This window comes from Lissotriton helveticus, chromosome 1_2 (genome assembly GCF_964261635.1).
Source record: "Lissotriton helveticus chromosome 1_2, aLisHel1.1, whole genome shotgun sequence".
In the NCBI taxonomy this organism is placed as follows: domain Eukaryota; kingdom Metazoa; phylum Chordata; class Amphibia; order Caudata; family Salamandridae; genus Lissotriton; species Lissotriton helveticus.
Window position 1 is genome coordinate 23,129,607 of NC_136058.1, and position 72,089 is coordinate 23,201,695.

Sequence of the window (72,089 nt, forward strand, 5' to 3'; positions counted from 1 at the left end):
TAAAAATGTTGTAATAGTATCCTATTTTTCTTTTAACATACAGACTATCTATCAACAAGATCGATTTTAAGTCTTGATAATTATTAAGCATTAATGAGTTTAGAAAGCTAGATACCGGTAGATATTTAAAGTAATCTTGCGGAGGAATTTTAAATTTCTGTTGTAAATCGGAAAAGGATATTAGAGTATTTGCATTAGTCAGATATAAATCACTCAAAAAATATATACCGCTGTTATTCCACCTTTTCATCACTGCGTCTCTAAAAATGGGGGGAAAGCAGTGTGGAGAATTTAGGGGAGTATATCTAGTAACCTTGGAGATCCCCACCAATTTTTTAATGATTCTCCATGCTTTAAAAGCTGCTGATATGATCTTAAATTTTGTTTTTTTGTAGTAGCTTGGTTCTATTATTCTTAGAAAGTGATTATTAGAATCCAAGCCTAGAACTACTTCATAGATCGAAGGAGAGTGTGCATTTGAAATGGGAGTTTTTTTGCCCACAATTAATGGTGCGATACACGGAAGTATTGTAGCAAGATAATAAAATAACAAATGCGGAACAGACCATCCCCCTCTATCCCTTGGCAGTATCATTTTTTATATGCCCTTCTGATGCCCTTGTACCCCCATAAGAATCTTCCTGACATTCTTTCAAGTTGTTTAAAATACTCCAACGGGAATTCCAAAGGAATTGTTCTAAATAAATATATAAATTTTGGCAAAATTAGCATTTTTAGTACATTATTTCTGCCGTATAGGGATAGATGCAAATGGTCTATTCTTTCCAATGTTGAGTTCGCTTTCCTCAAAATCAGGGCAAAATTTAGGTCTGGAATTTTTATTATAGGAGTAGTTAATTTAATCCCCAGATATGTTGCTTCACGGACTATATTGCCAATAGATGGAGGGTCTTGACCGACATAGATTATTTGCGTCTTAGATAAATTTAATTTGTATCCTGAAAAGGAGCCGAAATTATTTGCCAGATCTTCAATTCTAGGAAACGTCCTCTCTATATCCGTAGTAAGTATGACTAAATCATCTGCGTATGCAAGGGCTCTGTAATTTATACCCCCCACTGTCACTGGAGCAATATATTCATCTTGGTTTAGTTGGTTAAGAAAGATATCAATATAGATAGCAAAGAGGAGTGGGGAGGATGGGCAGCCTTGACGTGTTCCACGTTGAATTGGAAATACTTCTGATTTCATAGCCCCAATTTTAACTGATGATATTGGATTTCTATATAAGGTTTTGAAAGCAGTTATGATTCCCTCACCAAAGCCCTTTATTATTAACAAATCCCATAGATAGGGCCATGTCACCCTATCGAATGCTTTTTCGGCATCCAATAGGGTGATCCCTATTGATGTCTCGGTTCCCTCAGCCCAGTCCATAATAGCTACGACCCTCCGTACATGATCTGCTGTATCCCTATTTGGGATAAACCCGTGTTGCCACCGGGATACAATTGTTACAATTATTTTTGACAATCGTGTTGCTAATATTTTTGAGTATAACTTACTGTCTGTATTAATTAGAGATATTGGTCTATATGACGCCGGGTTTAGTGGATCTTTATCTTTTTTAAGGAATGTCATTATCAGCGACTGGGCCCAGGACTCCGGTGGAAAACCTCTCTGTGCTTCTAGGAAGGTGATAAGTATATCTTGTCTTATAGCATTTCTAAAAACCTTATAAAATTCCAATGGGATGCCATCAGGTCCAGTGGCTTTTCCTAATGCTAAAGAATTTAATGCTTTTTCAATTTCTTCCCAAGAGATTTCAGCCTCTAGAGCTAACATTTGATCATAAGATAGAAGTGGTAGAGTATTAGCTCTAGCGAAGTTCATACAATCTTGCGAAGAATAAGAATCATCATTATACGTATATAGTTTTTGGTAAAATTGTCGAAAAGTTTCTAGAATTTCTTCAGGATTATTATGTACATGTCCTGCTTCATCTTTAATTGAATCAATTGTATTGTAAACCTCTTTTTGCCTAGTTCTTTTAGCCAAAATTTTCCCTGCATTCTCAGCCATCTCATACAATTGGGATCTATGAGTCGCTATTATCCCTGCCAATTTTGAAGCAAAAGATTTGTATAAAGCAGCTTTATGGATTGCTAAATTCGTTTCAATATCTGCAATTGGAAGACTTTGAATAATTGCCGTTGATAATTTTTTTCCCATAATAATACATTTTTAAAGCCTTCATCTACCCTTTCTCGTATTATTTTTTGTTTTTTAATAACATATGATAATGATTCGCCTCTGATCCCCGCCTTAAATGCATCCCAAACATTTTGTATTGAGGCCGTCCCTCTGTTTATATCGAAAAATTCTTTTACCCATTTAGTCATAATATCTACGTATTCAGTATCCACTAACAATTTTCTGTCAAAAGTCCATGTCCTAACCTGGGGAGTCATTAAATTGATTTTTCAATTAGAATCGGGTTGTGATCCGAGATTATTCGCGGATAGATCTCAAATTTGGTATCGCACAGTAGTATTTTTTTAATAAGAAAATAGTCAAGACGTACAGATTTTTTGTGGGGAAAAGAGAAATATGTGAATCCAGCTATCAAGAGATTTTTTTCAAAAGCAACATCAAACAACCCATGATCCATTAAAAGAGTATTTAGAGATTTAAAAGATTTTTTTTTAATCCCTTGATAATGTGAGATGTTACGTACATTCTTCTTTATGTCTATATGAAGATTAAGATCCCCACAGAATATTAGTAATGGAGACCAATTAGCTAATTCTAGATTTAAGAAGTTTAGAATCTCTGGGTCGTCTGAATTTGGGGCATATACTGAGCAAATAGTCCAGATTTTGCTATCAATTTTTATCTCTACTATTGCCCATCTACCATATTGATCAGCCTTATTCCTGATTAGGATCCCCAACCCTTTTCTAATTAAAATTGCTACTCCTTTGGTTGTTGTACCTTGTGAAGTACATACTAATAATTTCATCCCCAGCTCATCATACATTTTTCTATCGTTCCATGCAATATGTGACTCTTGTAAGCATAGAATGTCCAATTTCATCGTCTGTATAATCTGAGCAGCAACTCCCCTCTTTTTTCTATTATTAATCCCGCATATATTCCAAGAACAGATTCTCAATTTTTCCATTTATTTGATATATTTTCTCTATTCCTACTATCACATTCAGCATAAATATGATATTAATGAGAGCATAAATTTCAAAGTTCATCTCAGATCTTATTATATGTCTCATACCTTTCACAAAGCTTAGACAACAACTGCATTTGACAAAAAAAATAAGGAAAGTTCCTATAACTACACCATTAGATAATTTCTGTTTTTGTTTGCAACCCTTTTTTTTCCCCATTTTACCCTCCCAGCTGGCCCACCCCAAGCTCAACCTGAGCCCACCCACCCCTTCTCCCTCCCCCAATCTATCAGGGCAAAGGGACTGGTTTGTCCCTCTCATTGATGATGTGATAAGCGCTAAGAGGCTCTCACCCTGTGGTTCCGCATCATATTGTTACTACTACTCCAATATCATACCAAGTAAGAATCTTTTAGGCCCGCTTCTTAAATCTTGAAAGCTTATGCTTCAACATATAATATACATCCTTTGTGCATTTAAACTAATCACTGTAGCGAGCTACTGAATCAGAAAACAGAAAAAAAAATACATTGATACTTATAAGGACATATAGAGAAAAACCTTTTTTTCCCTACTCCTGCTCCCTACTCCCACTCCCACTCCCTTCCCCCGTCACCATGTCACCGTGTCACCATGTCACCATATCATAACTACTGTTCCCCCTTTTTTTTCCTTCTTTTTTTAACTTTATATTCCTCCCCTCCTGATCACAGTGAATTTAATAACTCTTTGGCAGCGTCCTCGGAAGTTAGAAAGTAAGTACGTTCTTTGTGAATTATCTTTAGCTTTGCAGGATTCAGCAGAAAGGCCTGTGCTCCTTTCGCCTGGAATTGGGGTATAAGCTGGCGTAATTGCCAGCGAAGTTGAACCGTTGCGTGACAAAAGTCAGGACGCACAAAAAATTCAATATCTTTGCCCTTACGTTTCCTATTTGGTCTGGCCAAATCATAAAGGGCTTCCCTAGCTAGAAAATTATTCAATGAGATCAGGATAGCTCGAGGTTTTGCAGCCATATCTTGTCGACTCTTTTGAAAAGGGAATCTGTGCGCCCTTTGAATTTCTGTCTCCCATCTCCATTGTTTTAGTTCAGGAAAGGCTTCTGTAAAAAGATCAATCATGTATTGTCTGGGATTAGATCCTTCATTTCCTTCGGGTACACCAAGAACTCGAAGATTGTTCCGGCGTGATCTATTTTCCATATCAACCATTTTCTAATTTATATCTTCTTTTATCCCCTCCATAGCTTTTATTTTTGAATTTTGCTGAACCATAGAATCCTCTATTTGCGATATCCTGGCCTCTGTCTCGGTGACCCTTGCCACTGTGTCATTAGATATCTTCATTACTTTCCTCAGATTATTTTGCAGTTTTTTTACTGCCCCTTGAGTACAGAGATTCTCTGTTCTTGTCTCCTCCCTATGATGTAGCATGACCTGATACAAAATCTCCAATGTTATTTCAGGTGTTTCATGTCCTTCCTTACTTTTGCTAGCTGCGTTTGGTACGTTGTCGTCCTGTCTTAGTCTGTTAGGAGATTCTTCCGGATCTGATTCCGCTGAATCAGATAAATCATTATGTTCCGGATCAGAGAAAGATTTTTCAAAATCTTGCAGAGATTGTCCCCTTCTTTCCAACTCCTGTTCCTCAGTACTTTCTGAGTCTAGGGCTTGAGACAAGTCTGTCATGGAATAAAATTTTCCTGCAGAGTCTATAGATTCCAAATCCTCCCCTAGAATCGATGGTCCAGAGCCCATTTGTTCTGACACCACTTCAAGTTGACTCATTTCTTCATTCGCCAGAGTATTTATATTATTACTGACTAACCCAGTAATGGGTACTTTACCAGGAATTGTATTCAAAGCATCAGGACTTTTTGAAAGATTAGTTGAGCTACCGATTTTTTTCACAAACATTCCTGGTATTTTTTTTGGAATCGCTCCTTGCCTACAACTCCCAGAATCCACCTTGTTCAAGTTTTGTACATCCGTTAATGTTTGTACTTCTGGTATACTTTCACCGCGAGAGGGATCTATTACAGTCATATTTTGAGAGACTCTCTCATATGAGGCTCCAGCAGAAACTGTGCTAGTTGTACTCACTGCGCCAGTTGCTGATAACGCTGTCGATGTTGCCTCTCCATTAATCTCCTGTGTTGCCGCTGTAGCCGCCCTTGTCTTTGGCTTCTGCTGCCTTTGAACCACTGTATTGGGGTTTTTTGGCGCCATTATCTTTGTCCGCCCACCGGGGTAACGCTTTTTCCCCTGTAATTGTGGCCGCTGTAGCTGCTGCTGGCGTTCTCTGCTCTTCGGTGCTGTTTGGTAATCGCTCTGAATTCTCTGACCAGGTGTGGAGACGGGGGAGGGGTAGGATCGCTGCTGCCACGCTGCTTGCAGAAAACGCGAGTAGCTCTTCCACGGGTCTAACCGCATACCAGAGCCGACAGCCAACAGCTATCCGAACAAATCCGTGAGTTTTTAATTTATTTTCTCCAAATATTCAGACGACTGCAGTCCGTCTCTGCTAATACTGCTGCTGCTGCCGCTATGCTCCGTTATCAGTCCGTATCCTTTGCGGTGACTTGTGGAGCCAGTCGAGAACCTCTGCTGCGCTGCTCACACGGACACTATCGCGTCCGCCATCTTGCCCCCCCAGACTACACTGCTTCCTCGGTGATTGCAATATCCACCTCAGAAATTATAAATTCCATGGATTCCACATTAGCCAGTACACTTGGCCAGTTCATTCTACGCATGTTGTTAGTCATATCAGGCAGCGGACCTTCGGTCAATTGAAGATTCCCTATTGTGCCCGGCCACCAGTTATGGGCCACGCAAAGAGGATTGTGATCACTCTCCAATCTACCCTTTATTTCCATGTCACAAACTGACTGCCACAAGTTCAGGCTACAAAGGACATAGTCTATCCGGCTTTGGCTACGACCATTGTCGAATGTACAGATGCCTCCCCTGTCACTCTTCATTCTCCCATTTAGGGCTCTCAGTCGCTGTTCCAGGCAGATGGCATTCAATCGTATTATGTCGTTTGTCCACCGCCTAACTGGGTCCAGATCTAAAGTTGGGACGCCCCATTGCGTATCTTCCTCTCGCCCCAAAGGATCATCAGAGATATCTAGGGGTTCAAAAGTCCTGTTTAGATCGCCAGCAACTATAACTCTGTTGCCCAAGGACTGCTTTTCCAAAAGAGAGGACAGAGCCTCTAGGATAGGTGACTTCCCTCTATTACTGCCCCTAGCATAGACATTATAAATGTCTAGTCCTTCCCAATGATCTGATACCATTCTTATCATTTGGATATCATTGCAACCCGATTCCATCACTTTGATCGTTACAGGTAGGCCTTGACGTATCCAAATTGTTAGACCCCCCATAGGTCGACCCTTGTCGCCTTTACTAGCCGGAGTTGAGAAGTTTAAGTAGCCAGGAAGGAATATAGGATCGCAAGCCCATGTCTCTTGGAATACGCATACATCAAAACCGTTGATGAAGTCTATCCAATTTTGGGATGCCAGCTTGCTTCCTAGTCCCGCAATATTCCATGAGACCATCTTGCCTGCACTAGAACCATCTATGGGAGCTGATCCTACAGTGAGCGCCCCAGAATAACTAGTTAGGATTCCTACATTCCCCTCCTCATCTAGGTTTTTGTCCTCATTATTATACACAACCTTCTGAATGCCAGCAATGCTAGTTTCATTTAAATTCTCATTTTCCAGTACCCCAGGAGTTGTTACAGACTCCCCACACATTGCCTCTATATTCCTACTTTCCCAGTTAGTACTAGTTTCATTTAGATCCTCATTTTCTAGTACCCCAAGAGTTGATACAGACTCCCCACACATTGCCTTAAAATTCATACTTTCCCAATTAGACATAGTATAATCTAGGTTGGGTTCTTCAGAGCCCAATCCCTGGATATTATTGCCATGTTGTCAATTAGCCCACCCCGGATCTGCCATCACTTCAAAACGGTTAAAGGTTGGTACATTATAATAATTTCCCTGCTGGTGTGGTACAGTGAAAGGGTCAAATCCCAGAGAGGGGAAGTTATGATAACAACCCACTTCTGGGGTTATACCGAAATAAATACCTGGTGGTCTCGGGTAGAAAAAGGTTAGATCGACTACACCAATTCCGGCACTGCTTGTGCCCGAGTTCTGCCTCATAATTAAATGTGCTACCCAGGGATCTTTAAAGTTAACAACTATACAATCCCCCTCCAAGCACTTAGGGGTACAACCTACCCAACCTGTCCTTTTTACACCAATAATCAGCCCATCCACTCCCCTGGGCAGTGGTCTGTTGGTCCGTAACCAGTGCATTGCCTTGTTTTTAAGCATCTGGAAGGATTCACTCTGCCCAGCCAACAATGGTGGTACGTTGGTGAGGATGGCGACAAAGGGATAGGAGTCTGGAGGCAGATTCATAGGTGGTATCCTACGGGGCGCTCTAGTAGGGATTATGTCAGCCAGACTAGGGGCGAGAGCAGCAGGGCAGGTCATCAGGATTTGAAGTGAGGCGTGGGGATTTTTGGGTCCAGGGTTTCCGGTTTTAGATCTATCATTAGTGCCCGTGATCACAATATCTGGGTGCTTTTTGAGTTGGGAAGTATTATCCCATGAGTGGTCTGATGGGTGGGAAATAATCTTCGGGATTTGCCCTGAAAGACGGGGCCCCGATTTTGTAGTGATAACAACACGGGTGGAGGCTCAGTAGCAGGTACACTGCTTGCCGGCCTACTAATTTTAGTAGGATTATTATTGTCCCCCGTCCTAGGGTGGTTTTTAATTAGGGATTTAGTTGAGAAGAAGTTATCTAAGTTAGCCTGCTCAAAGCAATCTAATCGGTCAGCTAACCTTTTGACTCGTTCTTCGATGGGGGTCAGTAAAGACCTCATCAGCTTCTCCAGCTGTAGAAGCAAGGGTAAATCTAGGGATGAAATCTCAGCCGACCCTGTCACCGAAGGATGACTAAGGTTAGATGCAAAATTAACCGGGGTGACTCCGTCCTTAACAACCTGAACCCCACCGGGACCAACCCCATTAGGCTTGCAAGGAGTTCCCAGACCTACTGCAAGTTTCCAAATTTTCTTAGGATGTTTAGGAAAACAGTTCTTCTTCAAGGTGATGTGTCTTTTTCTTTTGGTGCGAAGTTTATTCGAAACCGCATGGAGTGACACATCCAATTGGGCAGTATTTTCCTCGCCAATAGAAGAATCAATTGAAATAGTAGGCGAAGTGGGAGGCAAGGTGGTCAAGACAGCAACCGAGGGAATGTTAACGGTCTGAGGGTCTGACTCTAGCTTGCCTTCCACCCCAGACAAACTAGGTGACTGGGAAGAGGCATGGGGTTTTTCTACTATCACTGGAAGGGTTATAGATGGTAAAGAGGGAACCAATGCCGGCAAAAGTGTCCGTTTCTCCAAAGGAAGCTTAAGGAGTTCAATGGATTGCCTACGTTCGGCTTGTTTCTCGGCTAAAGCAATCTCTTTGTCAATATCTCGAGTTGCCCGGCTAAAATACTTATCTAGGGGACCCGAGATTGGTGGCCCTACCTTGGGCTGAAGGGGACTCTGTACAGGGCTAGTTTGGGGGGAAGGCATACTTAACAGTCAATGATGCTTGAAAGGGGAATAAAAACGATGTAAACCAGGGCAGGACCTCTTGAGGCTCAGGAGCAGACTATAACAACGGACAGTAGATTATTCAAAACAAGAAAATAAAATGACTCACTTGTTAGAATGATGTTCGTGTGGCAAGGAACGATGACAGAGAGTGGGCCCAGCCCAGCCTCCTGCAGCCCCTGACGACCACAGACGGTCCCGCCCTTGTCCCGGGCTTCTCCCGGGACGCTCCCGCGCGCTCCCACGCAGCGGTGATAGAGGGTTGTTAATATAAGGTAATTAGTTAGTGGGGCGGGGCGAGCAGGGAGAGCGGCCCAGGTGACAAAGGTTCGGGCTAGCGAGGACTCCTGGGAAATGGAGTCCCGGTCCCGCCGCTCGCAGCCCAGCTCCAAAGTACGCTCCCACAACAGCCTCCAAGTTGAGCCCTCTCCTTGAGTCCAGAGTCCAGGGGTGATACTCGCAACGATGCGGGACCCGCGAAGCGGGTTCCGCGAGGTGTGGCGTAGAGGCACGAGATCACAAACAGCAACCAGAATCCCAGCAGGTGAGAAGAGTTTTATGCAGCGTCCCAACTACCTACTGGAGGCAAGGGTTTTTATGTTCGTTGGTGGGGCGGGGCGAGCAGGGAGAGCGGCCCAGGTGACAAAGGTTCAGGCTAGCGAGGACTCCTGGGAAATGAAGTCCCGGTCCCGCCGCTCGCAGCCCTGCTCCGAAGTACGCTCCCACAACAGCCTCCAAGTTGACCCCTCTCCTTGAGTCCAGAGTCCAGGGGTGATACTCGCAACGATACGGGACCCGCAAAGCGGGTTCCGCGAGGTGTGGCGTAGAGGCACGAGATCACAAACAGCAACCAGAATCCCAGCAGGTGAGAAGAGTTTTATGTAGCGTCCCAACTACCTACTGGAGGCAAGGGTTTTTATGTTCGTTGGTGGGGCGGGGTGAGCAGGGAGAGCGGCCCAGGTGACAAAGGTTCGGGCTAGCGAGGACTCCTGGGAAATGGAGTCCCGGTCCCGCCGCTCGCAGTCCTGCTCCGAAGTACGCTCCCATAACAGCCTCCAAGTTGACCCCTCTCCTTGGGTCCAGAGTCCAGGGGTGATACTCGCAACGATGCGGGACCCGCGAAGCGGGTTCCGCGAGGTGTGGCGTAGAGGCACGAGATCACAAACAGCAACCAGAATCCCAGCATGTGAGAAGAGTTTTATGCCAAGAATCTATCCAAGATGTCTCTTAGGGTCTAATCAGCTCCGTACCTTGGTTTAGAATGAAGGAGGCCAGTCTCAGGACTAGATTTCCCAACAACCTGCAAGGGGAGCTTGGAAACACTGGAGCTGTATTTCTCGGCAAGAGAAAAGACAGCGTCTCTCTTAGTGCGTCTGCTGGAGGGTCGGCTTCCTTTGGCACTTGCTGTAGCAGGATGCGTTGGGCAGGTAGATAGTCAAACTGCTCCAAACCACCATGTGTTTGCTTGGGCAAGTGTGGGCATATTTATTCCTTGAAGGTGCCGAGTTTGACGTAAAGGTGGACATAATAACGTCATCAAAGAGTCTTAGTTCTATGAAAACTCCACAAGTTCTTGGACAAATCAATATTCAAGCAAGGGGAAGTCCCTAACTGCTGAAGCCGAGTTTTCCAAGAAATCGTTGTGGATTTTCGGAACTAGTGGAAGTAGCCAAGCCATATTTGGACTGCTTGATCTATGTTTAAATATGGTTATGATTTCTATGCCTATATAAGGACAAGGTGATTTACACCTACATAAGGGCATGAATTGGGAAAATTACACTAGGGTCCTAAAATGCTAAACAACACCCACTCCACTTTATTATGTTCAACATTACTAAATGTATGCACTAAAACATATTTAAAGCATGTGTTTACAATCCCACCCAAAAATTCATAAAAATGCATTTGAAATGGTTGTACACAAAAATGAGCATTAATACTGTACGCATGTAAAAGCAATGATTTATTTGTAAGCATATAATATGACATTGGCAATGCTAACTGAATGAATCATAAACAATTTCATTTATGAAATGGCTCTAAATACAGAAGAAAAAAGGTCAAGACCATCCCATAGCAGAATATGAAAGCTGTTTTGGTGTGTGGATAAGATCAATATTGCCAAAGTTCAGTTTTGAAAAAAGTCAAATCAAATCGTAGAAAAATAGAGTTCCAAAGATAGAAGTTTGTGTTTTGAAAAACGAAGGTCAAATTCAAAGTTGATAGAATGCTGTGTGCTAATTTCAAAAGTTATTCTCGGTTTCAGGAGAAAACATTAAATCTTCTAAGCTGGCAAAGAAATCGTCTACCACAGTAGGTAAAAGTTGAACCACTTCATTAAGTAGATCAATCGTACACAGATGAGAAGCATCACCGTCAGCGTCAGTCGCATTAGCAATGTTCGCAGTAGATGGTACCTGTGTGCCTGTTGGTCCACGTATCTCACCCTGAGCTGGAATTGCCGGTGAGACCTCAATGAATGCTGTCATCAGGATTGATAGTCGTTGGGGGCAACACAATGCATGAGCCGTTACTGAACCAAGCAAAGCGTCAACATCCGTTGGCAGTGCTGATGGAAGTGTCAGACAAATATCCAACACACATTCCTCTCCACAAAGCAGGCATCGTAGGACAGGTAAGATGCAATCTTGCCAGATTGGTCTGAATAATAGGAACCACGTGGTATTCAGATCTCTCAAACGAGCCAAGCCAAGAATCTGTGTTATGCGCTCACGATACTGCATTGCCAGAAGAGTGTTCTCCATGGTAATCTGGGTATCGCTGGTGACTGGACTTGCCATAACGGAGCAGGAGGAATAAAAATAGTATCCCTGCTACGAGTCCCAAAACGAGAGGCAGGCTGCCGAACACAGAGTGCATGAAGTTTGGAAAAATGCCTAGGACTGCTTCAAAGGGTGCTAACAGTCCCAAAAAAATTGTCTTAAATACAGGTACAATACCACTGGTATCAGACATGTTTAAGATATAACCTAACCTTTCTGCGAAATGAATGGGGCAGTTTGTTGATAATAAGGCATGTATCTCCGCAGAGGTCCTTGCAACTTGCAGATCATACGTCTCTCTGGACGAGGTCAGTGGCACAGTTTTTTTGCAAAAGAATGGCTTTCATTCTGCTTAATGTATCAATTCGTATAGAAGAGATGTTCAGTGAAGGCCATAGTGGCGACTCCCCGTCTGTCTTAATTTTAGGAAACAATACTTGCATACAACAAGTGACCTTGGCTGACACACTAATGAGATAGGCTATTCCTGGCATCATTCCACAACAGCTGTGATAATTCAACATTATATAGCTCCCATTCGAAAGCTGCCTAAAAATTGGATCTATTACTGCTGCCGGGGAACCCTGCAGCTGGCACGATAAGTTGGTTGAAGAACCATCACAGGCTCATTATAAATTAATGCCCTGACATAGCAGTGTACCGCTCAGTGTGGTTTTGCAATTTTTACCACTAGGACATACCTCCTTTTCCCCACTCCAACATTTGTGTGTGTTTGGTAAATCCCATGTTGACTTCATGTACTCTTTACCCAACCTTTCATACAGGCCTGCTGGTATGTGTTTTAAGCAATACTGAACCTGGAAAATCGTCACTGGTATCATGATAGTGCCAAGTATTATCCAATCAATGGCTGGTTTCTCAGAAACGGTTAATGGTAATCTCTCCAGTTTTTCTATGCTCAGCACCGTATAGTCTGCTCCCCTCTGTGCCAAATAGATTTGTTTATCTGTAAGGTTAAATCCAGTAAACAATGACCTAATGTTGATTAGATGCCAAGGCACATAGCCTGAACAAAGGTTTTGTAACGTCCAGCCTAGCAGCATTATAGAACGCAATTGAGACTGTCCATGTTGTAACATGACTACGTCTTGTTCCATTATGTCTATGGCAGAGTATACAATGCTGTCTAAAGAATAAATTCTGGATGACAGAGTAGTTAACCCATTGTCAACTACAGAGAGGGCTTTCTCTAAATGAATGCAATCAATTTCTCATTTTGGTTCTGCAGTTTCCATTTGCGTGACTTTCCATGCTTCAATATAAGCAGCGTAATTACCGGCATATATGAAACATTTATGACGTTGTTTGCGAAGTCCTAGTAAGAATTCTCTCAAATCAATGCCATCTTTAAGTAAAGTTAAGTATTGTTTTATATCTGGGAGTGCAGATTTTTGTAGCACTCAAGGCACAGTTTTCCTACACTGTAAGTTGTTATTATCCCTGGATGTTGTCTCTGGATATATCTTGGTTATGGCCTAGTTACTGTAAACCCTTGTGTCTTGTTCAGGAATTTATCTTGACAGTTATTCGTGTCTGTGTGCCAGATTAACAATTTTTTCCAATCAGGATTAGTTCTGTTTTGTTTTAAAATATAATTTACGTCTACCTCCTCATCTGTAGTTCTATTAATATCAGGTGTGGGTTTAGGTATGGACGGTTTGTTTAAGTCTTTTATCTTAGTCAAGCCAAGACAAGATATCTGTTGAACAGTTTCATTTAAAAATATTGTTTGTTCTGGGATGATGCAGACTCTAAATAATGCTTCTAAACCTTGCACCTGACAGTCTTTTGTGCCCCAGACAGTTTTTGTCTCAATGTTGTCCTTCCAAAAGTCAAAACTTAATGTTGACAATCGAGCATAAAAGGTTGCAGAATAAATTTGTTTAGTAATATTAATAATAATAATAATGCCTTTATTGCATGATTAATTAAAACCTTCGCAAACAAGTAAAACATTAATTGACATAATATAGCTTCGCCATTAACTAATGCTAAAAGATTACAAAATATGTTGTAATTCTGTAAAATTGCAGGGGAATAAAAACTGGTAGGTAAGGTAGTTCTTCATAGTTAGTAAAATAGTTTGTCATAATGCTTGTTCTCGTGGATGGAAGCACCCCATGAAGTGATGTTTATGGAAAGTACAAAGTTCAATGAACTCGAAGCCGACCCATGAAGTCTGCTGGCAGCCTAGCAGCCAAGGTAATATTCGTAAATCTGATCGAAGCTCTAGTGGTCAGGGCTATTATACATGTCGCATGAACCGGCTGGCGTAGCATAAGGACCGGTAACTTGTGGATCTTCCAGACTTAACTTTACGTTTGCTTCCCTCATAAACTGAACAAGGCTCCAAGACAGGCGGATTTTACTGCCCTCAAAACAAGCCTTTACCGCCTCCCTATAGGATCGAACCTGACTTGCAATCAGGAGCTGTTTTAGAAACTGTCTCCTTTCCACTCTCAAGCCACTGCAGATGCATAGTATATGTATTATATCTTTGTTTAAATCTCCACACAATCTGCAGTAATTAGAGGAGATTGTTTGTTTCCATGGAGGAAGGTGGGGCTTTGCTGGTAAGATTTTCAGATGAAGGAACCATTCTTTTGTAATTCTTGAAAAACCTGTTCCTAAGTATAATTGGGGCATTGATGACTTGTAGCTCTGGATTACGAACCAGCCGTGGGCCCTCCTGCTAAGGGTAGCTTTATCTTCTATGAGAGATGCAATCTTTACTGATTTGTTTACCAGGACCTTGAAGCTTTTCTTGGATGAGCAGGAATCCCATAGGTCCTGTAAAGCTAGCAGCTTGATTGCTGAATGAAGGTAACTCATTGCTGGGCTATCATTTCTCTTTGAGATTTCCAACCACAGGCGTGAATTCAATGTGCCTGGCTTGGCCCCCTTTATTTCAAACCAGCATTTGGCGTAGGCTCCTTTCCGTGAGATTTGCTGCTTTTGCAATCCAAACTCTAGTCATATTTGAACTGGTGAGGTAAATTGCAGAAGATTAAATATTATTCTTAGGGCCTTGGCAACCACTGAGTCCAAAGTAGCCTTGTCTCTTCCTCTCATTGCTTGACTTCCATAAGTGAAAGAGGGTAACAGCTGCGCTTGAAGCACTTCCAGCAAAGGGAGAAGGCTAGGACCGGTTATTTTTTGCTTGATATTTTTTAAAGCGACTGCCAATACGGTCCCTCTGCCTCTGATGGATGTTTTCTGTTTGGAAAATGAGCCATTTCTCTCAAATATGATTCCCAAATACTTGTACTCCTCTGTTGGCACCAGCAGCCGATTGTTCAATGACCATCGCGGGTAGGGTTTGTTCGGACCTTGGTTTAATACCATTACTTTAGATTTTTCCAGATTTATGGTCAGCCCATTTTTTCCAGCGAAGGCACTTGTGGTGTTTATCAGATGCTGGAGGCCGATTGGAGTACAGCTGATTAGTAGCAGATTGTCTGCATACAAAAGGTTCGATAGAGTTAAGCCCCCCATGTTCGGGGCGTGATGGGTACACTTGTCCAGCTTGGTCAAAAGATCAGAGACAAAAAGGTTGAACAAGGTTGGGGTCCAGACACAGCCCTGCTTCAACCCTTTGGTAGTTGGAATTTTCCTAGACAGGGTATCTCCTGCTCTAAGTTTAATCTGTACCCAAGTTTCGGAGTGAAGCAGGATTAGCTGGTTTAGACGGATTGTGGGAATTCCCCACCTCTCTAGTTTGGCCCAAAGTATCCCCCTGTCGACGCTGTCAAAAGCTGCCTTATAGTCGATAAAGCAGACAAATAGCGCTTTGTTGATTTTTTTAGAGGCGTCAGACAGAAGAGAAAGGGCGAGAATATTTGTTGAGGTACCCAGACCTTCCTGGAAGCCAGTTTGATTGATGGGAATCAGGTTTTTTTCCTGAGCCCAAACTGTAAGTTCATTTAATAGGAGCCCTGCATAGAATTTGGCTTTAATGTCAATTAAAGCAATGAGCCTATAGTTTTTTGGGTCTGACATGGCTCCCTTTTTGTGGATCGGTGAAATAAATGATCCTTTCCAGGAGTCAGGGATACTCTCACTTTCCAGGATGTGATTATAAAGGGAAAAGAGAACTTCAACCCAGTAGTTCGAATCCTGTTTAAATATGATTGGCGGAAGACAGTTGGGGCCTGGAGCTCCATCTTTGCGACCTTTCTTGATTTTGCCCCCAAGCTGCTTATTTGTAAAAACGATGGGAAGGGCCGGTCCTTCAGATCTGGATTGTTGTTGGTCACTTTGGTGCTCTGGTACGGCTTCCGCGGATTCGCCAACTTCTGTGTTGAAGTGATTCAGTAGGAACTTTGCCCAGATGTCCTCCGTTATATATGAGTTGATTCCTAGAGCAGATGGATTCTCTAGGATTTGGATGGTCTGCCAAAACCTGGCGCTGTTGTTGTTTTTTGCATTGTATATCAGTTTAGCCCATATTGATTCGTCCCTTTCTTTTTTTGCGAGCCAGATTATTTTTTTCCTGCGTGCCCTAAGACTCCTTAATTCGGACTGGATGTTATCAACTGGACCATGTATACGAAGACTGCGAAATGCCCTGTTGATGTTGGTTTTTAACTCCCTTAGTTCGGCGTTCTGATGTCGTGAGAGGTGGAATCATTCGCTTCGTGCGTGCTTGCTTGAGGCGGCCCCGGTATTTTTTGTTCTTACTAATCCTTCTGTTGACTTGTTTTTTGACTTGGTTGGGTTAAAACTATCCATGAAGTACTCCCATGCTATTAAATGGCTGGTGCTTAGCTGCTTACTTTCCTCCCATCTTTTTTCCGCGAGGACCTGGAGTTGTTCTGGATCGCGGGTTTTGCATTTGATTCTCCGGGGGTTTGCTGTTATCATTAAATTTGTATCCTCCGTTGGGTAAGTAGTTGCTGTTCCGTGAACGTCGAGTGTGAACTCTTGGGGCTGGTGGTCGCTGTAATCCTGGTTTCCAATCCTAAACCCTTTTATTAGGCCAAAAATCGATAAAGACGTGAAAGTGTAGGCGATTGCGGTATTACATTGGGCAGTGTGGAAGGTGGCAGCCTGTGGGCAGTCTCCTGCGAAACGATCATTTAATGCAACCAAAGACAAATTCGTCAGCTCGGTTAGAAGGCCCCTCGAGATTTTGGATGATTTGCCCCATCTGCAGGCGTCCTGGTTAGGGATACCCCATGTTGCATGGCGTTCTGCTGCCGGACTATCCAGGTCAGTCCCTCCAATGAGGAACATGTTAAAGTCCCCCGAGACAATATAATTTGAAGAAGGTTCCGCAGTGATGAGATTTGTCAGTGCAGTTACTAGAGTGTTTACACCGGTTCTTTTATTGAGGGGGTGAATATAGGAATTGATAATTGTTAAAACTTCTTTATTTCTGCGACTTAATATTTGAAACTGTATTGTTTTAAAACCATTTGTTGCGGTATTTATGCTTGGTAGCTCCTTCACCGAATTTATCGATTTGATGAAACGTAGGTTTTAAGCCCGCCTTTCAAATGCCAAATTTTGAATTTCCAGTTCCTGAGAGATGGTATGTTTTGAAGCCTTGTAAATGAAAAGGCTCTTCCAGCCATGTTTCCTGTAGTAGGATTATATCAAATTGCTGAAGATACAGTAATAATCCTTTATCGGAGGTTTTTGCACCAAGGCCGTTGATGTTCCAGGAACCAAATTTTAGCTTCAAGGAGCTTATCGTATTATTTCCCTGTCAATGAGCCTCAGGTCTGCTGTTTATTGTTCTTGAGATCCAAGACCAGTCGATTGAAGGTTCCCTTCCTCTTTCGTCCTGACCCTTCGGAACAGTTGCTCCGCTGTGGGGTGTGACCTCAACGGAGGAACTTCGTGCTCCTTTGAGCACGGAGTTACAGGGACCGGGATTGGTTTTTTGTCTTTTCGACATTAGATTCTTGAACCTGTCTAAGAAGGGGTTCTGGATATCCTGCTTCGTGATGAGCATATAATCGAATCCCCCAAGCTTTCATTTGGGGCTCCTCCTTAAGAATTGTTGCTGTTATTTCCTGCTTGACCCAGATAGTTTTTGTTACTTCCTGGTCCGAGAGATTTTTGAAGATTTCAAATTGAACAGATACTAGATCTTTCGATCGAATCCCTGCCAGATTACTAATGGCGGTTAGTATTCGAAGAATGCTCCCTCTATTGAGGGTGTCGCCCGACCTTTAGATTTATATTCAGGGATGAACAATATTGACTGGGTTGGGATCCCTTGAAGTCTATTTGTGGAGGTGACGAGGTGCGGGGGTGTTTTTGTCTCCTCTGGGTAACAGGATGACTGTATTGCTGGGCCCTCTCTGTTACCTAGATCGACGCTTAACCCTTTCTTCCACCATTCTATATTACTCCTGGTTGAGCCAACTGAGGTTCCCCTAGTTGCTTTTTCCATTATTAATTTGGTCTTTGCCGGACCTCCTAACTTGTGCGAGGTCGTTGAGGCTACATCTATGATAGTGATAGATTCCCCTTCAGTTGGTGGAGGTGAGTTGTTTACTGCCCGTTTTAAAATGTTAGGGTTCTCTGGTTCTTTTAGTTACATTAAGTGTGTAGTTCCTGTGTTATCTTGAGATGTTGGGCCCGATGCTGGGATGGTGGTGGCATTGGGCTGGCGAGTTAGTGGGTCGCTCCATACTCCTTGTTCTAGCTTCGGTTCACTCACAACTTCTTTTACTGCTTGGAAGAAAGTGTTGATTGGAGGGGTGTTATTCCTCCCTTTCCTCCTCTGTTTTCGCCTTTGTTTAGAGTTTTGCATTTTTATTGGTGAAGCGTCTCCATCTATTGGTTGAGTTAAAAGTTTATTGTAGATATTACATCCCTGTTCTGCTCGAGATAGTTCTGGAAAGTGCATTTTGCTGATGCAGATGGGACTTGGGTGGGTGCTCGCTCTACCCCTGCAGTGGTTTCCTAGGTCGTCTTGTGGAGATTAGTTGATTGTGACTACATCTCTAGAAGAAGGTACGATTCTTGCCTCAGCTGAAGAAGAAGGCTGGAGTGATCTATTCATATCTGATGGAGGTTGCTTATGGTCATCCTCAGGGAAAAGGTCCCTATTATTTTTAGGGTTTCCTGTTTGTTTAAGATTTAGTTTACCTGGATTAGTTAGCTCTGTTGTGTTGATGTTTTTTTTTAAGTCCATTAGAAGGTCACCCATCACCGTGGCAAGTTTATCAATGATTAGGTGACACGAACAGCTTGGTGGAATTATCGTTGTTTCAGCTTGCGCTTTTGAGATGAAATTGTTCAAGTCAGATAGCTTCCTGTCAATGCTTGTAACATGTAGGGCTAGGCAGTTGAGTAGAGTTAGCTGAATGTCCATCTTGTCAGAGTGGTACTCTATAGATTTTGTTGCGAGTTGCATTGTGTTGAGCAGGGGTGCCCAGATTGTATTTTCGGCTGTTGGGGTTTCCTCTTTCGACTTCTTTAATACTTGCCTTGATTCTTGGTCCCCTATTTCACCTTCCGATGCGGAGGAGTATGTGGTGACGAGATTTTCCCATTCATCGTTAGAAAGAGCAGGTACATTGTCTAATGCGAGAGCTAGGTCCTCTGCTTCTATTCCCGAGGCCTCCCCTGGCCTGTCGACGGCTGCTAGAGTCGCCGGGACCGGGAGTAGGCTACTGATCCCTGGGATGACAATTCCAGCTTGAGAGTAGTGATCTTATCGGCGGAGCCATTGCAGCTAATGGATCCTGGAACTAAATCCAGGGTCCCGTTGTCCTTGGAGACTCTAGTGGGACTTACATTTACATATCTTTGGGGATCTTGACAGGCTCCCAGGTTTGATTGTGGATGGGAGACCTCAGCTGAATTAGTTGGATAAAGATCTAGGGCGATAGTTCTAATAGTTCTAAAATCGATGGTCTCGGGGTTGACTTGGTCCGTTTGAAGTCCAGTGGGTAATGTGAAAGCTGGGAAAGAACCTGGACACAGGAGGGACCGTATTTTGATTTCCGGCTCTAATGGAATTGATGTAAGTGTTTTGTGAATGATCCTATCAGGGGGGAAAGGGATGGTAATTTCTTTGATCTGGTTCCCGCAGTGGCTGGTAGAGCTTTATCTGTTTTTCCAGTCATCGCATTCTGTCACTTGATCACTTTCTTGTTCACCGTTAGTTTTATTTCCACAATATGTGTTAGATCCAGGGTTTGCATCATCCCTTATTTCCGCAGAAGTTGTAAATACTGAGATTTAGCACTGCTCCGGCATCTTTTACAAAGGAGAATTTAGAATATATTTTGGGTTGAGAGTAGTTCTTTTCTTGACGTTTTTGTTTTGATGATGGTAAGCTTAGTACTTCCTCGATGTCCATCAATATGTCAGAGTCCTTGTGAGTTTGAGTCATTTCGGAGCCCAGTATTGTTGTTATGGTGGCTTGAGTATTAGTTGGTTCCTTTAAAAGCGCACTTTTCCTTTTCCTGCTGTTAAATACTTTTGTGACTGAACGCCTTTCTTTGACAGATCTCATGCTTCATGTTTATCTTTTAGTTTAAGATTTATTATTTTTAATGTGTGATGAGTCTGTGCTGCCGACTGAAGTAATTTGATTCTTTTTTCGGTCGGATTGTAGATTTTGTTTATGTTTTGTTTTTTGAAATGGTTAATGATACCGATTAATATATTTGAACTGCCTAACTATTTTGACTATTATGGTTGTTATTTGGTTGTTGTTGATTTGTTTGATTAATTGATTGAGTTTGATTCCAAGATTTTTTCCCTTTTATTTTTTTCCTTACCCTTTAAGGTGCTTTTGTTGGTTATTGCTGAGCGGAACTGTTAGAACTATTGAGGCGCTATTGTGACGGAGGTCTTCGCAGAACGTAGCAAGAAAATGCGGTAATTGCTGCAGTAGAAAATCCTTTTTTTCCCACATTTATTGGGCGTCTGACCGCTGATTGATGCGTGAAAAGTGGGCAATGGCAGGCTTCTCAGCTTTTTTTGGTTTCTTATGGTCTTTGGCCTTTGCCTGTTTTGCCCTGTTTTGCCCTTTTTTTCCTCTAACTCTTTAGGTGATTAGGTGATTAGGAGTTTGAGTAAATTGAATAAAGGAGGTGAACTCTGCACTTTGTACACTGTATTCTGCGTCTGTTCTGTAATTTTTCGACTTCAGATACTGTTTTTCCTGGTTGGTTTTCCTAATTGATTTTTTGATTTTGATTTTTGCTTTGTTGCACGATGAGACCAGCGGAGGCCAAGGAAGCCAGTATCAGGGATCCAACTCCAAGGGATTCTCCAAGGACTTCTCCGCCCCCTCCACCTGAAAAAACCGGGGCACGGACCTGCAAGCCAAAACCAGGATATTGGGCTGAGAGTTTGGGCAGTGTTGTTGATTAGGGATGGAGGAGAGACTGTCCTCTGCACCCAGGGCTCCCTTCACTCAACACCCTTCGTGCTTTGCCCCCTTAAAAGACTCTGACACTGACCGGACCAAACTCTGATTAGACCTCTTCTTTAGCTGGAGGCAAAGAGGTGCAGAGCAAAGCAGAGCAAGGAACGGTGCTTAAAACCCCCCTAGGCACTCTCACCTGTGGGAGGTTGGGGGGTTAGGCTCTGACACTGGCGAACTGCTGGCTCAGACGATGCCGATGACTGACTGCGGCGGTGACCCAGGCCACGGGCGCCGGCGGGGTGGAGCTCCCCGGGCTCTCCTGGCCCTCACAACTCACACCGGCTAATGAGTTGCAGCTGCTCAGCTCAACTACAGACCAGGTCACCCAGGTGTAAAACGCCAGACACAGAAAGTTTGAGGACCACTGTGGCCGCTCTAATCACCACGCTCTGTCGCCGGAGCTCACCGCAAGAACGCCGGTGCTGTAATGCCGGGATGCCGGTGTCTGAAAACCTGCCGCTTTTCCGAACTGCGCTGTTGCAGTTGCAGTTGCTGTTGCGCTGTTGTGGCTATGATGTGGCTGTGTTACCGGGCGGCTGGGAAGCAGGAGAGCCGGGAAACCAGGGAAGCCTGCCTCCGGTAACAGTGCTGCTCGCCCGCTCAGGCTCAGGCTCAGGCGCTGCTCGTAGACAAGGAAACAAGGAAACCTCGGACTGGACTTGTTTAGTATTAGTCAACATACTTTTCATGCCTGTCTTTAAAGTAAAATGTTTCTGGTTTTGTGACATTAAAGCCTGAGAAGTATGGTAACTTTTCATAAAATGTTTTAGAGCTACCCTTTGCTGGCGTTGGACAATGTTCCCATTGATTATAAGTTAAAACATTTCTAGGGTTTGCAGATTTGTGCAAATAATGGTGACCATATTGATTAAAACAATACATTTGTTCATAATCTGATGAACCTTCTAAGTATTCATGTTTTGCAAATCATGCTGACATTTCTAAGTCTGCTGTCATGTTATTAATATTCTCAAAGTCCCAATCATCAGAAAATGTACTGGGTGAAACAAAATCACTCAAGGAAACCTTAAATTGGTGTGGAATCTTCCATAGCTTGACCGGACCATGAATGTCATAATCAGTTCGGTCCCAAGCTGTACCACCGGGTAGAGGAACGGCTGTGATGTTCACTGATGACAGGTCTCTTTGTTCACGATGAGATGATTTGTGTGGCTTCAGGAGCAAGTCGATGTTCTTACTTGCTGTGTCCTTTTTACTATATTTTCCTTCTATCAGCTTTTCCTAACTTAAAACAAGAATGAGCCAAAGTGGGAGACAAAGTACACCTAACACAATCCAAAATTCAACACATGGTGAAACCAGATATGTATTTGCAAGCTGGTGAAAAAGTTCTGTTACTTGTTCCTTGAATGTTTTATTTGCTGGCATTGTTTCAGGCTCACTGGGATCCTCGGAAAAGGTATCAAAGTTGATGAAATAACCAAAGGCAGTTCTGTCAATCGTTGGTATTGCATCCGGATTATTTGAAATCGCTGGAGCTGCTTGTTCCCTTGACATATTAGTATAGTCAGATGCTACATCATTGTAGACGGGAGTTTCTTGACTAACTGTTATTTGGGTTTCAAGAGGCAAAAGTTCCATGGCTTTGTTGCATAGTCCTTCTTTTCTCACTGCAGATTCTTCAAAGGTGATGAGTCTTTCAGTTTGAACCTCTTGGATAGTAGCAATATTTGGTCATCTGCTACACCTTTGGAGTCCACTGGGCCTACTACTTATTATCGGCCACATGGTGTGGGTTTACCAGGTCAATTGATACGAACCGGTTCTCCTTTCTTCCAGCAAGGGGCTTCAGTAACACTGTTCTTGATCCGTGGACTGCTAGTACAGGTACTGGTTTTCTATAAGAAGGCCCAAATTCCTTCCTATTCGCTATTTTCTCTCTGACCAGATCCCAAATCTTTAGAATCCAGACAGGTCTTGCTGGGACAGGTGGTTTTTCTTCAGTGGTCATTGGCTTCTGTATGGTGTTGCTTAGACTTCTTCTTGTTTCATTTAAGTCCTTCAAAACTGCCAAACTGTCTTTGATATCAAAGGGTTTTTGTTCTACCACTGAAGTATGATGATCGAGGTCTCCGACAATCATTCTAGTACCAAAAAGGATTTCATACGGAGTGATTCCACCTAGAGAATTTCTTGGCAGAATGTTAAGACTATGTTGGACACTTATTAGATGTTTGACCCACCCGTTACCCGAGCCTAATACCCTAGCTGTTATAGATTTGCTTTATGTCACAGTTTTTTTTTCCACAACAGAATTTCCCTCAGGATGGAAAGGACTGGAGTACTGCAATGCAACGCCAAAGCTGGCTATGGCATCCTTATAAACTCGAGAGCTAAATGCAGGACCCTGGCCAGAATGTAGCGTGCCGATTGCGTATGTGTCGATAAAGACTCGCAAATCTTTTAGAACAATTCGGGCATCAGCCGAGCGCTGAGGGCACATCCAAATGAATCTTGTCCTAATAGTTGTGAGGCCACTTTGGTCCATATGGACGTCTGAGTGTGGATAGTCCAATGCTATCTAAGAATGGTGTCTGTACTGGGCTGGCTACACTGTAGTCAGGAATCTGTCGGCGCTCTAAGCTGTGATCTTTGTAACAGACATCGCAATTAATTCCAAATTCGTAAATGTGGGCATTCATCCCTGGCCACCAGTACATCTCTTTTATTTCTAGTAGAGATTTTGAGATCCCTTGTTGTATCAGACTCTCTCCCATATGTGCTTCTTGAATCAAAGCACCTCTCTGATTCCTGTTTGGAATTACCCTATCCCCCACTCCAGGGATTCAAGCAAAGGGAACGGAGTTAGCATCAATTATGTATGAATATTCGAGTGGATAGTTTAGAGGTAATGCTGCACCGCAGCCTTTGCTTGTAGCATTGACAGCTAACATTGTTTCACCGTCTAATTGTATTTTTGAATGAGTGATTGCAGCTATGGAAGCCTTTTGCACAACTGCCTTCGCGGCTTTGTCAGCCAATTAATTACCTGCAATGTGAACGCCATCACGCTGATGACTCAGTGTATGGATCACGTGAGTCTTTTCTAGCTCTTTCTGTAACTGAACTACTTGTTCCCAAAGCAACTTATGCTTGATTGTGCCACCTTTTCCGTCTTTGAAACCGTTTTGAACCCAATTCTGCAAATATTCATTGTAAGATTGGACGCAGTAATACGAATCGCACACTATGAGTGAGGGGAATTCGCGATCGGTATTTTCAAGTGCCATCTTGAAAGCCTGTAGTTCAGCTCGCTGAGCTGTACAGTCACCGAAAGATTGAGTTTTGAGACCATAGGTCTGAATTTACCATCACGCCAGCAACCTTTGACAATCGCACATGCAGCACTATAAGCTTGTTTACCCCAATTGCGGGCTGTGCTGATCCGTCTGTATAAATTATACATCCGTAATGTTCTAGAGGCAGAATCTCAGTGGGCAGAGGACATTCTTGTTCGTATTGTAGAAATTCTTGAGTTTTCAGGAAGGGGTCAAAAACGTATTTAACGTCTGTTGCAGCAAGAGAATTAACCCATTGTATCCATCTTGAATGTAAAGCCTTTGCATTCAGAATGCTCAATTTTGTCACTGCCTCAGAGGCAGGTACAAGAGTAACAACCTTTATGCGTTTTCCCTGCACAAGGGCTCTCTCTTTTGCTACTGCAGTTTGAACCGCTGTCAGAATTTTTTGTTGCAGTGAATTTTATTTCAGCTTGTGTGTACAAGTGTGATTTGTAACTATTGGTACCTTTTCACCTTCATTAAAGGTTAGGTATGTGAATCCACATCTCCCTGGGATGATTCGGATTACAAGGTTGCATTAGTTTACGAGTGTCTGTAAATGGGTTGTTGCTAACATGTTTGTTTGCACTGAACGCAAAATTTCTGTGTGTTTTTGAGTCCAATTAGTAGGTTTGAAATCAGGTTTGATGAATTCGTAGAGAGGTTTAACCCTTTCTGCGTAGTTCAGAATGTAAGTTCTTTCAAAATTCAGGAATCCTAGAACTGACTGTAAGTTATTCAGTATTTTTAGAGCTTTGAGTGGTGCACATTTCTCTAAAAAGTTTACTGCCAGGCTTTTGCCTTCACTTGAAAGTTTGTATCCTAAGAATAGGACGTTTAGGTGGGCAATCCTTGATTTTTTTAAATTGAATTTGTACCCTTCAGAGGCGAAACCAAGTATTATGGTGTTCACCCTGTTCAAGTGCCTGTCCAAATAATCGTCTGTAAGATAGATGTCATCGACATACGATAATGCCTCATCATCATACGTTTGTAGTAACTCTTTTACTCTGGCTGAAAATAACCCTGGACTATTCTTGAATCCCTGTGGGAGACGACAGAAGTGACGCTGTATTCCCATAATTGAGAAAGCGGTCAAATACCTGCTTTCAGGTGCGATATTTTGACAGAAGAAACCATTTGAAATATCTAATGTAGTTTTATATTTTTTGCGCACAATGTTGTTCATCAGTGCTGCACTGTGCGCATTTTGTACTGCAAAATTTTTGCAACAAGAATTTAAATGTCTGTAGTGCAAAACTAGACGATATGTATTGTCTGGTCTGGAGACAGGAAACAAAGGATTGTTCATGGACCAGGTGCATGTTTCAATAACCCCTTGGTATTCAAGTTGATCTAAGATCTCCCTGACCTGTTTTTTAGCTTCTTGCTTAACTGTATACTGAGCAGTAGGTTGATTTTTTAACTGAATCTTATGGTAAGAAGAGTCCTCATCCCATCCCACATGATTTTTAGATAATGCTGGAGCCTGGGCCACAGCCCATTTTCTGGCATAAGTGTATATTTTATGAATAGGAAAATGATTGGAGAAGGCTGGCATAATGATGTCTTTGCCATGTGGGCACTCCCTGACAAATTCAGGTGGCCAGTCTTTTTCAGCCAGAAGGATGTCATAAGCCTCAGATAATTTTTCCCAAAAGAGTGCTCTTATTTTTCTAGTTATGTCCCCCTCCATCCGGAGTGTTACTTCATATAACTTATGGGGTAAACTAACCCTGGTATCAGCAGTTTAAACCTGAATGTATTCATTCAGGTCCACTGTCTCCAGATGATCCTTCAGGATCTTGCGAGCTATGGTAACTTCTGTTGCGCTGTCCAGCATAGTCTGGGCCCACTCGCCGTTCTTGAGCTGTGTCCTCAATATCTTCGGCATGTCTGAATTTTAGACTTGCTACCTTCTTCTTGGTGAATTGAGTTTTCTTATTTTTTGGAAAGTGTTGATCGTCTTTGGACTTCACATGTTCTTCCTTGTGTTCTGATCATCCTCTTCTTTCGGATTTCTGCGAGGAAGTCTGAAAGGTACGAGAGGAACGTGTATCAGTATCTTGATATCTATTAGGTTTTCTCAAATTATCTTTATTTCTGAGCTTATATCTCTTTTCAGAGTGGTCCTTTTGAGGAGACCTACCTCTGGATTGAGAACACTTCTCTTTAGGAAGTGTCTGACTAGTATTTTTCACTTTTTTTAGGAGTAGTGAGTGTATTTTGATAAAAAACTTTTTCAGGATTTTCTGTCAGTTCGGGCATTAGTGGTTTCCCTCCCAAACTATCTCTACCTAGTTCTTCATAGGGTTTTCCTATTATCCTGGCCAGTTCATGTGGTTGCTCAGTTACATCAAGTTCTTTTCGTTTTTGGCGGATTGCCACTGATGCTGCTTCACCTTTAATATTAGCTAATATTATAGCTGAGCCCTGTTTGAAATCCTTCAGTAACTTCATACCGAGATTTAAAGCAGGCTCTGCCCTGTATTCATTTTTTATCTGTTTCAGGACGCCTGCTATCACCGCCATAGATGGTACACCATGAGTTTTTGTGTAGATTGCAGCAAAGACTTTACCCCAAGTGTCACAGTCCACCAGGTGTGGTGCGATCCCCATTGGTATACAGATTGCTAGAATCCTGTGTTTCTCATGAGGTGTGCTATCGGGAAATTCTGCCTCAATTTGACAATTTTTTTGAGCTAACCAGAATGGAATTTGTTCCCGTTTTGTGGGTAATTTACCAATGATTGATTGTGTAGTCTGTGGTGTAATTTTGTTTGTGTTCCCTTGATGAAGGTTTTGCTGTGGAATTATGATAGTCGGTTGGACTATTAGAGACCGCATGACATATTGAACCAATTGTCTATGTATTTTGATTAATTGTTTTAGCTGAGCTAACAGTTCTATATCTGACATTCTTTCAATGTCAGGATGTGGTGTATAGCTGGCTAGTACCGGCCATGTCTCTCCTGGTCTACCTAGTGGACCGAGCCTGGTAATGTGATTTTGATGTTGTAGGGCACCTTTAAACCAGAGCTGATGCTCTTGGTAAGTTAGTGGAATTTCAATGTCCTCGAAAGGAACGTATTCCGCTGGAAGTTCCTCTATCTTGTAGAAGTGGAACACATGTGTTGTTGGATTTACTTCTGGGAAGATAATCCATGAACAGAATACCTCTGTCTGTTGATATTCATGTGCCTCTATGACAAATATAACCCTACCACCTCTTGGTGATAGGCCATTTTCTATGAGCTTTATAGCTATTGTTTTCCGTACATTTTCCAGGATGAATCATCTGCATCAGTTTCTTGAAAACCTGTAATGTTTAAACCTGGTAGGTTTGCATTTACTGCAGCTCCACTGGTTCTTGTAGGTCTACCGTTCTCGGTACCGCTATACAACATTTTGTTGAAAGTTTTGCAGAGCAAGTTTCAAGGAGTCAAAGATAAGCTGCACAATATTTTTAGAACACTGTATCCTTCAACGTTGAACAAAATCAAAAACTAATACATAGGATTTTCCGTCCTACTCAGTTATGGCAGATTTTATCCTTTAACCCACTCCAAACGTCTATTGGAGTATTTTACGGGAAAAAGGTGTCTCTGTGAAAAGCACGACTGAGTTACTCTAGTATCTAGCGTTAAATTAGTGCCTGTTGGACCTGGCCCTTTTGGCAGGTTCACCCCGAAACTTTTTGCTTTTTCCTAGCCTGTCTCTGTGACCCAGTGTTGGTGATTTTAGGCCGTTGCGCACTTTTTCAATGTGGTACAGTGTAAAGTGCGTGAGCTCTCTGTGTATGTGTGGTGAGTGACCTGCCCTCCCATAGGAATGCATGGGGAATATGTGTGACCATGGTAGTTCCTGATGTGTGGGGAGTGCAGGGTCGAGTTTGGTATGTGCGAACTCATGAGATTGAATGCTGCGTAATGATATATGCGGAATGAGTGTGTCTAGTATAGAAGTGCCACTTCTAGAAGTTGACATATTTGTGTAGTCTGTGGCTGTCGTGTGATTGGCTGGAGCCTGGCCCCAGGAGTGAGCCTGGGCCTGCTTGTGGATTGACTGTCTGGTTTGAGGGTGACAGGGGCTGCAGAGCCCCCAGGAGGTTGTCTGAGTCAGCCCGTGGATGAAAGGCTGCATCTGCTGCCAGGGAAGTGGGAGGAGATAGCACCTGGGAGTGAATAGGGCTGTGCCTGCCTGACCACAATGCTGGCTCCACCTCCCGCTGGGCGACTGTCACCTCTGTCCCTGATGCTGAAAGAAAGAAGGAAGCCAGGAAGCCCAAGGGCTCCAGCAAAACCCAAGAACTGGTTTAGACCGGGTTCAGGGCCCACTTGCACAAAGACTTCCAAGACTTTTCTCTGTATAAAAAGGGGCTGTGTCCCCTTCCAAAATGTTCTTGTTTCTGACTTGAATCCTGCCAGGGGCGTGCTGCTGCTTGGGCCCAGGGGAATCCCTGGGCCCTGCCCAGCCCCTGGATGCCTGGAGGACTTCTTGGGGACCCCTCTGCCTGTCCTGGAAGGATGGGGGACTTTGCTTTACCCTGGAAGCCCTGTCCTGTGTGGCTGGGACCCTTCATGCTGTAGGGGTCATCTCTAGGAGCTGTTGGTGCTCCCTCTCTTCGTCCTAGACTTTGTGGGTTCCTGCTAGCGCTTAGGAGCGCTTGATTTATCTTCTAGCGCTTGGGAGCGCTGTTTTCCCTGCCCTAAGCCCCTGGGAGTGCTTTCTGCCGTTATAGCGCTTGAGAGCGCTTTTGTGATTGTCCTCAGGTGCCCACCCTGCTGGGGGGGCCGTGGCGAGTGCCCACCTCGCTTATTTTTTATGATTTTGTCCCCTGGCAGGTGCTCACCCCGCCAGGGGCCTGGCCGCTATTTTCATATTTTTAATTAAACTCGAGGGAGCCCACCCCTCAGTTAATTATCCCCCAGCCTCTGAGTGCCTGAAACGGGCCGCCGCGCTGCCCGCGGCTACCTGGAAGTGCTGGACCGGCCGGCCAATCCTAGCGCGGCCCCCGGAGAAGGACCGGAAGTCCCGCCCTTGGGTCCGCGGCGTGTGAGAGAAGTGGCTACAGGCACAGGCGGGGCTCCGGTATCGTAGAGAGCCCCGCGCTGCCCAGAGGAGAGCTGCACTGCCAAGAAGGAGAGTTCAGGCGAGAGCCCACCCCACACTGGACGGCGCCCGAAGAACCGGAGGTGTGCCTTAGTGGCTGGCGGGGCTCTCGTGTTATGCGAGTGAGCCCCACGCCCACACCGGAGGAAGCGTTCCCCAGGCAGCCGGTGAGTGGGTCTCCATTTTTGCAGTGCTGGGGTAGCTGTTTAGTCTGAGCTTGTCGGGCTCCACCGATCGAAGGGGCATTTCTTAAAAGCCCACTAGGCTCCACCTGTGCAGGGCCTTTCTCTCAAGCCACGAGGCTCCCGCGATCCATGGGGCAGTTTATTGTTAAGAGCCCTGAGAGGCTCCTGAGGTCCTCGGATATTCTGAGTTCCCAGAGAGGGGACTCCAACGATGGGGGGCATGTTTGTTTAAGGAGCTGAATTGGTCGCTCCCTCCCCCATTACTTTGTAAGGAGCCAGTGTGCTCCTGGGACCCCATTATTTCCCAGAGATGTGCATTCAGGGTGGCCCCGGATGGCAGTGGGCCGCCCCCACGTTATTATTAGATCTCAGAGCCTGTGTGGCTCCAGCCTGTGTATATTTACTTCAGAGCCTGTGTGGCTTCAACCCCAGTTGGCCCAGTTTTGTCCTAGGGGCTAGTGAAAGACCCTATCGCAGTTTTGCCTCCAGCGGCCCAGCAATTAGTGGGCAGCTGCACCGTTTAGGCAATTTGAGAGAGAGAGTCCTTGTGGGACAGAGGTGGCACAGTGGTGCCAGGCCTGCTACAGCTGTGCAGCACTTAGTGCTAGCTGCAACGTGTAGGCCCTTGTGATTGTTCCCAGGTGCCCAGCAAGTAGTGGGCACCTGCAACGTTTAGGTTTGCGCCGGTGGCGCACCCCTGACTGGCGCTGCAAGGCAGCGCGCCCTGACATTCTGGACACAAGGCTCTTTAGTCCCTTTATTAGATGGGGGCTGGTATGTGATCTTATTTAGGCGCAATATGATTATCTATGTGATGGTAATTGCCTAATGTGAGTTTTGTGCAATGTGATATGGTGCTAGGAAATGTAATGCATTTAATATGATTACACACCTTGATCTTACACCTCTGAATGTTTTTAGGCATCATGTGTTTTTGCGCTATTGAGTTATGTTCTGGCACCTCTGAATGTTTTTATGCATCATGTGTCTTCCTGGATTTTACACCTCTGAATGTGTTGGTTTATGCATCATGTGTTTTTCCTTCCCTGCACCTCTGAATGTGTTTATGATGCATCATGTGCCTTATTATTACACCGCTGAATGTATTTTTATGCATCATGTGTGTCCTTTCCTTACACCTCTGAATGTTTTAGGCATCATGTGTTTTCCTTCCCTACACCTCTGAATGTGTTTTGATGCATCATGTGTTATGTGTTCTTGCTGATACCCCTAAATGTATTTTATTCTTAGGTGGTTGTTCTTTCCAGTACAGGTGGTTCTAGTGAGGTCCTGGTCCCCTCCGTGACATTCTCCTAAGGTGGTTAGGGTTGCGTAGGTGGTACTTACCTGTTACCAGTAGTTACTGGTTGTGTGCTATTCTTGCTAATTTGTGCTACACTGATTTTATATCCTTTTATTCTAATTTTTGACAGTATTTCTATTTCTAAAAGTATTGATCCTGACAGTGGCCCATGTGGCCCTGTCCTGTAAATAATCCCTTGTGAATATTGCCCGTGCCAGTTGGCACAATGTACATGTGTGATTTCTATCTGATGTGATTTTTACAATACAGAAGTTATTTTTATATAACCGTGTGTGGAGTTCCTTTTGTGGTGTGCCTAGTATGTTGTTGCTGTTGTGTGCTGGCGCAAATGCTTTACACATTGCCTCCGAGTTTAGCCTTAGTGCTCGTGCCAAGCTACCAAGGGGGTGAGCAAGTTCAAGTTCAAGTTCGGGCATTTATATAGCGCACTACTCACCCGGAGGGTCTCAAGGCGCTTGGGGTAGGGGTTCATTATTTGTCGAATAGCCAGGTTTTAAGTTCCTTTCTGAAGGTGATGTGGTTTTGAGTGAGGCGGAGGTGAGTGGGGAGTGAGTTCCAGGTCTTGGCCGCCAGGAAGGAGAAGGATCTGCCACCCATGGTGGATCTACGGATGTGAGGGACTGCGGTGAGGGCTTGATTGGACGATCTTAGTTGGCGGGTGGGTTTGTAGAAGGACAGTCGGGTGTTGAGGCATTCTGGTCCTAGATTGTAGAGGGCCTTGTGTGCGTGGGTGAGAAGACGGAACGTAATTCTTTAGTTGACGGGAAGCCAGTGGAGGTCTTTTAGGTGTCCGGTGATGTGAGCTTGGCGAGGGATGTCCAATATGAGTCTCGCTGATGCGTTTTGGATGCGTTGGAGTTTTTTCTGAAGTTTTGCTGTGATTCTGGCGTATAGTGTGTTACCATAGTCCAGTCGGCTCGTAACCAGTGCGTGGGTGACAGTTTTTCTTGTCTCGAGGGGGATCCAGTGGAAGATCTTTTTGAGAACGTGAAGTACGTTGAAGCAGGAGGATGAGACTGCGTTGAATTGTCTGGACATTGAGAGGGAGGAGTCTAGGATGAAGCCAAGGTTGCGTGCGTGGTCTGTGGGTGTGGGTGCTGTGCCCAAGGTGGAAGGCCACCAAGAGTCGTCCCAGGCAGAGGGGGAAGATCCTAGGATGAGCACCTCTGTTTTGTCTGAGTTGAGTTTTAGGCGGCTATGATTCATCCATTCGGCTACTTCTTTCATGCCTTCGTGAAGATTTGTTTTGGCGGTGTTAGGTTCTTTGGTGAGGGAGAGGATTAATTGGGTGTCGTCAGCGTAGGAGATGATGTTAAGGTTGTGTTGGCGTGCGATGGATGCGAGTGGGCTCATGTAAACGTTGGAGAGGGTGGGACTAAGTGATGATCCTTGTGGTACTCCACAGATGACTTCAGTGGCATCTGAATTGAATGGGGGAAGTCGGACTCTTTGAGTTCTCCCGGAGAGGAACGAGATGATCCAGTCCAAGGCTTTTTTTCTTGTATGCCGATGTTGCTGAGGCGTTGTATAAGGGTGCTGTGGCAGACTGTATCGAAAGCGGCTGAGAGGTCGAGTAAGATGAGGGCCGCTGTCTCTCCATTATCCAGTAATGTTCGGATGTCGTCTGTCGCTGCAATGAGGGCGGTTTTGGTGCTGTGTTTGGCTCGAAATCCGGATTGAGATGGATCGAGGTAGTTGTTGGATTCAAGGAAGGCGGCGAGCTGGCTATTGACGGCTTTCTCAATGACTTTGGCGGGGAAAGGGAGGAGGGATATGGGTCGGTAGTTTTTAAGTTCAGAGGGGTCTGCTGTGGGTTTCTTTAGTAGGGTGCTGAGTTCGGCGTGTTTCCAGCTTTCTGGGAAGGTGGCAGAGTTGACCGAGCAGTTGATGACATCACGGAGATGGGGTGCGATGATGGAGTCAGCTTTGTTGAAGAGGTGATGGGGGCAGGGGTCCGTTGGCGAGCCAGAGTGGATTGAGTTCATTAGGCGGATGGTGTCTTCAGTCGTGATTGTGTTCCAGGCGCTAAGGTTGTTAGTTAGCGCAGTAGGATCTGAGGGGGGTTGGGAATGTTGGTCGCTGGGAATATTTTCGAAACTGTTATGGATGTCGGCAAATTTGTTGTAGAAGAAGGAGTATAGCACATCGCAGAGGTCTTGGGAGGGAGTGATGTCGTTGGATGCTGCGATGGGGTTGGTGAATTCTTTGACGATGTTGAAAAGTTCCTTACTGTTATGAGTGTTGTTGTCGAGACGATCCTTGAATGCTGATTTCTTGGCGGATCGAATCAGTTGGTGGTGTTTGCGGGTGGCTGCCTTGAGGGTGGCCATGTTGTCGGTGGTTGGGTTTTTTCTCCATGTTTTCTCCAGGGTGCGGCATAGCTTCTTGGATTTTTTAAGGTCATCATTGAACCAGGGAGCTTTTTTGCTAGCTGATTTGATCTGGTGCTTTTTCAGGGGGGCTAATTTGTCAGCGCTGAGGGTGATCCATTGCTTGAGTTTGGTGGCCGCTTGGTTTGGGTCCAATGAAAGGGTGGGAGGGTTATGGTTGAGTGATGTGAGGAGTTGGTCGGAGATGATTTTGCTCCAGTTTCTCCGAGGAATAAGTTGTGGGCAGTTGTGGGTTAAGGTGGTTTTGTAGCTGAAGTGGACACATCTGTGGTCCGTCCAGTGGAGAGCTGTGGTGCGATCGAAGGAAATGTGCTTGCTGGAGGTGAAGATAGGGTCGAGCGTGTGTCCTGCTACATGGGTGGGGGTGTCAACAAGTTGTTTGAGTCCGAGATTGGCCAGGTTGTCCAGAAGGGCGGAGGTGTTGCAGTTATGTTTGTTTTCAAGGTGGTAGTTGAGGTCTCCTAGAAGAATGTAGTTCTCGGAGGCGAGGGCGTGTGGGGTGACGAAGTCAGTGATGTCATCGCTGAATTGAGTGCGAGTTCCAGGGGGCCTGTAGATGAGGGTGCCTCTGAGTGTGGTCCTTGGGTCGGTGTGGATTTGAAAGTGGAGATGTTCGGCGGATGCAAGATTGTTGTCGGAGCTGGTCGTGATTTTGATTGTGTTCTTATGTACGATGGCGATGCCTCCTCCTGTTTTATTGGCGCGGTCTTTTCGGATAATCTTGTAGGCGTCCGGTATGGCGATGGCGATGTCGGGTGCTGATGATGCGTTCATCCATGTTTCTGTAAGGAAGGCGATGTCTGGTGATGTAGTGTCGAGTAGGTCCCAGAGTTCAGTTGCGTGTCTGTGAACCGAGCGGGTGTTAAGCAGGATGCAATTCAGGTCGTTGGAGTCAGATCTGTGTGTGGAGGAGGTGGATTTGGTGAGGGTCCTGAAGCAGTTGAATTTGCAGGAGAGGCAGGTGAATGGGCCGTGGGTGGGACCTGGGGTGGCTTTGCAGCATAGTGGTGTGCGTCCGGGGTTGAGGGCGAGGAGAGTTGCGGCGTCATATGTGTATCTGGTGGGCTGAGGGTGGGGGGACCAGGGGGTCTGGCGCTGGGCGCGGTCCAGGTGTGGACGGGCGTAGACGGGCTTACCTTTGGCGCACCTTTGGCGCGACTGGGGCGCGACCGCTGCGCGTGAATGCTGCGCGCAAATGCAGTAGTCATAAGTGGATAGTGGGAGGGGAGGGGCGAGGGAGGGTCAGCTGGGAGGCGGTAGCGGGGTGGAGCTACGGGAGAGGTCCCAACAACAAAATGGATGTAAATATGGAGCCAAAGCGGGGCACAGCTGAAGCGAGCAGAGATCTGGCCACTGATAGCGTTACACAAAGCAAAATGCAGGCGATGCGGGCAGATACTTAAACAGCCAAACACTGTATGCAAATATTACTTTCTACTAATTCTGACGATGCAGCGCTAATTAAAATATCAAGCGTCAGCTGCCTCGATAATGCAGCGCAAATTAGCACAGTTGAGCACAGAGCAGGCTACGATACCAGGCGCTGCGAGGAGGAGCGCTGTCTCAGGGAGCGTGGTGGAGCGACCGTCTCAGGGCAAGCCCAGATGGTCACAGCGCCAGTTAGGACGGGGCGAGAGCTCTATCCGTGGGAGGGAGGGTCAGCTGGGAGGCGGTAGCGGGGTGGAGCTACGGGAGAGGTCCCAACAACAAAATGGATGTAAATATGGAGCCAAAGCGGGGAACAGCTGAAGCGAGCAGAGATCTGGCCACTGATAGCGTTACACAAAGCAAAATGCAGGTGATGCGGGCAGATACTTAAACAGCCAAACACTGTATGCAAATATTACTTTCTACTAATTCTGACGATGCAGCGCTAATTAAAATATCAAGCGTCAGCTGCCTCGATAATGCAGCGCAAATGAGCACAGTTGAGCACAGAGCAGGCTACGATACCAGGCGCTGTGAGGAGGAGCGCTGTCTCAGGGAGCGTGGTGGAGCGACCGTCTCAGGGCAAGCCCAGAGCAGGGTTCATCTTGGCGTTTGACTCCCTTGCCCTGACTAGAATGGTGGTTTCTGCCTGGCTTTGGCGTCAGCCTTAGCCTACTAGAAATAGCCAGTTCTAACATTGTTGGTCAGCGGTGCGGATTTGGACTTGTGTTTGCGCAGTGCCACAGCGACAGCTGGCTACATTACAAAACTCTGCATTTTTAGATAGTCACATGTTTGGGATTATTGTTATTGATTTTGTTTTTCCTCGAGAGTGTCATTTTCAAATGGTGTTCCTGCGCTTTATGTTTAGTGACAGATGAGAGAAAATGACAGGGCGGGACGCCAGTAGAGGGGGAGGTTCCCATAGATTAGGAATCCCTTGCTGGGTCCAGTGCCCAATCCCTGTTCCTGTTCCTGTCCCTGTGTGGGTAGATGGAAGAGAGGGAGTGTGGAGGAGAAATGGCTTGCTTGGGAGGGTGGTTATCCCCTGAGTATAGTGTGTGTGTCTGGATTCCCCAGTATGGTAGGATCCAGTTGTGGCAGCTAAAATGTTTCCAGTGCGTGAAGTCCCATTCCCAGTTCCCAGAGTATGGTGTCTGGTGCTCAGTAAGAGGGGTACAGGTTGAGAGTCAGGGGTAGTGAGGAACTGTCTCACCAGTCTGGAGGGGGAGTGTGTGGATGAGTGGTGTGTTGAACTGGAGGAGTTGGTGTGAGTTTTTTTTTTAAAGGAGCTTGCACAGGAGGTGTACCCCTGGTGGTGTGCAGGAGGTCCTGCAGAGGCACTGGACAAGAAGGTGGATGTCTGGCGGTGTGCTAAGATGTCTTGCAGAGGCATTAGGGAGTGATTCTAAAAGTAGTGGCTTGTGTATCTGATGATCCTGTGTAGGTGAAGAGGTTCATGTGTAGCGCTAGGTCCCAGTAGGATGTTAGGGGTGTAGGGGCTCACGTCCTGTCTCAGTGGAGGCAGAGTGAGTGTGGGACGGTGTGTCCCACGTTGGCCCGAAACCCTGTCTCAGGGCCTGGAGCGTTCCCTAAGAGAGCGCCAGGTCAGGGGTCTAAGCTGTACTTACAGGTCATTTGAGGAGGATCTTCCTGTGTCTAGAGGACTGGGAGTGTCTGTAACCAGAACTCCGGCGGTCCTGGTGTTGAGGGGTACCGCTCCTAAGTGGAGGGTGCAGAACTCTGGAAGGGGGTGCAGAGGGACGGTGTACTTCTGACCCCGGTGCAGCCTGAGGGTTTAGATCCTAGGTTGGGAGATTAGGAAACTTCTAGGTCAAGAGGAATCTCTGCCAAAGTAGATCAGCTGAAGAGACTGAGGGGGCTGCCCTTGCTGTGTGATCTGGGGCTCACCTGCAGTTTGTTGTTTCAACTAAGGTAGAGGAAAGGGGACTTTGCTGTGTGCTGTGTCCCCCACCTGCTTGAAGAGGAACTGTGCTGTGTGCTTTGTACCTCAAAAGTGGAATAGTTCCAGGTGGTAGGCCAGTGATGGAGTGAGGTCCTGATCTGGTAGGAGAGTTGTGTTCTGGTGGGTGCTTCCCTGTGAGGGTGCGGAACCCCAGAAGTAGAGGTAGGGTGGGGCATTCTTGCCCGTGACCTCTGGTCAGCCTGAGGGTGTGGTCCCTGGGTTGAAGGATCAGTGGTAGTTGTAACTACACTGAGAGGGCGAGTGGAGAATGGCTATTGTGTGCCAGGGGTTACTGCCCCCCACTCTGTGGATTGGTTAGGACCTGTGAAATTTGGATGGCCTAGGGCCTGGTCCTGGCCGTGGATGACTAGGGAGTACCAGTGGGGTATCCTAGTTGGTTCAGAGAGTTCTTGTTGAGAGAAATCTGTGTGGGTTCAGAGTGGCGAAAAACCGGAGGGTGTCCCTGCCGTGCGGGCCCGTGTCCGTGTTTTGTCGCCCAAAGCAGTGAAGCCCATCAGTGGAGTGATTGGTCTACCCTGCGTTTTGGCTGGAAGGGGGTTGTGTTGGAACTGGCCATTTTGGCAGGTTCACCCCGAAACTTTTTGCTTTTTCCTAGCCTGTCTCTGTGACCCAGTGTTGGTGATTTTAGGCCGTTGCGCACTTTTGCACTGTGGTACAGTATAAAGTGCGTGAGCTCTCTGTGTATGTGTGGTGAGTGACCTGCCCTCCCATAGGAATGCATGGGGAACATGTGTGACCATGGTAGTTCCTGATGTGTGGGGAGTGCAGGGTCGGGTTTGGTATGTGCGAACTCGTGAGATTGAATGCTGCATCATGATATATGCAGCATGAGTGTGTCTAGTGTAGAAGTGCCACTTCTAGAAGTTGGCATATTTGTGTAGTCTGTGGCTGGCGTGTGATTGGCTGGAGCCTGGCCCCAGGAGTGAGCCTGGGCCTGCTTATGGATTGACTGTCTGGTTTGAGGGTGACAGGGGCTGCAGAGCCCCCAGGAGGTTGTCTGAGTCAGCCCGTGGATGAAAGGCTGCATCTGCTGCCAGGGAAGTGGGAGGAGATAGCACCTGGGAGTGAACAGGGCTGTGCCTGCCTGACCACAATGCTGGCTCCACCTCCCGCTGGGCGACTGTCACCTCTGTCCCTGATGCTGAAAGAAAGAAGGAAGCCAGGAAGCCCAAGGGCTCCAGCAACACCCAAGAACTGGTTTAGACCGGGTTCAGGGCCCACTTGCACAAAGACTTCAAAGACTTTTCTCTGTATAAAAAGGGGCTGTGTCCCCTTCCAAAATGTTCTTGTTTCTGACTTGAATCCTGCCAGGAGCGTGCTGCTGCTTGGGCCCAGGGGAATCCCTGGGCCCTGCCCAGCCCCTGGATGCCTGGAGGACTTCTTGGGGACCCCTCTGCCTGTCCTGGAAGGATGGGGGACATTGCTTTACCCTGGAAGCCCTGTCCTGTGTGGCTGGGACCCTTCATGCTGTAGGGGTCATCTCTATTTTATTTATTTATAAAACTTATATAGCGCACAAATACCGATTGGTGTCTCGGCGCTGATACCTACAATTGCAGAGAGGATCCTTGTCAATGTTACTGATTAAAAAGCCAAGTTTTCACCTGTTTCCTAAATATTAACAAGGAAGGGCTAAGTCTGATGTAATCAGGTAGTGAGTTCCATAATTTGGATGCTGCAACTACAAAACGTCTATCTCCCCATGTAGTTTTTTTTGTCCGTGGGATTTGGAGAAGCTGGGATGAGGAGGACCGTAAAGTTCGGTTAGGCGTATATACACTCAAGGCCTTTTTTAAGAACTCTGGTCCTATGTCGTTCATAGCTTTGTACATGATACACAAGGCATTGAACTTCGTACGACTTCTCACCGGCAACCAGTGAAGTTGACGAATAACAGGTGAGAAAGAAGCTCTAGGAGCTGTTGGTGCTCCCTCTCTTTGTCTCTTTGTCCTGGACTTTGTGGGTTCCTGCTAGCGCTTAGGAGCGCTTGATTTATCTTCTAGCGCTTGGGAGCACTGTTTTCCCTGTCCTAAGCCCCTGGGAGCGCTTTCTGCCGTTATAGCGCTTGGGAGCGCTTTTGTGATTGTTCTCAGGTGCCCACCCTGCTGGGGGTGCCGTGGCAAGTACCCACCTTGCTTATTTTTTATGATTTTGTCCCCTGGCAGGTGCTCACCCCGCCAGGGGCCTGGCCGCTATTTTTATATTTTTTATTTAACTCGAGGGAGCCCACCCCTCGGTTAATTATCCCCCAGCCTCTGAGTGCCTGAAACCGGCCGCCGCGCTGCCCGCGGCGACCTGGAAGTGCTGGACCAGCCGGCCAATCCTAGCGCGGCCCCCGGAGAAGGACCGGAAGTCCCGCCCTTGGGACCGCGGCGTGTGAGAGAAGCGGCTACAGGCACAGGTGGGGCTCCGGTATCGTAGAGAGCCCCTCGCTGCCCAGAGGAGAGCTGCACTGCCAAGAAGGAGAGTCCAGGCGAGAGCCCACCCCGCACTGGACGGGGCCCGAAGAACCGGAGGTGTGCCTTAGTGGCTGGCGGGGCTCTCGTGTTATGCGGGGGAGCCCCGCGCCCGCACCGGAGGAAGCGTTCCCCAGGCAGCCGGTGAGTGGGTCTCCATTTTTGCAGTGCTGGGGTAGCTGTTTAGTCTGAGCCTGTCGGGCTCCACCGATCGAAGGGGCATTTCTTAAAAGCCCACTAGGCTCCACCTGTGCAGGGCCTTTCTCTCAAGCCACGAGGCTCCCGCGATCCAGGGGGCAGTTTATTGTTAAGAGCCCTGAGAGGCTCCTGAGGTCCTCGGAGATTCTGAGTTCCCAGAGAGGGGACTCCAACGATGGGGGGCATGTTTGTTTAAGGTGCTGAATTGGCTCCCCGCCCCCATTACTTTGTAAGGAGCCATTGTGCTCCTGGGACCCCATTATTTCCCAGAGAAGTGCATTCAGGGCGGCCCCAGATGGCAGTGGGCCGCCCCCACGTTATTATTAATTCTCAGTGCCTGTGTGGCTCCAGCCTGTGCATATTTACTTCAGAGCGTGTGTGGCTTCAACCACAGTTGGCGCAGTTTTGTCCTAGGGGCTAGCCTCCAGCTGCCCAGCAATTAGTGGGCAGCTGCACCGTTTAGGCAATTTGAGAGAGAGAGTCCCTGTGGGACAGAGGTGGCACAGTGGTGCCAGGCCTGCTACAGCTGAGCAGCACTTAGTGCCAGCTGCAACGTGTAGGCCCTTGTGATTGTTCCCAGGTGCCCTGACATTCTGGACACAGGGCTCTTTAGTCCCTTTATTAGATGGGGGCTGGTATGTGATCTTATTAGGCGCAATATGAGTATCTATGTGATGGTAATTGCCTAATGTGAGTTTTGTGCAATGTGATATGGTGCTAGGAAATGTAATGCATTTAATATGATTACGCACCTTGATCTTACACCTCTGAATGTTTTTAGGCATCATGTGTTTTTGCGCTATTAAGTTATGTTCTGGCACCTCTGAATATTTTTATGCATCATGTGTCTTCCTGGATTTTACACCTCTGAATGTGTTGGTTTATGCATCATGTGTTTTTCCTTCCCTGCACCTCTGAATGTGTTTATGATGCATCATGTGCCTTATTATTACACCACTGAATGTATTTGTATGCATCATGTGTTTCCTTTCCTTACACCTCTGAATGTTTTAGGCATCATGTGTTTTCCTTCCCTACACCTCTGAATGTGTTTTGATGCATCATGTGTTATGTGTTCTTGCTGATACCCCTAAATGTATCTTATTCTTAGGTGGTTGTTCTTTCCAGTACAGGTGGTTCTAGTGAGGTCCTGGTCCCCTGCGTCACATTCTCCTAAGGTGGTAAGGGTTGCATAGGTGGTACTTACCTGTTACCCGTAGTTACTGGTTGTGTGCTATTCTTGCTAATTTGTGCTACACTGATTTTATATCCTTTTATTCTAATTTCTGACAGTATTTCTATTTCTAAAAGTATTGATCCTGACAGTGGCCCATGTGGCCCTGTCCTGTAAATAATCCCTTGTGAATATTGCCCGTGCCAGTTGGCACAATGTACATGTGTGATTTCTATCTGATGTGATTTTTACAATACAGAAGTTATTTTTATATAACCTTGTGTGGAGTTGATGGCCTTGCCCTGACTAGAATGGTGGTTTCTGCCTGGCTTTGGCGTCAGCCTTAGCCTTCCAGAAATAGCCAGTTCTAACAGTGCCTTACCAAACATTGGGCGCCATGTAGTGTAGTTCCTATATTCCCAATAGGCTCTGCGCATTGGAATAATATATCCTATTGATGTGACGTAGAACTTATGTCTACTAGGTCTCTATCAAATATATTAGACTTAATTGTGAGTGCCAGCTAGCTCAGAGGTCACTAGAAAGTTTCACGAGTACACAAGAAGGGATTAGTTTCTAACAACCGCATAAACATGACAACTTTGTTTCCCCAAGATAAAACTGATCTTCAGAGTCGTGGAAACAATATATAGATATTTTACTCAGTCATCATGCTTCGTTTCACTAGAGGTGCAGAGAAATAGAGAGACGGGCGTTTCAATAAAAATATTTATTGAACAGTCTTCTTTCTCATGCAGAAGAAATGAACTGCTACATTCGCGATACTGGCTGTAAAGTATGATACATACAGCAAGAAGAGTATTATGAAATAATACTGTAAAAGCAAGGTATGGTTTCTAAGCCATTATATACATACATAAATAAATAAAGACTAAACAGTACTCAACTGGTGCTTCTAAAATACGCCTACCCCGATGTATCTAACCTAAGTCTAGTACGAGGGAAGAAGTAAGTGTGGTGTAGCATAGGTTTAGTATTCTTTTGCCAAGAATCTATCTAAGATTTCTCTTAGGGTCTAATCAGCTCCGTACCTGGTTTAAAATGAAGGAGGTCAGTCTCAAGACTCGATTTCCCAACACCCCGCAAGGGGAGCTTGGAAACACTGGAGCTGGATTTCTCAGCAAGGGAAAAGACAGCATCTCTCTCTGTGCGTCTTCTGGAGGGTCGGCTTCCTTCGGCACTTGCTGTAGCGAGATGTGTCGGGCAAGTAGATAGTTGAACTGCTCCAAACCACCGTGTGTTTGCTTGGGCAAGTGTGGGCATATTTATACCTTGAAGGTGCAGAGTTTGACGTAAAGGTGGACATAATAACGTCATCAAAGAGTCTCAGTTCTTTGAAAAGTCCATGAGTTCTTGGACAAATCAATATTCAAGCAAGGGGAAGTCCCTAACTGCTAAAGCCGAGTTTTCCAAGAAATCGTTGTGGATTTTCGGAACTAGTGGAAGTAGCCATGCCATATTTGGACTGCATGAGCTATGTCTAAATATGGTTATGATTTCAATGCCTATATAAGGACAACAGTGATTTATACCTATATAAGGGCATGAATCTGGAAAATTACACTAGGGTCCTAAAATGCTATACATGTTATACATGTCTGGGTGCGTGACTGACTGTATAAGTGAATGTATAAGTATATAAGTGAATGATTGATGTGTCTTACTGAATGCATGGATTAGTGACTAAACTGTCTGAATGTGTGTACAAGTATGTATAAGTATGTCTGTTGTTGTGTAATGACATAGTTTGTTCAGTTAACTATAACTCGCGCCCCCGCAATGCACTGCTGATGACGTCACATATTACATCATTCATGAAATGGTCAGTGACATCACTGATGACATCTAAAATGACATCACTGATGACATCATCAAGTGACTGTGTGTTTCTCTAAGGTTTAAATATGTTTTTATATATAGCAAGGTGTATTGAAGAATGAGTGGGTGTATACATGTCTGGATGAAGGATTTAGTAGGTGCGTGACTGACTGTATAAGTGAGTGATTAAATGTGTCTTACTGAATGCTTGGGTTAGTGACTAAACTGTCTGAATGTGTGTATAAGTTTGTCTGTTGTTCTGTAAGCTGCTGCATATATTGGTCATTAGCTACAGGAGTGTCTAAATGGGTTATTGATTGGTTGCCTTAGTATTTGTATGGGAGACTGAGTGTGTGTGTTGGTGGGTGGGAGGTGTGTGACTCTCTGCATACATGTGTGAGTGGTTGATTCACTGGGTGTATGGGTTCAAGAGTACACGTGGAAACAGCTGAATGGGCGGGTGAATGTGTGTATGGTTGTGTTGGTGAGACATTGGATGTGTCAGTGGTACATGTCCAAGCAACTACATATGTAAAAGGAAGTGTATGTGAGAGTTGGAATATATAAATGACTATATGTGAGAGTCAGTGATTGTGAGAATGGCTGTATGGATGTGTGTGTACTTGTATCAGTGACTTTATAAGAGAGTAAGTATGTGTTAGTATATGTTTAAATATGTGAGGTGGTGGGTGCATAACTGTATAGGTGAGGAAATGGGAGTGTGATTGATTCTTTGCATGACTGACTAGGTGTGTGAGTAACTGCATGGATGATTGGTGGTGTGTGAGTGTCTGTATAGGTGTATGAGTGCATATGATAGTGTTGTATTGATGACTGTATGTATGAGTGATTGGAGGGGTGAATGAGTGGATGTGTGTGTAGACCTAGGAATCAGTGAGTGCATATGTAGTAACTGGTATTGGTGTGTCGATGGTTTCGAAAATGGCAGTCTGTATTTTACGGTGGGTGTCTCAAAGGTTATATTAGAGTGTGAGGAGGAGCATTAGGTTTTCACGTGGATTATGTCATCAGTGATGTCATTTGAGATGTCATTAGTTATGTCACTGACCAGGTCTTAAATAATGTAATATGTGACATCATCAGCAGCGCATTGCGGGGGTGTGAGTTATAGTTAGCTGAACTAACTATATCAGGGGAATTACTATGGTTTTGTACGAGTGAAATGTCCAACTAACTATACCGTCCCAGAAACCTATTGTTTTTTCAGTGAATTTCTAATGTTTTTAAATGCTAATTTCTAATTATAACGTGCCTGAAATCTATGTTTTTTTCAGTGAATTTCAATATTCTTTTTTAATGCTAATTTCTAACTATGCCTACAAAGGTAGTGCATGAGTTAGTGCATGGGTCATTGCATGAGTGCATGGGTAGTGACTGGATGATTAGAATGCTGCAAGGAGAGTGCATGGTGAATATATAGGGTCTTATGTTTTGGCGGAGTGATTGTATAAGAACACACATGTCACATCAGGCCCCGCCCCCTCCCTTCACCACTGTGCAAATGCACCCCCTGAGTTGGGGGATTAATTCCCCTTGAATCCTGAGGGTCCCTGGGAGCCACCTATCCCACTATGTACCTCCAGTAAGTGCCACAGAGCGGCGTTGCAGAGAGGTTGTCTGAAGCCATGCCTCTTTTTACACCTCTCTGCAACGCAACACCGTGGTTCTTACTGGACATACCTGGTGGGCTAGTTGGCACCCAGGGACCCTAAGGATTCAAGGGGACTTAATTCCACAACTTAAAATGTCCCACAAGGCGCATTTGCACACTTGTCACATCAGGCCCCGCCCCCTCCCTTCACCACTGTGCAAACGCACCCCGTGGTGCATAGCAGAGTATCAGTTTCTTGGAACATCATCCACGGGATGATTAGCGGTAATGCTGAGAAGTAATTATAGGAAATTGGGCACACTACTAGCCAAAGGCTCCACTACCAATGAAAATAGCACTGGTGACTATGGGCTGCCCAGCCTTGTTTCTTGCCCCACTGTATACACTTCTGTGATCACACTACCCGTTTTGACATGGGCAGTGGGGTTTGACAGGATTTTAGTTTACAAAGTTCCTCCCCAGGTTAATTTTCTCCACCACCCTATAAAAGTTTTAAAGCCAGACCAGGCTGTCAAAGACCTTTTCGATGACTTCGGCCATCACCACAGCTTCACGGCTATCAAAGGCTTCCTCCATCAAGATTCTTTTGAGCGGCCGTATATTTTTTGCCATACTGAGACCTGGGATGAAGCCTGCCTTGTTCTAATGTATCAGTCATGACATGTAGGGCAAGGGCTGGGTAGATAGTATACATATTTTAAGTGGAGTGGTGTGGCTCACTGGTTAGAGGCGGCAGACCCGGAAGCAGAGAACGGCCCGGGACCAGGGTTCAATTCCCGACGCGGCAGGGTCCTTGGACCAGGGTCAGCGGACTCGACAATTCTCGCCTCGGCGCCTACTCTAACCAGGGATCACACTCGGCAACTCTGGGCATTAAGCTTGCCTCATCTCTACAACGGCCCCCCACAGACGCCGGGGATGCCTGGTTTCACCTTGGAGGTACCCAGAAGGGACCATCTCACAGGGAAAGCCAGGACGGGTTCCCCAGCGGTCTCCAGCGCCGGGACGCTTATGGGCAGCCGTGCGCTTTACAAATCCAACACATTTACATTTACATTTATAGTCAATAGTTAGCATTGACAAGGGTCTGTAGACCTTCATGTCATGCTGTGGGCACACCAGCTTAAGCAAAAGGATCACTAAAGCCTCCCTCTTAGTTGCAGGCAGATGGCCAAGTTCCTTCACTGCTTTAAAACCTCAACTAGTTTGGGAGCTAGTTAGTCAACATAATTGGCACATAACTCTACCAGGAGTCCATCAGATCCTGGCACCTTCCCCCAGGCCATACACTTCACTCCACCTTTACCCTCATCTACTCTGATATTGTCAGCCATCATCGTGGTCTCCTCCAAAGTGGTACCCAGGAGGGGAAGGGGCTGCAAAAACAATTCACTCTCCCGTTTCTCCTGATAGGGATCACTCATGTATGTATTGCGACTTATATAGCGCACGTATCACCCGAAGGCATCAAGGCGCTTGCCTTGGGAACCCGTCCTGGCTTTTCCCTGTGAGATAACCCCTACTGGGTATCCCCAGGGTGAAAGCCAGGCATCCCGCAGCGGGTGGGCTGCCGTAGTGGAGATTAAGCAACTATTGCCCAGAGTTGCAGCATGGGACCCCATGATTAGAATAGGCACCGAGGCGAGAATTATCGAGTCCGTGGACATTTTGGGCTCAGGACCCTGCCGCGTCGGGAATTGAACCCTGGTCCCGGGCCAGACCTCTGCATCAGGGTCTGCCGCTCTAATCAGTGAGCCACACTCCTCCACACTCATGTATATGGAAGTGTAATACCATCAAACCTGCTGTTAATGTCCTCTTGCTTATATACCCTGTCACATGTCCTCTTGCTTATATATCCTGCCACCTGTCTCAGTTTCAAGTTCTAATATCAGTAGCCCCACTTTGTGAGATTGACTAACTGAGCCAGCAGGGTGCCAGTCTGGTCCTGCTCAGTGTGTGCCCTAACCATAAACTCCTGTTAATCAACCAGCAGTTTCCTTGTATGTTCTTCAAGTTTCTCTTTCACTTCTAACAGTGATTTATGTAGTGCAGGGTACCAAGGTTTCACCCTCACTACAGTGTTTCCTCCTGGGCCTAAACTTCTTGTACCTTGATTCAGGGCACCCCACCAGTTCAGCTATATATTGCCCCCCAGATTATGCTTTTTTTAAAACCATCTCACTACAACTGCATTGTGGTGGCAGTATTATCATTTTCTGAAAAGTGATTCCTTATCCCTTCTCTAATGGTATGTTGATAGACCCAGTCCTCAAGAGTTTTGACTTTCAAACTACATTTAGTATACAGAAACACGCTAGTTCCCATGCAAAAGACAGCAGGACAGGATTGTGATCTGATATTGTACTAGATAAGTACTCAATGTTCTGAACTGTTCTGAACTGTTGTATGAGTATCTGCTCTGTAGAGAAATCTGTCTAGGTGGACTTGCAACTTGTGAATTCCAGAGCAGGCTCCCAGCGTCACAACTCACCAATTGGCTATAGTATATCATGGGTTAATTAAAACTCATCCAATAATGTTCCTATTAAGTTCTAGAAAGTGGTACTCCTTAGTCCAGCCCAGTCCTGTCCCTTTGTCCTTGACAGAGATGGTGCCCACTAGTTTTTAGATAGAGTCCACGCCAAGTGTAGTGTCTTCCTCTATGGTCAACTGTAGGCTTGAACCTCCTACATTCAAAGCTGCTGCTGCGGCCACTGTTCATAACTGTTCACAGTGCCCTTACGAATTAGTTGGGATAGTGCACTGTCCATGCCCAGTGCTCCTTCTAATCTTCATAGGAGCTGCCATATTTTTGGTATTCAGGAAGTTTTTATTCTGTGACTTTTGCTTAGTCCATTCCCACAGCTTGTGTGAGGTAGTGAAAAACTGTACTCCACCTCACATGGAAAGCCTGAGTTTTGAAGGAAAGAGCATTGCATACTGAGTTCCAATAAGTTGTAGCTGTATTTTAACCTTGATGAATGATGCATGTTGTTTTTGCCATGGAAAAAATCTGGGAATAATATTATTCTGTTATTGTCGAGCATGAATTCCCCTTTCACCCTTGCCTGCTGTAGGATATGGTCTCAATCCCTATAGGGCATCAGTTTCACCACAGGTCATGGTGGTGCTCCCGGCAGCAGAGGTGTCACCAGAACCCTCTGGGCCCACTCCAGTGCAAATTATGGGGACAGTCCCTGGCCTATTCTCTGGATACTGTTTCTCATGGCGCTGTTTTCGATATCCTCACCACGATATTCCAAGCCCTTGAGGCTTCCATCCTGGGCCGACTTTTGATCATTTAAAGACTCAATTTATGGGGACAGGTCCCCCCAATTACACTCATGATTCGTGGCCCTCTCAGCCAACTGGCACTGGTTGTCTTGCAGTATACCCATGTCTGCCACTGCAGTGTCCAATTTCAGTTCCTGGGTCTCTCTTGTGTCTCGTGTCACCGTAAGAATATTTTCCAGTGTGGCCACTGGTGATCCCTCAACAGTCCTGGAGGAGCTGTGATTTCTATCCTCAACATCACTAGTCATGGGTGTGGTCATATGGCGATGGTGTCTGCTTCCTTTTTCTTTGAATATTTGCCCATTATTAAAGAACTGAGGGGCATATTACCAACGATTAGCGATATTTATCGCTAACGATGCTTAGCAACGAATTTTTTAACGCTAAGCATCACCGGAAAGTATCGCAGAGATAACTTGCTATAAGCAAGGTTTATCTCAGAAGTGATAAAAATCCTCGCGCTAACTGCCAAATGAGAGATTATTGCTGGAAAACCAACGATAATCTCTCAAAGTTTGGTGTAAGCTTGATGATAGGGGCTCACAAACTTAGCCATGATATCCACCTTCCATAGGATATCATGGCTAAGTCAGGAAAATACCAGGTGTAAAAAAAGCAGTGCTAACCGCGGTTAGCGCTACTTTTTTATCACTAACAGGGTTAGCGAAATCCTTGATAATAGGAGAAATGTCGCTTAACAACATTTCTCCTATTATTTTTCTCTGGAACGCCCCCTTTGCATCTCAATAGAGATGCAAGGGGAAGCGTAGAGAAAAAGGGTGCTAACATGCAAATTTGCGTGTTAGCACCCTGTTGCTGATAGGGAGATAATTTTATCTCCGCTTTCTTGGCTTTTAAAGCCAAAAAAGCGGAGATAAATCCCTTGATAATATGCCCCTGAGGCGGTAGCACCAAGGTTAACAACAGCCACCCCTCAGGCCAGCGCCTCCTCCCTGCAAATGCCTCCACATATGTATTCAGGTCTGTTATGCAGTACCACTCCACTGTGAGGCAGTATTGTCCCAGTGACCTGCTTTGTGTGCTAGCGTATGGAGGTGAAGAAGATGCTAGAGGTCATCTAATGGCGGTACAGAATGAATTCCAGTCCTGTCCATGTGCAACACTCACCTAGAATGCACCACAGACCCCAAATCCAGCCAATGGTCACCAGTTCAGCTCTAACAAGACTCCTTGCTCCCAGAGAACAGTGCTTCACTCCCAAGGTCAATGCCTGTCGTGCACAGCACAGCACATGGGGGAAAGGTAACTACACCAAGTGGTCCCTGCAGATAAAAAGCACACCACACACCACTCGGATGCTAGTCAACTCCCGCTGGTAGGCACCAAAGTCCTTTCAATGGAGATGCTGTCTCAGGTCCACTTTAAAGATTCGTTCGGCCGACATCTCTGCCCTCTAACCAGAACTCCATGTACCTCCTCACATTCGGGCACAGCCAGTCATCGTACCATGCTGAAAGTCCCTACTGTCAGCCACCACCCACTGCAATATTCTCTGAATCGGGCAAGGCAATCTCACTGGTTCTCTGCTGCTACTTTCTCATGGTGGCCGCCATCTTGGTTAGGAGTTTCCTAGCTGACCGTCCAGCGGCCAGTTTCAGGTTATGTGCAATGACAAGGAGAATAGTTATTTAACCTCAGGGGAATTGCAAGGTATGCATACTCCATCTCGTATTTTTGTAGTATACTCAGACCTTGAATGTCACACTGCACAGATACCTCCACTATAGGAATCACATTTAACATTACCCAAAGCGATTAAGCTGCAGTGCAGATGGGGGGGGGGGTTTGCCCAATGCTCCTACGCTTGAGAGGTATTAATCTGGGTCCATCCGTTAACTTATTTTCAGGAGGAAGATGTTGAGATAGTTGATGAGGATTGTCACATCTTTATTAAGGGAAGGCTCCATGGGCACCTTCTTTTTTTAGGCAATATTTATGCACTCAACACCAAGCATGGCTCTTACCTATGGTCACTTTCACAAACACTCTCCAAATGCAGTGGCCTTCCATGGCTAATAGCGGGCGACTTCAATAGTATCTTAGACATAAGCTTGGACCGCTATTTCCCCCTCTGCAGCATACAGTAGCCTTCCAAGAATGCATCAGCATTACAGGAATGGCTGAAGTCACTAGCAGGGGGCAGATGTCTGGAGATCTTGCAATCTCTCTGCCTGAGTGTATTCCTTCTACTCCCAGCCACATAAGCTGCATGTTAGAATAGATCAGATATTATGCATGACCAATTTATTGCCCTCCATTACACATACTGATTATCTGGGATGCACTCATTCCAATTATAATCCACAATATATACATATTACATGGGGCACTGGACCTCCCCCGATCCCTATTTGGTGCCTATAACCAGCCATGCTGGAGGACCACCCTTTCCGTGCCTCACTAAGCACCGCTATTGTAGAATGTTTTGAACTGAATACAGGCACAGCCTCTTAGTATCTAATAGAATGTGATGCGCTGAAGGTGACACTGAGATTGATGGCTGGGCCTCAGCTGCAGAATGCAGAAACAAATAGACGGCAAACTATCTAGGATCGAGCCAGTGGCGTAACGAAACTTGAGGGGGCCCCCCTGCAAGATACATGGAGGGGCCTCCCACCGGGATCAATCAGGAGCTCTCAGGCCAGGGTACTGTGCTGAGCGGGAACTGCAGGGGCCTATGTCATGCCACTGGGATGTTGGGTTGAACAAATAGCTTGTGATGCTCCTACAGTAGGCTTCTTCAAACTGGGGGACAGGTCCTCAAGTGATAAGAGGAGGAGGCAGGTTCTGGCCAAAAGAAGAATTAAGATGAAAGCAGTGCTTTGTTTTAGACGGTGGTGAAAAATTAGCTGCACTCAGCCGCTCCGTAATGGGCGATCAATAGCTTCTTTTGCCATTTATATCCTAGCTGGCAAAAAGGTAGCAGAATTTGACTGCAATGTTTGAATAGGTCTTGTGTTTATATAAGTCGAGACATATTTTAGCATTGCCAATTTAATAGAATAATTGTGACAAATCTGAGGGGGCCCAATGAATTTTATTTCTTTACGGGGGGATGCAGGATTAACATTTTTGAAGACCACTATTCTACAGTGCATTGGCTGGGCGAGGTCTTGCTCGCCCTGCAAGCATACGCTTGGCCTGTGATAAAATAGCGGTGGAAGTGGTGGGTGTTCATTTAGTGGTACAGATTCCCTTTTGGATGTTGTTTACAATGGCCCAGGGTGAGTCTGGAGCGGTGCCATTAAAGTAAATGATCAGAGACGCGGCTGGTCTATAGAGACAATGAAAGATATGTGTGTCACTTATCTCTGCAACTGCTGTTGCCTTTGGGATAGGCGGACTGGGGCTTACAGAAGGAGCAACCATGTTGGAGCGTGTAGTGGGCATTTACTATTGCTTTTTTAAGACCTTCATGAGTCCAGTCTCCACTGAATTTATCTAATTGGACCCAAGAGAGAAGCAAGGGCTTTTACTGTCAGCCGTGTTGTGTACTGGCAGTAGATTGAGGAATAGAAGAACAGAACCCCACAGCAGGATTTTACCATTGGCCCAGAAAAGCAAGCAAGTTGGCTCCCCTTGAATCAAGCCTTTTGCTTTGCTGCCCCTCCCTACCATGATCCCTGTCCTGCCAGCCTCAAACCTCAGTGCCAGACTGAGCCGCCCGCACTGCCACTGCAGCCACCACAGACTATACAGGAACACTCCCTCTGAGCTCAACCAGTATAGCTCCACCACGTCTCTAATCGGACCCTCTCCCCCTCATATTATCATGCAAATTAAAGTAAGTTTTATTACGTTTATTGTTTTTTTCTGATATAAAGGAGTCTGCAGAGCTTGACTAAAGGAAGGTTTTCAACGTGCATGTTATTTTCAGAACTGTCCGAGCTCGAAAAGGACAGTTCTGCCCTCAACTTTTCAAGAAACTAAAAATTCCAACACAAACATGGCCTACTGTGTAGACGTGGACAAGCCACTGAGATGTCTCCAAGTGGGTACAAGCTGTTGTCCCGATCATTTAACATTGATCTACCAGGTTTGAATCCAGGCCTCAACTCAGCATTCTCTTTTTCCGGGAAAATATCCCTTTGTTCTGTGAGTGTTGTGAAGCACGCACATGTCGTTGGGCAAGGTTTGCACTATATAAAACTGCAGAAAATGTAGATTCCACCCGTCACCCATGCTATAATCTCGTCCTCCAAAAATTAAGTGCAAAACATTAATTAACTTTTGAAGTCAGATAATATACCTGAATTGTACAGTGTGAAACAGAAAAATCATGGAGCCTCCTTTTAGTTCTTTATCACCCACGAGAAGCACTTTGAAATACTAGCCTACAATGTTTCCCAAACTATAATAGGAGTCTAGTCCAACAAATGGGTATGCTTCACCTCTGACTTGCTTTTAAGTGTACTGAGCGCTCAGACCTGAGTACTGTGCTGAGGGCCCCCCTGCAGCTGGGACGCGGAGATGTGGGGCCTGTTTAACTGCTGGCTGTATAGCTGACAGAGCCTAGCAGAACATCTCCACAAAAGGAGCCATTGTATTTCCAAACCAGAGATGAGGAAGCACAGGACAGAAACCTCCAGCAGGGCAGCCTTCTCAGGTATGCAACAAGGATATCGACCAACACACCTGCTGGCATCACACCCCTCCTTACTCTCCTTCAATTCAGAAAAAAATTAAGACAAATCACTTTGCAGAATATATCACCCTCCTATTGGGTCCCCACTTACTCTCAAACCAAAACGAACCCTTCTATATTGGTAGCACTTTATTTAACACAGAAAGAAAAGAGATTATTACAGAGGACAAAAAACACGGACAGAAAATGGGAAGATTCTGACGTACACAATGTAGCATGAGAAAGGATGGGGAGAATCTTTTAAAGAATATACACTTTAATTAAGATGCAGATGAAGTTGATATCAGACTACAAATCTATACAGGACAGAGAGAATGTGCTTGTATAAGCACCATTATAACACATGTGGGGGGGGGGCAGGGTTGTAGAAAAGTACTTTAATGCAAGGAGACCCTACTGGCACACAGTTTGCCTTTAATACACGATGAGGATGGACTTCTATGTTGACTATACTTTATCAATTACTTGAGAAAAGGTTTCCATAAAGAGTCTGCACTTTAACATGAACAAAGGCTTCTAAATGTATTGCACTTTAACACTGGTTAAAGCTGCAAATGTCTAAGACTGCACTTTCACACGACGTATGGCTGTTTTCCAGACTATGTTCTGTAAAATAGCAGAAGCTTGTACAGACTACGATCCAGTCGTGCTGGAACAATTTTCAGAGTAGGTATGCTGCCATCAGTGTTACGTCTCTAAAGTCAATGAAATTGTGAAGAAGCCAAGTGCCACACAAAAAAACAAGTATTACAAATGAGCAATAGCCATTCAACAGTAGAGTGGGTAAGGTTTGGTATGTTGTTGCTGGTGCATTTTAAAGCCCAATGTCACAAATATATTTTTAAAGCATTGTGTGGTAGCGGACTACCATTTAGGCATTGCACATTTCCCATTGAAACGGCCACAAAATTCCCACTGATGTGCAGTCTTACACACAAACAAAGGATACTGTGTGGGTTTAAGCAAATATCTATCACTATCCTTCTCAATTCAAATAACTAACGTAGCCACCACTTAAATTACTTTCATATTTCATTTTACTAATTCACCAGTAATTCTTTAGACGTTCCAAAGTAGCATGCTACTCGTCAAAAAGCGAATTGACGCATAGTATGGGGTAGTAAATGCTATATAAATGTAATTACAATTTGCACATTAAGTATTTGAGTGGCTTAAATCTCAATGAAATATTTATTTCTATCACACTTACAAATTCCGAAAAAAATGTGCACCATTTGTGCTTTACTGCTGAAATACTTGTACAAGTTCATTTAGATAAATTGAAATATTGTTGTTAGAAAAATCTGATATCCTACAGACTCCCTGTACTCCCAGAGAACACGACACCCAGCAAGATCTGTCAGATGTTCACTTTATAAAATCCTCTAACGTTGCCAGTCAGAGAAAGAAAAGTGAATACTGGTGTCCGTGATAAAAGTGTAACGCGCTATTTTTGCTGCTGGTAAATACCCAGAGTGCGATTTGTAACTTTCTGCAACTCTCAGCAGCCAATGACTTCAATGAGGCGCCAATGGTAGACCCTAGATTCTCAAGAAAAAGCTAAACAACACTCAGCAGAAAAAACTTCTACTAGGAAATGTGTAAAATCGGGTTACCCACAGGCCGGATCATTTCTCAAATGCAAAACCCCATGGACCAATCCTGCCTAGGCTCGGACGCAGACTCACCTGGCCTGAGGGTTGGGCCTGGCCTGGCCTGGCCTGCAGCTTTAGGTAGGCGCAAGCGGGCCGGGCAGCAGCAGAAAAGAGCACGCACTGGCAGGGCAACTGGGCAAGGTTAGTCAGGCAGGGCCCAGGGCTGGTATTAATGTAAATGATGGCCGGTGACGGACCTCAGACGGTCCTTCTCGGCGTAGGGTGGTTGCTGGGTCTGACCTGGGATCGGAACTCGGCTCACGCGCACTTTTAATTGCACGCTCTGCATGACCAGTATTCAAGTAAATTGGTCACGGCACAAGACCCTGCCCAAACTTGAAAACCGCGCAGGCGCGTGTGAGAGACTGCTGCGCGCCACCGCACCTTCTAAACTTTTAGTCTCAGAGGCCCGGCCGGGCCCGCGCACCATTAATTATTGAAGAGGCTCGCCCGGGCCCCAGTGTGCGCATTACACAGGACTTCAGGTGCGCACCAATAAATTATTAAAAGAGCAAGTCTTCATTTAATAAGAAGAGCGGAGCTTCTGAAGCCCGGGTGGGGCCCAGGCGTGCCTGCAGTGTGCGGTGTGCTGCTGTGCACTATTTAATTTATCGAGGCCTGCCGGATGTGCTGTGCGCACAGTGCACCATAAAAATTATAATAAAGTGAAGGGGCCCATAGAGCGTGGGCTCGCCCCCCCACCCCACCCGAAATCCCTGTGTTATGCCCCTGCCATGGCGTGTGCACCCTTTAATTTATTGAGGCCGGGTGTGCTATGCTGTGCGCACTGTGCACCTTTACAATCATATTATGATGATTAAAGAGAGGGGCCCCCTGGAGCGTGGGGGCCCCCCCGCAATGCGTGGGCTGCGGGGCCATGTGTTACGCCCCTGGATCAAGCAGAACCTAAGTAATGCTAGAAAGCCACACTATTACACAGCCTTCGTATGCGTCTGACCTTGAAAAGGTGAGGGACGAATATGGAGCCCTTTTGGAACGTTTGAGGCACATTCAGCCAGAGGGAATGCAACCGGTGCTCATCTGGGTTCTCTTCTTGTATGGCTGATCCAGCAGGAGCTGCTGACGCAAACAGTGTTCGCACTGCAGTAATCTGGAGGTGCAATTCAGGCTGAGACATTCCACCACTACACAGTAAACCAGTAAACACAAACTGTCTACACCTCATACATTGACTCATTCCTCTCTGCGCTGCCCTTTCCTAAATTGATCCCAACCCACAGTCGGACCTCGATTGTCCCGTCACCCCTGCGGAGTTCCGGGAGTCAGTACGGACTCTCTCCACCGGAAAATCGCCAACCCAACCACATTTTCACAAGGCTTAAGTGTATCTTTTAGCTCCACACTTTCAGCGACTGTAAGATGAGGCACTCCTATCCTGTAAAGGTGAAGTTTTCCCAAGAAAAGAATGGATTTATTCAAGTAGATAATCAGAACACCACGGGAGTGCGTCCTTCCTCTCCGGGTTATGAACAGCAACTGATAAAGGAAACTGTCCATACCAGAGAGTTAGATCGCCCTCACGAGAATGCATATTCAAACCCAAATACACAATATAACATTTGACTTTGAAAGTAAACATGCGCGCATGCAAATGCGCGTGTAGATTAATACTGACTTGCGCTCGTGTGAGAGCGCGTGTACACATATTACATCACCCTTCCCCTTTCATAAAGAAATGAAAACAGTTAAGATAAATAAAAATCTTTGTACCTAGAAGGAAAGGAGCAATTACGTGTTGGTCTTGCTTGATCAGTACACATAACATCGGTATTAAAAGAATTAATTGACGGTATTGGATCCTGACACTGTTCAAGTTGATCATGAGGAAACTCATTTTGTACAGTTATACGTTCAGGCTCAAAATTAGGTTCAAGAGGAAACTCTTTTTGTACACCTAAATCCTCCAAAAAATGTGAAAAGTGTAATTCATCAGTTAAGACCTCTTTTCTATCAATTATCATTCTTGCTTGATCTGGCGTTAATTTCACCAAAACTCTCTTACTCCACCAACCTTTTTGCCCAAGAAACAAAGAGCCCTTTGAAGTCTTCAATACCTGTACTGGAAGAGAAAACCTGGAAAGGCCTTTCTTTACTTTCATTGGAGACTTGATCAAAACCCAATCTCCTATTACAAAATCAGAATCAGTTTTACATTTCTTACCATCATAATTTTTTTTCTGAGCAGCTTGCTTGAAAGACACACTCTTGAGCATTCTTTCTTTGTCCTTACAAACCAAACATGAGTTGTCGCCTTTCTTTAAATCCTTGATCCAAGAAGGACACAAGGTACCATTTGGATCCCTTTTTCTTAAAAGTCTAAAGGGGGAAACTCCAGAGGTCGTGTGTGGGGTAGTGAGATATGCCCAAAGTTTCTTTTTAAGAAATACATCCACAGGAACCCTCTCAGCTAAAGCTGTCTGTATTCCTTCTTTTATGACTCTATTCATGCGTTCGACTAAACCATTAGCTGCTGGAGAATACAAAGCAACTTTCAAATGCTTGATGTCATGAGACAAAAAATATGTTTCCATACTTGTCGAGGTAAAATGAGAACCATTGTCAGTTACTACCTCCTTGGGAAAACCTTCAGTCATAAAAATTCTAGATAAAAAGTTGATCACAGCACTAGAAGAAGCTGAAGAACAAAACTCAAACTCCACCCATTTTGAGTAATAGTCAACCAATACTAAGATGTACTTTTTATTATTGGGCAGTAGATCAAAGGGGCCTGCAAAATCTACTGCAACTTTCAACCAAGCTTCTTCAGGCGTTGGTACGTTGTGTAACGGAAGTTTTGCAATCTTCCAGTGCTTGTCTGAGACCAGACATGTGCTACAAGCATTTACCCATTTGGTAACATCAGACTCTAGGGCAGGCCACCAGAAATTTTCTTTCAATCTTCTAGCTGTCGCACCTATACCTAAATGGCCCTCATGTGCTATTTCAAAAATTCTTTTCCGTAAAGAAAAAGGAGGTACAGCTAAGTCTCCACGCATAATTAAATCCTCAACTATAGATAGTTCTTCACTAACTTGTGCAAACGATTTTAGTGGAGATGGTAATGACCTCTCTTTAGGCCAGCCAGTTAAAATCATATTCTTAACAGCTATAAGCGTAGAATCTTCTGTAGCCGCTTTTAACCAATCATCTTTTGTTATGTGAGGAAGATCAGTGATAACATCCTCTATGGTGGCAACCACGCATTCCACGTCATCAAACCTTGAAGGTAAAAAGTCATCTTTTAAGGACAATCTTGACAAACAATCTGCTCTGCCATTTCGACCACCTGGGATATACTTGATAACAAAATTGTACTCATGTAGGCGTGATAATAATCTTACCAGCCTTGAGGAAGCTTTACCCGTTCCATTGCCTGAAAGTAAATGAATTAGGGGTTTGTGGTCTGACAGAATATCAAATTGGGTACCCCAAATAAAAGTCCTAAACTTTTCTACAGCCCAAGTGCAAGCCAAGGCTTCCCTCTCTATTGTGCTATAGTTAGATTCAGCAATAGAGAGGGATCTGGAAGAGAAACCAACAGTGTACTCTTTCCCATTCACCCATTGGGATAAGACAGCTCCTAAACCTTTTTGGCTCGCATCCACCGCTAGTATGCATTTGTAACCAGGTAAAAATGGTGATAACGCAGGAGCCTGAAGAATTAACTTTTTAATTAATTCAAAGGCATTCTGTGCATCATCATTCCATGTAAAGTGAATGTTTTTCTTTAATAAGAGTCGTAATGGTTGAACCACCTGGGCGTAGTTGGAAATGAATCTAGAATAATATTCTGTCATTCCCAGAAAAGACCTAAGTAGATCTTTGGTATTGGGAATAGCTACTTCATCAATGGCCTTTGTAAGAGAAAATTTGGGACTGATTCCAGAAGCTGAGATGGTATGCCCCAAATAATCTAGTGACTGAACCATAAACTTGCACTTATCTGTACCAAGTGTAACTCCAAATTCCTTAAATTTCTCAAGTACTTTCCTTAGGGTAGCAATGTGTTCATTTCTGTTTTTTGAGTAAATGAGGACATCATCCTGGTAAGCCTGAACTGAAGCAATACCAGCTAACATGTGATCCATGAACCTCTGGAACACGCTTGCCGCAGAGGCTAAACCAAAGGGTAACCTTAGATATTTAAATGCACCGAAAGGTGTTATAAAGGTTGTCAGGTCAGTAGAAGGAGTGGATAAAGGAATTTGATGGTACGCGGATTTCAAATCCAGGATAGAAAAACATGTGGAGCCTGCAATATTCGATAAAAGATCTTGAATTTTGGGCAGTGGATGGCAGTCTACCACTATATTTTTGTTAAGTGAGCGCAGGTCAGCACACAAACGAATCGAATTATCTTTTTTTCGTACAATAACAATGGGACTCACCCATTCAGAGGAGTCTGTAGGAGTTATGATCTCTTCTTCCACCAATTTATCAAGTAAAATTTTTAGATCAGTTCTCACGCTCAAGGGAATGGGCCTAGCTTTATGTACAATGGGAATAGCATTTTTTTTTAGCTTTATAAAATGTTCCACTTTGGTAATCTTACCAATGCGTGATGTGAACACATCTGCAAATTCATTTAAAATTTTACTTGTGATGGAAGAAGCATCATTTGTTACTGAACTATCTATGACATCAATAGTAACATTATCTATGACATCAATAGCAACATCATCATTGATTTGAATGGGATTTTCAGAACCAGGGACTAATTTTAAGCCCATCTTGGCTAAATCTTGCCATCCAATAATGAGTTTGCCTTTAAGTGCAACATAAATTTTCGTTGAAATTTTTCTCCCAAAACCAGACACAAACTCAATGAAATATCCATACATTACAATTTTTTTACCCGTATAACCTTTGGGAATGATATCTAATTCTTCTAATACTTTACCAGGCCAGTGTTTCTCAAACAAAGTGTCAGAAATGATCGTGACTGGTGCTCCAGAGTCACCCATCATTTCTAATTTCAAATCACCAATAATGAATTCAGCTAACGGTTCTTTGACCTTTTTCTCTGAAGAAGAATTTAAATCTATAATATCAATGTCAACAGACAGCATCATTCTTTCCATACTATTAGAAAGAATGAGACCATGTTCAGTAGAATCTTCATTTGAAATTTCTCTAGTATCTAGAGAACTGACTTTGACAAGTCTCTTGCTTTTACACACATTATAAAAATGACCAGTTTTTCCACATTTAGTACATTTTTTGCCTAAGGCTGGGCAAATGGGACTATCACCTAAGTGTGTTTTAGATCCACACCTGTAACAATATGATGGATTTTTGTTTTGTCTCACTTGAAAAGGTTTTGAAAAACGTGATCTGTAAGCAATATTATTAACAGAAGCATCATGTTCAACAACATTAATATGCGAAACGTTGTCTTGATTCAAGCAAGAAGAGGTGATGATGGACCTCTCTATTCCTTTTGCTATGATAATGACTTCAGTCAAGGTTGGGTCTCTGCAACTGAGAATCCTTTCTTGTATCTTCTTATGAAAACAAGAGTAAACAAATTGGTCTCTTATGTGATAATCCAATTCTGCACCAAAGTTACATTCAGATGCTAAATTCCTGAGAACTGATATATAGTCTTCTATGGATTCATCTGAACTTTGTTTCTTTTTTCTAAAGTTAAATCTTTCAAGCATAACACTTGGCTCTTCCAAAAATTTCTTATTTAATCTCTGGATAGCATCTGTATATATATTCCATCCTTCACCTCCATCTGGTGGTGGAATAGTGACTGGCAAATTATTAAAAGTCTCACGTCCAACTCTCCCCAAAAAATTATATAAAATAGCAAGTTTGCGCTTAGCAGAATAATCCTCTGCGTCAATGGCTACTAAATAGTTTTCAAAAGATTTTATCCATAGTTTCCAGGGTTCTTTGGGTTTACCCTGATGAGGTAAAAAATGTTCTAGTTGAAAAATTTCTTGTTTTGCCATTGAAAAACAGGAATTTAAGTTGATGAATGAGGTTAAACTTTTCCTTTTGTTTAAGTTATTATTTAAAATAAAGTGCTTAGTTTCTCTTGGACAAATAGGAAGTAAGTAGAAAAATATTTAGACTTACTGTTCCTTTAAAGAGAAGAAATGTCCTCCGGATAGTTTTATTTCTTTTATCAAAGCCAGTAAATTCGTTTTCTGGTAAACGATCGTGCTCCAGTTCCTTAAACAAGCAGGGAAAGGTGAACAGCCAATCGCTTCATTAGGGGGCGTGACCATGCGATGAAACCCAATTGGAGGGAGTTTTAGTAAAGCAGGCAGACCCTTTGATGAGAAGCGAGAGTCAGGAACTCAGAGCTGATCACGTGTTTTCTTTCCGGTTGAACAGAGGGAGCAGTTGAGGAAGCAGATCAAGGGAGGTACAGCACAAATGAATGGTGATGTTAAATCCTGAAGTTAAATCCACAAAAACGCCGAAATTCGTCGCCAAATGTAAAGGTGAAGTTTTCCCAAGAAAAGAATGGATTTATTCAAGTAGATAATCAGAACACCACGGGAGTGCGTCCTTCCTCTCCGGGTTATGAACAGCAACTGATAAAGGAAACTGTCCATACCAGAGAGTTAGATCGCCCTCACGAGAATGCATATTCAAACCCAAATACACAATATAACATTTGACTTTGAAAGTAAACATGCGCACATGCAAATGCGCGTGTAGATTAATACTGACTTGCGCTCGTGTGAGAGCGCGTGTACACATATTACATATCCTCTCACCTTTCAGATTCTCCTTAGGAATTCACAGGTGTCTCCCATCCAAAACCCAACAGAGACCCCATGAGACTAGGCTCCTACGGACCTCTGGCTAAAAGATATTGGCCAAGATATTGACGGAAAGACTAGCACCGCTAGTGCCCTCTTTGATACATGCAGATTAAAATTGGTTTGTCCTGGTACACAACACCTCATTCAATATGTGCCACCTTTTTCGAATCTTACAGTGTGCCCCTCACACCTGGCCACACTCAGGATGCCTAGTAACTGATCTAGAAAAGGCATTCAACACTCTTGAAGGGCCCTATTTATTCAAGGTCCTATCATAATATGGCATTGGATCTCAATACCTCAGCGTTGTGAAACTCCTGCATGACAAACTGATCTTGAAGGTTAAAATGGGAAGCCTTATATCTGCATCGATGCAGGTTCGCAGGGACACTAGAAAGGACTGTCCCATTTCCCCCTTACTTTTCTCCCTTGTGAGAGAACTGCTGGCCCTAGCTATGCAATCATTGGTGGGGACCTGGGGCATACCAATAAGTGACGGTGTCCACGCTATATCACTGTATGCAGATGATCTGCAATTGTATATCAGGGACATCTACACTGTCCTGGACGAGATACCTTTCCTCCATACTCATTTTTTGCATATGTCTGGATTACGAGTGAACTGAGGGATATCTTGCTTATTTCCTTTTGTCCCTACCCTGACTAACCCAGCCCTTATTACTTATTGAGCATCTATGGCTTGGCAGCCGACCATGGTGAGCTAGCTAGGCATCCGGATGTACAATGCAGATCAAGACCTTTTTAAAGGTAACCTAACAAATACAATCACTTCCTTTACATCCCAGATGTCTTTCTGTAAGACACTTGCACTGCTGGTTGCTGGGAAAGTCGCTCTCTCGAAAACGGCGGGGCTCCCATGTAAGCATGGGTGGATCTAGCGGATCTCGCGTACGCGAAATTGCGGATTTACGGATTCGCAATCCGCGAAGATACGCGAACTCTTGCGGATTTGCGGATTTGCCCTTTTTTTGTGTTGGCGAGCGTTCGCGCCGATTTTGGGACAATTTCGCAATTGCGAACTTACTTTTCGGCACGCAACGGCCGCGACTATGTTGTTTCTACATCTGGTTTATCTCACAGGTTCACAGCACCCTCTGTTTCACCACTGCCACCCTCTGGGACACCCATGCCACCCTCTGGTACATCCTCACTGCCACCCATTAGGTTTGTTTATCATTGTAGTTTATGGGGGGTGAAAAAAGCAAGCACACCTCCCCTACTTCAACTGCCATGAATTAATTTGGGGTTGATTAATGTGTCAGTTATTTAGAAAGTTCCAGTCTGGCTGGCACCTGCTTCCTTCCTTATCTGTAAATTGCTTTCTGTTGCAGTGAAATTTTTTTTCACAGGACCTTTATGGTCTACTTGTAGCTATTCTATGAGCCTGCTGTTTGGGTCATAGCAGGGTCATAGAATAGTTGCAAACTCTGGAGGGGCCCCTCAGGAAGCACTACAGTGAATGTTACAAATGTTAAGTTTGAACTTTTGCACCTGCTCATTGCTTTCAGTTTAGCAAAAATCGTTTTTTCTGCAATTTCGCACGTTTTTTGGGGCGCGAATCCGTGCGAGATCGATTTCGGAAGCCGCGAATGCTTGCGAATAAACTAATTTTTTTTTTGCGACGTGTATGTTCGCGTGCTTTTGTGCGTGTTCGCGAGGCGCTTGTAGCTATACGTTTGCCAAGTTACCCTAGCGGTCGTACACGGGCGCGGCCATCTTGTTTGCGTGACGTAATTCCGTTTCCGGCCGCTATGTGTAATCTCGCAAACTGTGCTGCTCGCTAGTACAATTTCACGCGTGCTCGCGAGGAAAATCTCGCGCGAACTTACCCACGCGGTCGTGAACGGGCGCGGCCATCTTGTTTCTCATTCATTGCTATGGTTCTGGGCATGCTTTCTGTATCCTCTCTGAATCTCTGCCATCCTTTGCTTGTTTGAAGTTTATTTAATCTATTTTACTTATTATCTATCCCTCTATTTTTCTAGCTGTATATTTTTGTGTTTTCTGCTACTTTTAGTTACTTTTAAACTACTTTTTTAAACTCTTTTCTTTTCTTCTTCACTATTCTATTTCTTCTTTATCATTTAAGTTTATTTCTGCCCAGACCATGGTAAAGGGAGCCGGGAAGCACCCTGAGAAGGGGAAGGGTCCCGCACCCCGTGCCCGGCTCCCGTGCGGGCGTTTGAGGGGGGAGCAAGTTGTGCCACGGGAGATCTTCAGCGCGGAGGAGGTGGCCGCGCTCATCTTCCACGTCCAGCGCCGCCTCCCCAAGACGATCCTGGGAGGCGGCAAGATCGCAACTGGCTATGGCATCCGGGAGCGCCGGAAGCGGTGGGAGAAGGTGTGCCGGGCCATGTATAAGCTCTCTGGGGTCCGGCGCACATATAACCAGGCCACCCACCGCTGGACCGATGTCATGGACCGGGAACGGGACTTGCTGGACGCGCTCGGCGTAGAGGTCCCCGGGCTTGGTGAGTAGTAGTAGCTATTCATCACTACTCTGTTTTATCCGGCTCTGTTATTTGCAAATCTTTGTTCTTTACCAAGAGCAATAATGCTGCCGATTACATTGTAGGTAAATTATATTTCAAAATCTTCTATGCATTTCAGGTGCACTGCTCTCCTTCTCAGTAGCCTTGCTTGCTACTATGCTTATTTGTTTTGTAAATTGTGTTCATTTCATTGGCCTGAGAAATTATGTATGAGTGTAGTGTAAAGATAAGAACTGCGTAATGCTAGACACTAAGGGTCATATTTTCAATTACCGGCGCATCCCTGCAAAGTAGCAGGGATGCGGCAGTAATTGTGTGCCATGCCACCACCACCCATTGGCCCAAAACGTCACAGAAGCCTTACGCATCTGTGCCGTAAAGGCGGCACATTGCTGGAGTTGCGTGCCAACGATGGCGCAGCTCCAGCAATGCTCTGGGGTACCCTATCTCCCCAATGCTGCATCAAGCCGTACGTCGGCTTCAAGCGCGCAGGGTTTGACTCATGCATCATTGTCTTAAAAGTGACTGATTGACATCTTGTAGATTTCCCTCAGCCACTTTTAGGATTCGTCCCTGCGCAGGTACGCCCTCCCTTGCGCCGGAACGCCCCCTGATGGCGCAGGGCTTTACAATGTGATGCAACGCCCATAATTTTTTTTTTAATATATACGCCGCACCAACACCATGGCGAGTCTTTTGTTCTGCCGCTGCGTCACAAAAGTCACGCAACAATGGAGAAAAATGAGCCGCAAGGGACTTCTAAATCAGCCCCAACAGACTGAAGTCCAGTCCTTCCTTTAGACACATGGCTATAAGAAGAAATAGTGGTGGTGGTGGGTGGATTGATAGTTTGAGTATTCACTGATCTGCAAGCAGGATGGACTTTGTCTGTCACTTCGCGTGCTGCGGACTGCTGCCTGCAGTGCCAGGCCTAGGCAAACCTCTTTAGTAGTCTGTTTATTGAGTTACATAGGAACTTTCTAAGTCAACGGTCCGCAAATCAGGCAATACGAATAACGTAGTATACCACATGAGATAGATCCCGTGGAATAGTTGTCTATCTATTTGCTATTTCTCCAAAAAATGTTGTTATTGTTCTTTTGAAATGGTTGATTTGGTTGACAAATCTCATCCATGTTTTCTGGTCTTTCTTTCTTTCATGTTGTACATCAGCTCCCCCCAAGGGCAAGAGGACACAGGAGGAGGAGGAGGGTGCTGTTCAGGATGCAGGCCAGGATCGGGCAGGCGAGGGCTCCTTTGCTGGCCCCAGTAAGTTTTAATTGTAATAAAGAGTACCTATTTTTTCCTAGCGTTCCTCATTCGATTTTTTCTAAATCGTCTTTGATCTTCTTGTAGACTGGATATAAATTCTTATCCTGGCTCGAATATGACTCCCTGTGGTATTACTAGATTATTCTTATTAGTCTGTCTGTGTAGCTAACTAAGATTGGACATTTGGCAATTCCATTGGACTCCCATTCTATTCAGCAATAGCTCTATGCACTGTCTCCTTACTGACTAGATAGTGTGGCAGAGTCATTCAGCTCCCGAAGTCACCGATGATTGATCCCCAATGATCTATAGATTATCGTACGCAGGACAAGAGAGTACGGAGTCACAGCACAGTCAAGAAGTGTCAGAGGCACTCATGCTTGCAAAAATTCCAAAACCTTTAGCTCATCCACTCTAGTCTGGAGGACCAAAAACCACAGAGTCTATTTAAGTTTAAAAGCTTTATTAAAAGTAAACACATTTATTAAAATCTACTTTGTCATAAAACTATTTAACTGAAAACGGAAAAGTGCTTAGTGCTGACGATTAATTGGACACATTTCTTGTGGTCGAGCCGAGCTCTCACCTGGTTTGAACTTGATCCTGGTCGTGTTCTTAGGAGTCAAGCTTCTGTCTGTTAGGAGAAAAAGTGGTGCGTGTTAAAAATAAAAAGCAAGCATTCATCAGTTGTGCATAAAAGTGCAGCAAGACAACAGCCTTCCCTGGAAAAAGGGACATTTTTACTTTAGAGTAGACAGTCACAAATTATTACATTGTATTCTGTTTTTTTAACATTTCTCCTAGACCAAATATTATATAGTAGTGAGTGGTGTATTCTAACATTCTTAAATGTACTTTGTAGGTGTAACATCTGGTGACGGGGCCAGCGCGGAGGTGGCGGTGTTGGGCGAGGACTCGGAGGACTCTGGGGAGGAGGCGGTGCAAGAGCCGGCGGACGGTCCTGTGGGGGTTCGCACGGTGGTGGCGGGAACAGGTAAGCTATATATTCCTTACTTATTGAGATTGAAGACTGCATAGTGTGCTTTCTGCACGGGTGTATTACAAATCAACCAGGTAGTAGCCTCCTCGAAATGTACTTCGACTTAGCTGTGAAGTTTTTGGTGAGAAGAATCCCAATAAGTTCTTAGACGAACGTGATGGATGGGATGAACGAAAAGCGAAAGAAGGGTGTAAGTAAGTGGGACGCGAAATTGTATGATGGCTGGCAAAGAAGAACGATATGTGTTTGCTTGGCCCCCGAGGTGGCTGGGAAGGAAAGAATATGGTATGGTGCATGGCTGGGTCAATGATGAAGCAAGGATGGGTGGAAGGACATCAGCCTGGGTGGGTGAAACAGAAACTGTATGTGTGCGTTTACTTTGAATGAATGGATGCCTGGAGCATGGTATTCTCTGACTCTTAGATAGCACATGTGTATCTATAGAGAGTAGATGGTCGCTGGATGAACTAAGTGTTACCTTGAAGAGCATGTACCACCGCACCCGCACGTCCGTTCCAGTGTAGGGAAGGCAAGGAAAAGAAATTGTAAATGTGTCCAATACTACCATGAATAGTAGCAGTACTTTGTATTGCAACTGCAAGCACAGCATATATCTGGTTATTACGGTGGACACTCCGTACCTCTCTTAATAACTTTAGTTTAGTTGTAGTGCGTCATTCATGTGTGGGTGTATCACTGTTCACTCAATATTAAGCAAAGCACCTAAAGTCATCCCATATGTCATCAAATACGTCCCATGTGAAGTGATAGATAATCAAATTATTTAGCTTCTTCATTTTCCTTTTCTAGTACTCATTTGCACTGTAGGGTGAAAGGTAAATTAATTAAGCAGTAGCCCTTGTAACAGAGTATTCTCAGTGCCACCCGTAATAGAAAAGTAATAGCTTCACCATCCGCATGTACTGGACAGGTACAGTAACGCAAGTCTGTCTCACTCATCATGGTGTGCAACTGTTTTTCTCGGGTGCAAGTTCACTGTGCTGCCATTCTGCCGGCTTGCATAAGATAACGTACCAATTTTCCTAAACAAGAGAGAAGAAGAAGAATAAGACTGGTGTACTGTCATAGTCGACTGTAATGGAAGTCCATAGTGGTCGTCAAGGATGCAGAAGTGGGAGGTTACATAGATACTGTCCTCAATAGTTATGTACTGTGCTTTCAATTTGCTACTTGTACTGTGACCCAACTTTCGGCTCAATCACTTTGTGTTATTAATGCTAAGGAGCATTGGTTACAGACTATGTCTTTCTTTCTTCATATAGTTGCTCCTTCCAAATCAACATCACGGAGGGAGCAGGCGTGAATGGCCCGGCAACGGAGGCTGGATGCCACTGTCGCGGAATATCGGTGGCTGGTGGCCCTGGAGGAGGAGGAGGACACGCAGTCGACCGGTGCAACAACAACATCCTCGACTGGGACCGCTGCATCCTCCTCCGTGACCCCACGGGACGCCAGCATGCGCAGTGCTCCAGCGGGACCGAGCCGGGCTAACAAAGACAACCGCCACCGCCAAGCAACAGAAAGACCAGCTGCCCCCCACAGGAGCTGCAAGGCACGCCAACGCCGCCTAGGAGTCCGAATGTCCTACCTGGAGCAGGAGGTCCAGAACTATAAGAACTTGGTAGAGGGCCTCCGCTTCGAGCTTGCCACCCTCCGCAAGGAGTATGATGCCCATGCCGCAAAATGCACCAGGTCCAGCACCCTCCAGTAGTGGAGTGTCCCTTGCCCTTTTTTTATAGACTTTTGGGGGGTGGGATTTGGGAGTTGGGATCGTTTTGGGACTTTTCAAAGACAATCGTTGGGGTTAGGGTGGGTCTTGAGGGAGATTATTTTGTTAGGGCTACATAAATATACATTTTTAAACTTTATCTGACCATACCTGTTTTTTACTGCTTTTCAGTCTGGCGGGTGGGGGACGGGGGTGTAACAGTAAGTTTGTTTTCCTGAACAGTCGTAGGACTTTAGTAGTACTACCGTCAATCTCTCGTCTAGTCCTAAATAATACTCCATTATACTACCTCCCACCAAACGCTTATCTTACCTGTAATTTGTGTTAGAAATTAGGGCTAGGCCCAGGGCTGGCTCCACGTGAAATGGGGATTAACGTTGGCAATCCTGGGCGGGTGAAATTTCCTCATTGCGGTGGTACTAGTGGTGTGACACAGTGGCAGTTGCATGCCTATGGAAAAAAAGAAAACGAAACCTGGTTTGTCCTTACTGTAGCATTACAACGGTTACGGTACCATCGAGAATATAGCAGGTGACAGTACACTAGAACAGTGCCATAATGTAGCCTAACAAATGGTAAAGTATTTGCTTGCAAGTATAACTAGTACTTGCGTTGAATTTATTTGACATTGGCTCCTACTACTAGAAGATATAGTACTGAAGCTGAGTAAATCTAGAAGATATCCTCGTATTCCTTCACCAGCCTGTTGCTATGACCTTATCCTCCCCAGCAAGTGTGTGGAATTATTGATGTCATTTTAGTCAGACATCAAGCAAAACAACACAGCCCGGGGGAAGAGGGTTAGGGTTTGGAAAATGGATGGGAATGGGGGTTTCTTTTTGGGTAGGTTTTGTTGAGAGAAGAAAAAAAAAGCACAGCATGGACAAACAATAATTGAAGATAAAGAGAATCTTTGGGTACAAACTAAAGCTAAGCACATGCAGTCACACTCATAGAATAAAACAATGGATACTGTATCTGTATTGCGTATGTTGTTGGAGTTGTCCTGTTGAATTTGGTAAGTAAGTTGCATGCAGCAAACAATTCCTCTTATTGGCGGCACTCCTCCATTCCAGCTGACGCTTCGTCCATCAATGTTGGTGACCACTGACAGAAGACACCCTGTCCACTGCCTGCCTGGCGGATGTTGACTGAAACCCGGCCTGTAATTATTGAACGGAAAACAGGAAGTGCTATTACAATACCACTGATAAATAAATGAAAGGTATGTACGCTGTGTGGTGCAAAAAGTGACACTTTGATTTCCCTAATAGACAGTACAATATTTTTGAAATTGCGTGCTCTGTCTGAGTCACCTTTTTAAGGATAAATAAGTATGGCCAAAATATTATAGCGGATCTTTCCCCTCAAGGTAGGTGTACTGTAAACTGTGTTTTAGAACAAAATTTGACCTTCCCAGCAATGCTCCCACCAAGACCCTTACTAAAGCCAGTCGCAAAAATGTAGAAGACCCCCAATCAGATCTCCAAAAACGATGCCTAGCAGAAAAATGGTGACAAAACGTACTTTGAAAGTAACAGTAGGCCCAAATACAGACCGTGGATTGTATTCAAACCACTTGCAAGCAAGCAAAAGTATCCATAGCCAGCATCGCTCCAACAGTGCTCTAAAACCCCAGAACTGCGTTGCAATAGAACCCCCGAAACACATGCAATCCTGCTGCTAGGGCGAACCCTAACGAACCCTAACTTACAAAAAGTGCCAAAACTGGTGTTTCCTTATGGATTTTGTCCAAAACACTTCTATCCGGTATTAGGCCTTCCCAGGAATGCCCCAGGCAAGACCCGCCAACCCACCTGCAAAAAACCACCCGACAACACCCCCAAACAGCGAAAAAGCTAAATCTCATACTTACAATATCTCTCGGCCTTCGGTCCAAACGCGGCGCTGTGCAGCTAGGTCATCATCAATCATCATAACTCCTGTTTTCCACCACGGATTTCCTGAAAAGCAAATGCAATCAAGATTAGACTGTCGCAGCAGTGCTTCGACAGAGACCCCGGCCGCAACCCACCCACGAACAGCAGGAAGCCCCCAAAACGCTACATTGAGCAAGATGTCAGAAGAAATAGCAAAAAAAGGCTGTTCCTTAAGGATTTTGTCCAAAACACTTCTATCCGGTATTAGACCTTCCCAGGAATGCCCCAGGCAAGACCCGCCAACCCACCTGCAAAAAACCACCCGACAACACCCCCAAACAGCGAAAAAGCTAAATCTCATACTTACAATATCTCTCGGCCTTCGGTCCAAACGCGGCGCTGTGCAGCTAGGTCATCATCATCAATCATCATAACTCCTGTTTTCCACCACGGATTTCCTGAAAAGAAAATGCAATCAAGATTATACTGTCGCAGCAGTGCTCCCAGGCACCAAAAAACACCCACAAACACCCGGAACCCCACCAAAGAGCACCTCAAAGGCAAGCAAGTCAGCAAAAATGGCAAGAAATTTCCACCTCATATTTGGTCCAAAACACTTTTGTCCATTATTAGAGCTTCACAGCAATGGGCCCAAATCCGTCAACTCACCCGCAAAGAAGTACAACACCCCCACAAGTGCTGAGTCTTTCTTCATTGGGCGTAATCCAGCACTCTGCTTTGAGGGAAATCGCAGTCTGGAGGAGGAGGATAGAGGAGCATGTTCTTCAGAACTTGTGAACCTGAGGAATGTAGACTGCGGCACCTTCAAATCAATAAGCAAACAAGTGAAGACAGTTCTGCTGATGGTCTTGTTTTTGGGATTAGGTGATTAAAGTTTGAATTAAATTAACTGTGCAAAACAAAGAAAGAGAGACACACAGGAATAAAAGTGAATAAGGACGAAAAAGAAAGTTCTTTATTCATTGTCTCATTTTCAGGGCTCGGTGTCAGGGAATAAGAAGAAGATTTCGTCATCATACTCTGCGAATTCAGGCAGGATGAGGTCAGTGCCACCGAACAGAGAACAAATCCCCTCATCTACGTTGCCGTCCTCCTCGTCTTCATGCGGCGTGCTTTCTCGTACTTTGTAATCTGGTGGTATGAGGTGCTGATTCATCTTGATCATTGTCAGCCGCTCCACATTTTTGGGCGAGAGGCGGCTCCATTTGGGAGTTACAATGCCACCAGCAGCACTGAAAACACGTTCAGAAGACACACTTGCGAGTGGGCAAGACAAATAGTTTATAGCCAGGTTGGAGAGCTGTGGCCACAATTGTTTTTTGCCATGCCAATACTGCAATGGCTCATCATTAAGAAAGACCTCTGTTGAGTCATTCATATAGTCCTGCACCATCGACTCAAGGTCATCAACGGTTCCTCCACTTTGCTTACTTTTTGCTGTGCCTTTGACATTTTTTCGAGAACCATACCCAAGCAAACTTAGCCAATCCTCCTCAGCAGCCACTGTTAGTGTTGTGTGTGGTGCAGATGATCCAGTTGCCGGTGTCTTTAACGGCTGAGAGGTCACTTGTGCCCCAGCCACAGGTGCAGAAGTGGATTCTTGTGACTCGGGATGGCCTGCTGATGCTGATGTACTGTCTTCTCCTTCAATAACCTGCCGTTCTTTTTCAAACCTCTTGGCTGACCAGGCTAACCAAGGTTTGTACTTTTGAACATCTGCATTAGCAAAAGGAAAGAATGCTTCGCCTGCCAGCGCCTTTTTGTAGCGTGGATCCAGAATAGTAGCACAAATGTAATGCTGATCTGACTTGATCTTTTGAAGACGTTCATCACCACGTAGGCGCTCTAATAATTTCTCAGACAAAATAAAATGGTCTTTTTTTTGTACATCTTTTTGAAACTCAGAAGACACCGCCATCAGTTGGTGCTCCAGCATGCACAACAATGGGATAGCTTTTCCCAAATTACAGTCCTCCTGGCTGACTGCACGCGTGAAGAACTCAAAAGGACGAAGCATGTCTGTCAGGCTTTTAACTATGTCCCATTGCGCCGCAGCCATCCGCAGGTCCTCCTTCTGAGTTGTACCCTCTGTTAAGAAATAGTGATCGAGTACCGTATACTGCTCATACAGACGCTCAAGCATGTAGAAGGCTAAGTTCCAACGTGTTGCCACCTCCTGGATGAGTGCTTTCACTGGTATTCGACTTTGAAGTAGCAGCCTCCTCAGATGCTTCCGGGCCTTAAAAGAATGGCTGAAATGGTTGCACATTTTGCGGCAGGTGGCCATTACCGCGAACGCTGCACTGTCTCTATCACTCAAGAATTTTTGAACTACCAGGTTGATACAGTGCGCCAAACACGGCACTCTAACATAGTCACCCAGCGACATGGCCTTAACTATATTGGCGCCATTATCCGTGGAAACATAACCAATCTTGCGTTTTATTGGAGATAGCATTTTCAAGACCTTTTTGTCAAACTCTTCCAAAATGTTTTGGGATGTGTGACTTTTCTCCAAGCCAAACATGGCTAGTGTTGCATGTTTCCGAGCAGCTTTGAAAACTTTGTCCGGGTCAACACCTGCGTTTAGCTTTGCTTTAACACCTGAAAAAGAGACCCAGTGTGCAGTGATGCACATGTAATCAGCGCCTGCGCCACTGGTCCACATGTCTGTTGTCAGATGTATTGTGTGAACAGCACTCTTCTGCAAAGCTGCCCCAATCGCCTCCAGCACATCTTCATGTAGTGCTGGGACCGCAACTCTGGCAAAATAGAACCGGCTAGGAACCTTCCATTTAGGGCAGAGCGTTGCCACTAATTCTAGAAAACCTACCGCTTCTACAAAAGAAAAAGGGAGAAGGTCCACAGCTAGCATTTTAGCCAGCTTAGTGTTATACAGACGCGTCAGTGGGTGGTTGCGTTCATATGGCACGTCTGAAGTAAGCATTGTTCTAATGTTGCCCTGGACCAAGCATTTACGGGCTGATAATGACTTCGTTGACCCAATTTTGCTCGCTGGTGAACTTTTGTGCGTTGGTGTCTCACTCGCTCCAACACTCTTAGTGTGCCTCACATTGGGTGTGCTGCTGACAGGGGTACTGGGTGTAAGGGAAGTGTTTGACACGTCTTCTTCCTCCTCGTCATCATCAGATGCAACATCAACGTTTCCTTGAATTCGGCCTTTCTTGATCGCATCTAGGTGCGCAAA